This window comes from Solanum pennellii, chromosome 8 (genome assembly GCF_001406875.1).
Source record: "Solanum pennellii chromosome 8, SPENNV200".
NCBI lineage: Eukaryota > Viridiplantae > Streptophyta > Magnoliopsida > Solanales > Solanaceae > Solanum > Solanum pennellii.
This window is the reverse complement of record NC_028644.1, coordinates 62,120,076-62,192,164: the sequence shown is the minus strand read 5'-3', so window position 1 is coordinate 62,192,164 and position 72,089 is coordinate 62,120,076. Positions and strand designations below refer to the sequence as shown.

General features: G+C 31.6%; 6 protein-coding genes across 9 annotated transcripts in view; 4 read left to right on the top strand and 2 right to left on the bottom strand.

Annotated features, from left to right (window-relative positions):
• LOC107028444 (suppressor protein SRP40-like) overlaps nucleotides 1-1,430 on the top strand; it is a 2,601-nt gene extending 1,171 nt beyond the window's left edge. Inside the window, exon 2 of the mRNA XM_015229518.2 lies at nucleotides 1-1,430. This exon is cut by the window's left edge and continues 25 nt beyond it. Within this exon, the coding sequence (XP_015085004.1) occupies nucleotides 9-1,271 (1,263 nt within the window). The 5' untranslated portion in view covers nucleotides 1-8 and the 3' untranslated portion in view covers nucleotides 1,272-1,430.
• An 891-nt stretch (nucleotides 1,431-2,321) lies between these two features.
• LOC107028443 (pentatricopeptide repeat-containing protein At5g10690) lies at nucleotides 2,322-16,900 on the bottom strand. 2 transcript variants are annotated; one of them, XM_015229517.2, is made up of 12 exons: nucleotides 16,462-16,899; nucleotides 15,341-15,523; nucleotides 15,098-15,230; nucleotides 13,062-13,159; nucleotides 12,784-12,945; nucleotides 12,614-12,682; nucleotides 12,129-12,264; nucleotides 8,922-9,154; nucleotides 7,173-7,250; nucleotides 5,992-6,060; nucleotides 4,824-5,000; nucleotides 2,322-2,692 (listed from the first exon to the last, which is right to left on the bottom strand). In XM_015229517.2, the coding sequence occupies exons 1-12, from the start codon at nucleotides 16,747-16,749 to the stop codon at nucleotides 2,417-2,419; spliced, it is 1,902 nt and encodes a 633-aa protein (XP_015085003.1). In that variant the 5' UTR covers nucleotides 16,750-16,899; the 3' UTR covers nucleotides 2,322-2,416. The 2 variants fall into 2 exon arrangements, with proteins under 2 accessions (XP_015085003.1, XP_027774589.1); XM_027918788.1 differs by lacking the exons at nucleotides 2,322-2,692; nucleotides 4,824-5,000 and adding an exon at nucleotides 5,237-5,929 and having other exon boundaries at nucleotides 16,462-16,900.
• Nucleotides 16,901-21,027: 4,127 nt separating this feature from the next.
• On the top strand, nucleotides 21,028-28,376 carry LOC107029048 (zinc transport protein ZntB-like). 2 transcript variants are annotated; one of them, XM_015230342.2, is made up of 5 exons: nucleotides 21,028-21,157; nucleotides 21,597-22,684; nucleotides 25,719-25,798; nucleotides 27,426-27,690; nucleotides 27,783-28,376. In XM_015230342.2, the coding sequence occupies exons 2-5, from the start codon at nucleotides 21,928-21,930 to the stop codon at nucleotides 28,052-28,054; spliced, it is 1,374 nt and encodes a 457-aa protein (XP_015085828.1). In that variant the 5' UTR covers nucleotides 21,028-21,157; nucleotides 21,597-21,927; the 3' UTR covers nucleotides 28,055-28,376. The 2 variants fall into 2 exon arrangements, with proteins under 2 accessions (XP_015085828.1, XP_027774973.1); XM_027919172.1 differs by lacking the exon at nucleotides 21,028-21,157 and having other exon boundaries at nucleotides 21,164-22,684.
• Nucleotides 28,377-31,109: 2,733 nt separating this feature from the next.
• LOC107029049 (pathogenesis-related protein PRB1-3) lies at nucleotides 31,110-32,947 on the top strand. The gene is made up of 2 exons (XM_015230343.2): nucleotides 31,110-31,415; nucleotides 32,146-32,947. Exons 1-2 carry the CDS (start codon nucleotides 31,164-31,166, stop codon nucleotides 32,437-32,439), a joined length of 546 nt encoding a protein of 181 aa, XP_015085829.1. The 5' UTR covers nucleotides 31,110-31,163; the 3' UTR covers nucleotides 32,440-32,947.
• Nucleotides 32,948-39,120: 6,173 nt separating this feature from the next.
• Nucleotides 39,121-40,604, top strand: LOC107028214. The gene is made up of 2 exons (XM_015229258.2): nucleotides 39,121-39,484; nucleotides 40,075-40,604. Exons 1-2 carry the CDS (start codon nucleotides 39,255-39,257, stop codon nucleotides 40,376-40,378), a joined length of 534 nt encoding a protein of 177 aa, XP_015084744.1. The 5' UTR covers nucleotides 39,121-39,254; the 3' UTR covers nucleotides 40,379-40,604.
• Nucleotides 40,605-59,133: 18,529 nt separating this feature from the next.
• LOC107027305 (histidine kinase 5) lies at nucleotides 59,134-68,131 on the bottom strand. 2 transcript variants are annotated; one of them, XM_015228481.2, is made up of 13 exons: nucleotides 67,747-68,131; nucleotides 66,088-67,010; nucleotides 65,196-65,252; nucleotides 64,848-65,075; nucleotides 64,589-64,682; nucleotides 64,286-64,492; nucleotides 63,747-63,877; nucleotides 63,327-63,376; nucleotides 62,614-62,975; nucleotides 62,192-62,295; nucleotides 60,532-61,332; nucleotides 59,792-59,965; nucleotides 59,406-59,528 (listed from the first exon to the last, which is right to left on the bottom strand). In XM_015228481.2, the coding sequence occupies exons 2-13, from the start codon at nucleotides 66,811-66,813 to the stop codon at nucleotides 59,406-59,408; spliced, it is 3,057 nt and encodes a 1,018-aa protein (XP_015083967.1). In that variant the 5' UTR covers nucleotides 66,814-67,010; nucleotides 67,747-68,131. The 2 variants fall into 2 exon arrangements, with proteins under 2 accessions (XP_027774704.1, XP_015083967.1); XM_027918903.1 differs by lacking the exon at nucleotides 67,747-68,131 and having other exon boundaries at nucleotides 59,134-59,528; nucleotides 66,088-66,813.
• Between the last annotated feature and the right edge of the window lie 3,958 nt (nucleotides 68,132-72,089).

The window sequence follows — 72,089 nt, the reverse complement described above, 5'->3', positions numbered from 1 at the left end:
CAAAAAGAATGGCAACAAGAGCAAGAGAGCCAGCTCCTGCAGGGAAGGAGAAGAGAGGAACATCACCAATACATCACCAAAGAAGCACAACAAACACATCAAAAACAACATCAACTGTTAGAAAACAAACTGATTCAACATTAACAACTAGTTCCTTGAACAAGAATGTTCCTAGCTACCTCAAACCAACAATTACTCAAGCTAAGAAGTCTGCATCTTCAGGTGACCTGCACAACAGTCACAGTACCAAAACTTCTAATCTAGCTCGAAGAAGATCATTCGATAATAAGCCTCCCCTGCATTCTTCCTCACCAAAAACCCGAATTTCCCCCAGTCCTAAGGAGAGAATTCCTCGTTCATCGTCTTCTTTATCAACCAAGACTTCCACTTCCCAGAAACCCCTTTTGGATAGATTATCAAAAACTACTACTAGTAAGGATGCCATTGGCAAACAACGCGGTGCTGGCCTAAATTCTAGGCCAGTGACCAAAAGAAAGACGACCACAACCACAACCAGGAAGCATGATAGTGCTAGTGGTTCAACTACAAAAGCATCAGTAACAGCAAATTCTCCAGATATAGCTCAGAATGTCCTTTCTCATGAGGGTGAACAGTCAGAACCAGAGGATCATCAAGAACTAACAACTCATGAAACGGAAAAGGAAACCACCATAAGTGACAACGAAATGATTGCTGATTCTGATGCAGGGGAGCATGAGAATGACAATGAAAATGAAAACGATTCAGCCACAGAGGATCATATTGAAGAACTTAGTAATGAAAATGTAAACAGTGCTGAATTGAAGGACATCAACGCTCCGGATGAATCAGCCACACTAGTGGAAAATCCAGAAACCAAAATTGAAGAACCAGAAGAAATCAACAATGAGCCTAATGAACCTGATTTATCAGAGAAGGAAAAAGAAGAAACCGTTATAAATGCAACAGAGGAGAATCAAGAATCGAAAGAGGAGGACGAAGAAACAAACCAAGAGAAAGAAACTCCCATAGTAGAAGAAACTGAAAGTCTCAGTCCCAAGCAAGCTGAAGTCGGTGTAGAAGAAACTACAGAAGCAGAACCAGTGAAAAATACGAATGTAGCATCATCAAAATCTCTACATCACGTGGTGCAAGGTAAGAATAACGAATCTGTGGTTTCAAATAATGTAATTGAAGAGACTGCAACCAAACTTAGGGAGCAAAGGAAGAACAAAGTGAGAGCACTGGCTGGTGCTTTTGAAACTGTCATCTCCCGGCAAGACCACAAATGAGTTTTCATCTAATGTTTAAGTTTGTGAATCGTTTCTTGTTGTATGCTTACTGTAGTTATCCAAAAGCAATACTGTACTGCATTGAATTCTTCAAGTGGGAATAGTAATTATTTTTCATATATGATGTGAAATAGTGGGCAATAATTATTTTCTATGCTACTTTTATAAGCTTTAACACTATTTATATAACATGATTATGACAAAAAAGGGCAGCAAGATACAAATTTGTTATGCAATGTCTTGAAAAGATGAGAAAAATAATTACCTTGTCAGGGATCACGTAATTGACTGATATATTTATTGCATCGCATGTATTGTCACGCTTAATTGTCAACAACGGGGTCTGATCTTCATTAGCAATTTATGACATGAGCTCTTTTACTTACAACAGACACGCTATAACATGAATAAACGCAGCAGTTTTTATTATTCAATAGACACTTAGAAACCACAGGGAAGTCCATTTACGATACAAGTTGTAGGCTCTTTTAAGAAATTTTCTGGTCTTGGTAGTACATTGAATCTCAGGATGTGAACTAGAAACTGATGAAATTTGAACAAGATATAGAAGTGGAAGTTCTAAAAATTAGGTTTATAATTCGACCAAGATTGAAGACAAAAGCAAAACCGTCATCACAAGTGGTTTTTCGCTAATATTTATACCATTTAGAAATACAAAATTGTGCTTGAAAAGAACGAAAATAATACAAGGGAGATAGAGTGAATACATAAGTTGAATTTTCCACTTCTTTGTAGTGTTTTTCATTTTCAAATTATATAGTCTGATGGATGTTCTGATAACATATTAAATTTTGGGATCATCTCATTTAAAAAGAGCGATGAGGAACCTGTTTTTCATTAATGCTGGTACAGTCAAAGCTCTTCCATACCCACAGATGGTACACATTTAGTTTTTTAGTTGTCTCAACAACTCCAAAATTTGCATATACTGTGAATATTTCTGTCAGGCCCAGCACCAACATTATATAAAGTTGAACAGATACTCAAACCATTCAAAGTCAATAGTATTGCAATCTAGCACGCAATAAGTGACGCACGAAAAACTCAGCAGCCCAAAAGAAATGATAGCCTACTCTACAGTGGGAAAAGAGTAAGTTCATGCAAATTTCTTTTCTCGAGGTATACTATCTACAAATTTCAATATGTTCTCTACAGGCAGAAGAATATTGAAGACTTAGCTCTGATGAAGCTGGAGCAAGCTTATATAGCTGTTCAGATGTAAAAACTCCGACAGCCCTTACACTGGAGCTGTAAAACATTCCGCGCACATTTTCGTATTTTGCAACAATAACCATTTTGTACTTCTTCTCTAGCATTAGATCAATAACACGACCAATGGATGTTGAGGTTGTCACAGAAGGAGGTGGACTTCTCATCATGGCTGAAAGCGGCGCATCCAGCTGCAACAACAGGTATAATAACATTAGAAGAACTCCGCAACCCAAGTGTGTCATCTCTGAGCAGACAACCAAATTAACTACTCAATAAAGCAATGGACACAGGAATTCAGAATATTAGTTTCTGTTTTTATTTTTCTTTTACGTTTCACAATGAACTCGAGTAATTTTTCTGAGATAACAAGTTCAGATCAAATTCACATGAACAGCAAACAGAATGAAGAATGAGAAATAGTCCATGCAGCCTGAAACAAAGGCGTGGAACTGAGAAAATGCCAACCACATAGCAGTGTCTTTGATCTAGGATAGCTGTCCTTATATTTAACTCTTAGTAATCTGATGGTCATTGGTCATTCATCTTCCACCTAGTGTCAGAGAGATTAGAAATAAAGCCCAAATTTGTAAAGTGGCTTTGCAACGCTCTTGTTAGTTTTCTCAGCTTCATTGCACTGTAAACACCTAGATGCTATATGAATCCTCTCCTTTATAACCTTCACAGAGTGATGCAAGCTCTCCTCACTACCAACCACGTAAAACATGTTACCTTGTTTGGGCCAGGCTTTTTCCAGACCTGTTTCCAGGGGCCTGATTTGTAAGCTGGCTGCACCTTCAGGTCCTTCCTATACAGCCTGTTACTAGTGAATTTACTATCATTGTCATGCTTCCACTTTATAGTATCAGGTTCTGGGGAAACACCTTCAAACCCGCTTCAGTTTTGCAAAAGTTCTGCCACTCTCTCCACTTCCCAGTCATTCACCGTCTTTTAAAAGAGATGTTCCAACCTTAGGGGGGGCCCATCTCAGCAACCGTTGCATCTGAATTGGTAGAGAGGGAGAAAAGTTCTGGATACGTACTCATTAAAATCTCTTGTCTATCTATATCTATTTCCAGAAGACAATCCTGTTGCCATTACGGCACTACCTTAGTTGCTATTTTTCTTCAGATTCAAAACTCATCAAGCAGACTTGCTTGTTTCCTTCTAAAACCCCCTTCAATACTAGAACAACTATGGACCCACACATTAATGATGCTTCTGCATATATTTCTTCACATTGAACTAGCTCACTCTTTGAATCTGTGCATTGAGCAGTAGATATCTCTTCTTACATGTCATAATCTTAAGCAGCTTTCATCATCTGATCCACTATTGAACTTTCTCATATACTAGTCTTCTGGAGTTTGATGTCATGTAGAAGCAGATAACTCTATCTCTATGTGAGGTAGACTGATAATTGCTTGAAATGAAGACCAATACTTCCCACCTTAGTCATTTGACTCACTTCTATTTTTTCAAACTGTCTGGATAGGATCAACCAGTCATTTTCAAGGGACAAGGAGGTTGACCTCATCTGTCAGGACTGACCATAATTTCCTCTCCGTTGAAGTTGGAGAAAGTGTAAGGGATGAACAATGCAGAATTAATAAGAGGTGTTTCTGTTTTCCTGCTTAGTTCCTTGGGTTAGAAAAATGATAATTCCTTGTCTTGGGTTCTATAAGCATCCAGAGAAAGGCTCTCGTCCGTCTGCAAGGATGCCATTGACTGGATGAAATCGTTCAGAAAGGAGCCACTTAAGCAGTAACTGGGTCCCATGCACCATCTTGAAAAAAATGTCCTATAACTTGCTAATTGAGACATAGTAAGGACATTGAATTAAAAGAACCTTTGTGGCTTTTATTTCAGAGTCTAAAACTCAAGTTTTAAAAATTGGGTAGGAGGGACTCTTTTTTAATTAGAGTACTAATGAAACATTTTTAAAATCCCAAAATTTTCTTATTTACATAAACCCCTCTTCAGCTAATTCAATCCCTGCCCACAGCTAATTCAATAGCTCATCACTAAAAACTCTATGTTCTTAAGGATATATAATCTTATTATCCGGCATGAATATGGTAGTGATCAGATTTCCACATCCGGGATAAAATTCCCAAGCAAGCTGCTAATAGATAAATAATCTCTACAACACCTCAAACATACAATGTCAATGTAACCAAATGATAAAGATATTACGAAGGTAGAGTTGTAGCGGTAGAAGAGTGTATAATATTTCAGAAGCACACCAAGAAAAACTAGAGAATAGAGTTGTGCAGTGAATAAAGATAGCTGAATAGATCATAGAAGTCGAAGATAAAGTACCTCATTGCAGTCTTCACAATGCAGTATTCCAACACAACTTCCCCAATCATCTATGACTGGAACTGTCGAATCCCTGAAGAAACGCATGACCACTTGCTTTAGTTTCAGGGTAGCTTGCAGAGGCTGTGCTTCAGTAAATGGAACCATGATATGCTCAATAGTATCACGTATTGACACCTGTACCAGGAAAAAGACGAAATTGTCCTATCAATAGTTTGTATCACAACAGCATACTCAAACGTGATCTCACAAGTGAGGTCTAGGGAAGGTAGATGTCCGCAGACATTATCCATACCTTTTGAGGCAGAGAGGTTGTTTCTGATAGACCCTCCCCTCAAGAAAAATATTTCAAAACAGGTTTAAACAATACAAGGTGAAAGAAGCTCTATTGAATTACTAAGAAAAGAGAAATATTGACAGCAAAAATAGTAAAATATAAGTAACCAGTAGTTTATATACATTTTTTGAGAAAGTTAACTGGTATTATAAACAGAGAAGTACACCAATAGTGAACTCATGTAGTAATTACATCAAAAGTATAGGGGTTGTCAAAAAGAATCTAAACACTTATCTCCCACATAAACTATCTAAGAATAGGGTGATGTCCCCAGGATCCTTGGGAATAGTATGAATACGCCAAAAGTAGAAGGTCACTAAACAATTCATTTTAATGCTTTGGAAAGCGATACTCTTGTTCTCCAAACATCTCTGATTTCCCTCCCTCCATATTGTCCACCAGATGCAGGAAGGGACAATCTTCCATCTCTCCTTGTGTCCAGACTGATTTCCATCTCTATTCCGACATGCTAGGACTTCTGCAGTATTTCTACGCAAGGTCCATGTGATACCTCTCAAGTTAATGAAATATTTCCATAGTTTCTCAGTCACTTTTCCAAACACTACGATCAGACTGAACATGGTCAACTCTATTATCTTTAGAGCAATCTATGGCACAAACTCAGCTTCTACAGCACTTACCTAATTCTCCACACAAACTCAGTCTCGGAGCAGAAAAGCAAATATTACAAATACCATCGTGATGAGTATTTGAAACAGAAGAAGTACTGAAAGCTCATCTCTACCATAAGTAGAAATACAGTGCTTGCCTGGCAAACAAAGGAATTAGTTGACATCAATGGTTCTGAGAGTGCAAAATGGGATTGTGTACCTGTGGTAGTATGCAAGGACTAAATATAGAAACACTGCAACCAAGTAATGCTTCAATTCGCAGAGCAACCTGCAATAGTATTAAACCATAATATAGGTCGGTGGCGTGAAAGATATGAAACAATTATGAATAGGAAGTCCAAGGATCAAAACAAGTACCATGTGAAACATCAAACAGAAGGAACATCTGAAACTAGAGAGAGAAAGGGAACTAAAAAAAAAAAGCTATTTGATGTCTCTAAGCTTCTGGTTGCCTGGTTTGCTTGAAATCTACACACTCTTACCTAGTTATGTGAATATATCTTATGGATATTAAGATACTGCATAAGATCTAAATATTAGAAAGAAAAAAAAACCATCTCTGATTCAATTGATAAATCTCTATACCTAGGAATCACAGGAGAATTAATCGCTCAAAAAATATAAAGAAGATCCTTCAATATTGGCAAACTAATGTGTTTAAGATATAAAAGCTTTTAATCTTAAACTACCTGAAAGCATAAGAAACTACAGCTTGAATGAGGAGAAAGTATTGTGTATTAGCACTTCCACATATCTCAGCTTCTCTTATGAGGCTGAGGAGAACTTGGAAGTCTTAGACTCCAAGTCCTCTCAATCAATGTATCAGGATAGTTGTTTCTGATCTTGCCTCAATTCTACGTGAACTTTGTGAACCTCCATATGTTATATTTTGCTCCCCTGTTTCAAGATGTGGGTCTAGGGAAGAGTAATGGCGTACTTGTTGCACAATGGTCACTTCTTACAGGTTGCTGGAAACACCAGTTTCATACTGGCCCCAACATAGATTTGTTAGAGGTGATGGCCAAAAAGATTCCAAGGGAACAAAGTTCCAGCTCTAGACAGATTTACTGTGATTTTATTAATTCTTAAGTTACTTTTTTATGTGGAGAGCTGTCAAGGATGACATGTAGAATACCATCAACCACTATATAGATATGATTGCTAGGATAAATCCAAGTGCAATTTCTAGAGCCCTTATTTTGGAAAGCTTGGCAGTTGGCACTACATGTGCCTCATGAAGTTGAAAAACGCTAAGCTTAAGCACAAATTGAATCTAGCATATCATAAAGGAGCCAATTGAATTGGGTTATCAAGAAAGAAGGAGCTAAATAATTATAATCGGAACTCAAATAAATGAAATTATTAGAGACTAAGGCTTACCATTCCACCCCGACTAGCCCATGGTATTTGCTTCCATTTCTCAACATTGCCTTTCATGTATTGTAGGGCCAAATCCAACTGAAAAAGGACAGTTGAGTAACAATTAGCATAGATACTCATTGGAAAAAAATTAGCAAAGGTATTTATAATAAAAAAATTATACACAATATGGTGGATCCAAGACATGAGAAGTGCTCTTTTTGAAACATATTTAAACTTTAAAGATGAGATATAACAAGTAGAATAGATGACTGATCTCATAAAAATATGTAAACTATATTGATGCAAGGTTGTTGCAAGCCAACTTGATACCGTTACGAACAGACGTCCTAAGTTCAAGTCTCACTGCTATGCTAACCCATCAATAAAAATATTTTCAAGTGCTTAATTCAAAGGAAAGAAATAGGTCACAAGAGGCATGTTGCAGACCTAAGAAAAATATATGAACTAATCATTCTTCAACGATCAAACCATTTAGATGAGACAGTTCACAGAATTGAACAAAAAACAAAAGGCTTAAAAAGTTACTACTTTTTAAAAGTTACCATTATCAAAAAAGAAGAATAGTACTTTAATGTCAGTTTGAGCAACCAACCAGAAAGTCATTCAATGAAAACCAGAATGTATAATAGAGGAAGAACAATGATAAATTCATGCCGAAACAAATAAATGAGCCTCTGCGAACACTTAATATAGCAACTGCTTGAGGTTATCACTCATGATTTTTGAAAGAAAAAATGGATTATTTAAAGACAAAAAAGGTTTAGACATAAAGAGAAATAACCAGATAATAGTATCCACTATCTGCTCAAGTTAAGTAGAAAAGTCCAGGTTTAGACATTAAGAGAAAACCAGTTAATAGGATCCACTATTTGCTCAGGTTAAGTTAGAAAATGCCTTCACGATGGTCAGAAAATTGCTAAAATTGATTTAGCCCAGAAAGAAAATGGGAAATAAATTACTGTTATTTAGTTGCGATCTCAGACTATCTTGAAAGTTGCAATACTGAAGGAATTACCACTATCATAACGAAGAGCTCAAGTAACTCTAGACAACAATATATGTTCCACTTCCCCTGGAATTCATCTTACTGGACTGTTATATATGTTCCACATTCGTGGAAATCATTGACATTGTTCTTGATTTATGAAAAGTGGTTACACTAAGTGCTGTCGACAAAATAACTTAATCAATTGAAAACTAGGCAAAATAAATTGGAGAAATCGAATTTTGTGGAGGTGAAAGGAGGATAATCCCTCCCAGATTTTCTGCCGGAATCATTGATGTTTGGCCAGAATCAAAGATCCTGCTTTCAATTCCCAGTGTTTCGTTAGATTTTTCCTCCCTTGATTTCTCCGTCACAGAGATTGCTTGCAGATACCCCCTTGCACTGCTTCTACTGCTGAGTTTCAAGACTTATGGCACCTTAAACGAGCTTTTGACAACACTGGGACAAACTGCTATTGACTGCTTCACCTATCTAATGTATTATGGTTAGCTTGGAAACATTAAAGGAAGACCATCATCCAGTGGAGTGAAAAGCAGTTAGAAAGTGGTCACTTCACTGCTTAAAGCAAGGTTAGGCGAGCAAGTGGCACTTCTAAGGTGTTAGGCAAAGCTACTTCAATGAAGCAGTCATCCGTGTACAAGCAGATAAGGATATTATGTCACTCATGACTGGCCGGATTATGTAGTATCTAGTATTAGTACTAGGACTACCGCCATGGTCCAAGTGTATGCAGAAAGTACCTGTCCATTGCTCAATGCTGCCTCCATTAGGAGATGATCAGCCTCTTCATTAACTTTAGAGGTGATTGTTCCGGATGAATCTAGCCACATGCGTCCATGCAGTTTTTTAACCATTTCATACTCTCCTCTAACAGCAAAAGCACGCATCAGAGCAAGGAAAAGATGAGGCTTTGGCCTCAAGCTAGAATCTTCTCCAGCTTTCTTTAGTAGTTCCCCATACACAGTCAGAGCGCCTATCATATTGTGCACAAATATTCAATATACAAAGTGACAATGGAGGTAGCAGAAAAATCATCAACACAATTATAGTGTTTTCTTGAGAATAATCAACACAGTTATAAGTTATAACTTACATACTCTTTTCTTTAATTAGTTAAAATTGCACATTATAATGACGAAAGCAAAATTTTGATGGTACAAGAGAAATTATTGATCAAGTTGCGCTGTAGATATACTTTCTTTCTTTCTTTTAAACTATCAAAATCTATTTTTTTTTTCCTTTTATTGAAGTCGTCCATGCATCGGAAAATATAAAATGGATAACTATGATGCAGGAAACAAAGGAGAACACGGATATTCATGAGTGAGATTCAGGATAGTGAGTACGGATAAATTAAGCAAGGGATTTACAACTTGACGGTCCAGTCATTCAAGGAGGAATTTAAGCCTTATCAGCAAAAACAATACCGTATAAGCTACTTGGAAGAGAATTAAACAACACGACAGTGCACATTGATTTCTGCATTGAAGTATAAATTCCCACAAAAATGTCAACTTCATAGGAGATGGATATGCTGCATACTCATACTACAGAAAACATACTTCATTAAGAGATTAATTCACTCCGCCAGAGTAATTTTGTGCATCAATCTGTTTGGTAATCTGAACACCTAAACCAATTAATGCTGACAAAAAGTCATTAGTCTAGAGCTATAGGAATTTAGGAATACTTTCCATTAGTCTAGAGGTATAGTCATTAGTCTATGGGTTTTTTCTTTCCTGCGCGAGAAAAAAAAGAAGGCATTTGGCACATATTGCAGAATTGATTTACATGAACCCATAATACCAATAACAATAAATACCTAAGCAATTATTAGTTCTTTCAAAATGGACAACACTCAATTCTATAAATGATGATAGATTTAAATGGACTGCATCTATATGCAATATGAGAGGTATTACCAGAGTTGCCTGCTATTGTTAGTTTTTCCATTATATAAGGCACTTCAGTGGACTGACATTCTCCTCACTCTTATGAAGGTGTTACTAACACTTCAGTTAACTTATTTATGTGGGACAGTCCCCAGATATCAGCCTGCCAATGGAAAGAACTGTGGTCAAGACTTATTTATACCTTCTTCTGTATATAGTAATGGTTGACCTGTGACAGCCAGGAGGCCTAGCAACAAGCACCATGTACATGTCTGATATATTGTTGTTATTACTAGATCAAGAAAAATGTCTGATGTATTGTTGTGTGAGAGGTGACACTCTCCATTTCAGCCCAGATCCCAATTGGACTCACAGTTTTGTTCTTTTAAGTACAATCTTGATGCGGACAGAAGCCGCACTGTCATAAATGCTTTAGACTAGTCACAGAGTTAACCACCGTAGAAAGAATCTTGCCAATAAAACTTAACAATGTTTTCTGCACTCTAGCAAGTTTTTCATATTTATCAAAACCTTAGCACAATTCTTTTTCTCGATACTGAATGAATTAAAAATGTGAAATCGCTTACTGATATCACCAAATTAACAGTAGATCTATTGTCTATCTGCATTTTCCAGTGACATGTTATATGAAGTTAACATTCTTAATGGAACATTTGGAGTTTGTCTAACCTTTCTTGTGAAGATTCTTAAGATCCCATTTCATGTTCCCTGATCTGCCAGCTAACAGCCTTTTCGCTACTTTCTTTAAAACCCATGCTTCTTAAACTGAAAGCTCATTATTTGACTATATAACTTTTTAATACAGATACACAGATCTGAATTCTAAACCACTACGCCTCTCAGGGTTTGACTTTTAGAAACTCTGAAACGTAAATGTGGTCTGATTGTCAGAAAATCAAATAGGAAAAAACAATGATAAAAAGGTTCCATTTTTCAAGCACTGATGTTTTAGCGAAACAACTTTCGAAGATTTAAAACATAGACCAGGGAAGCACTGAACTCAAATAATGGACTCCTCCTCAACAGATCACTGAATATGATGATTGGCCAGTAAGGCAGTGACAGGAGGAGTAAACTCATAAAAGTCAAATAGGAAAGCTACTCTTCTTTCTTTTGTTAGTTGTATTTCTACATTTTCTGTCTTGGTTATTTTCACCTGTCCTCTCTACCTACAAGTTAGAGGTAAGGTCGCGTACACCCCACCCTCCCCAAACCCCACTTGTGGGAATATACTGGGTATGTTGTTATTTTTCACTTGTCATAGAGAAATGTATATTTGAGGCGACTTAAGGGATAGGCACTGTTCCTATTTTACTGGACCTACCGAGAGGTCAAACAAATTTCTCTTCTACCACCAACTTATCAAATAGTTCTTGAAAGTTTCTCGATGCTAAAATTTGTGGTAATAGAACTCTGTGCATGATTTCTGTAAAACTACGATGACTCGGTCCCAACAAAATTGTGGTCGGTTGTATGGAATTTCTGTAACCATTCCGCCTTATTCATGTCCATATTATTGCATACTACTCTGGTAAAAATAATTTCAGGCGAATTAGGGAATTTCTAAGAAGGATGTTCACCAAATGTCACACTTATCCCAACATTGGCATATAGTCCCCAGTGGTATGTTTATATGTCACTTCTAAATCAAAAAATTTTGTTTCGAAAAGACTTAGCAATTAACTTTCAAAGTTGATCTCCAAACTGAACATTTTGGTCTTTGTGACCTGATTCGGTTTATCAAATTGTAAGTGGAGGAAACTCAAAGAAAGCTGATATACTTGCACATAGATAGTAGAGTTCACATGACATACATAGTAAATTTTTTGTGGAAGCAATTAGTATGCATGCCTTTTAGACCCTTATCTGTAGATGCTAAGATTCAATATGGACAATGTTGTGTTAAATGTTACTTCAGTTTCACCAGTGATAACCACCATATGTTAATTATTATTTGGACTTGACATGAGTTTTTTGAATATACCTCATAACCCTGAGTTGTAGAAGTTTTAGTAATATCTGCATAAAGAATACCTTTTATTGTCCCACAATTTAAGAAGGCATCAATGATTGCAGTGTAAGCAACTCGATCAATATGCAAGTTGTTGGATAATTTCATTTCTATGACAATCTTTTGAACTGAAATGAGATCCTGGGCATGACCAAAACCCTGCAAAAAGGAGCAGAAATTCTAAACACTAACAAGAAATGACAGTAGAGAACCTAATTCATCAATATTAAATGTAAGACCGAACAGGTTTCTGGCAAAGTTTCAATTGAGTCTCTTCCGTTAAAACCATATACTTATCTGGTGAAAGAATTACTACACTGAGAATTTTGATGGAAAAGATGGTATACATTAAGATATATAACTTCGTAAGAATAAAAAGGAATTAAGATCAATAGCACAACATCTCATACTCTCAACTACTGCTCAATCTATCTGAGACCTATTTATCTCAGTACAAGTTCCAAAAGATGATTTTTAACTGTATACGAAATGCATCATGCACACGAACCTTCAGCAACGTAGTGTAGGTAACTACATCCGGTAAAATGTCATCATCAGCAGCAGTTTGTGCTCTGTCCTGCACCATTCAAATATACAGTTCAGATTACAACAATGTTTGCAACATCATCTGAGCAAATAATGAGCTCTAAACTGGCCTTTCGAGTTCAGAGATGAAACCTTCATGCCCTCAAAGAACTGCATTGCAACATCCAACTTTCCAGACTCCACACATGCTAGGATTAGTGTATTATATGTGAGCTTGTCAAGGTTCAGTCCATGTCTTAGTATTTCATCATGCAAACGTAGTGCTACCTCAGGACAACCTGTGTTTATGTAGCCCTGAAATTTAGGAAATGGCTCTGAGAAATAATTTGATGTATGATTTTTTTTATAAAGAATGATAAATGCAGAGATCCAACAAATCTAGAAGTTAAACTTGTGGGTAAGCAGAAGACCTTCATCAATAAGTTGTAGACCAAGACGGATGGATATCCGCCCTCGTGAAATACAAAACCATAACGTGCAAGAAGACCATTAGCACGGCGTAGATCCCCTGCACTAGAAAGGCAGAAGTAAAGGAGGTATATTAAGTAAGCCAAGACATAAATCTTGACACAAACAACTATATCCAATAATTAAGCACCACCTGGCATTTGTGTGGAAAGCATTCAAGAAGAAAGAAGGGAAATAAAATGACAAGTTACTAGAGAAAGTAAAGAATGATAAAGAGTCAAACTCTTGTTTTATTTTCTTCCACAAATTCATAGTCATCTCATTCTGGAAAAGCCCTCGCATGATACTTGATGCTATAATGAGGCTAGTGCTAGAAAAACTATCTCAGATTTTATTTTTTTAACAATTGGTAAGTAGTATTCAAATGCTGGCCGCCATCAAAAAGGGTTACAACCATGACCCAAACAAAACTTACAAAGCTTCCAATCAGCTCTATGATTTGATCTACATCTACATAATTGTTTACACCAAAAACAATTATATATAGCTGATGTAAAGATACAAAACAATTCCAAAAATAAAAGACAGACCTGATTTCAGTTCGGCCAAAAGGTCAGCAAAGTAAATCAACGGAATGGAATAACAAGACCTTAGGGAATCATCAAAAAAGAAAAATGACATCCTTCAAGGGTTACTGGATTTAAATGGGCTGGCAGAAAGTAGAGAGTTGAAGGAAGAAGAATTCTACCAAAGAACAAGGATGCAGGGCTAGAGATGGAGTTACACAAGGTGGAAGAACATGAAGAGATCTCCAAAACAAAAAAATCTAAGTGTCTGTGACTAAAGTAATGTAATAAAAATTAGTTTCTTCCAAAAGATGGGCAATATCCTCGGAAGACATAACCACATTGATAAACTATAAACGGAAAAAGGTGCCCTAGAAGTCAAAGAGCATATCCTAGAATTTATTTACGAATTTGCACAAGGATCCAGAGATAAGAAGACCAACTTTCAAGACCCCAAATCTTCCACATATTTTAGAAGATGAAAATTTTGGTGCAAAATGCAGAATGTATATTATATATGTAGCTTTCTAAGATTTTCTTAGTTTACCGTCAGTTTAGACTAGATAGGAACTGAAGTTTTTTTGTAAGGTTCCTAGATACAAAACCTATTTCTTTTTGTAAGGATCCTGATGTAAGCTACAGCACAATTTGTGTGCTTCTATATTTCAACAAAATGTTAGACTTACTTACAACAACCACAACTACACCTCATGACCTTGATATCATCAGTGAAATCACTTAACTGATTTTCAACCAAGTTGAGGCCGGCTATATGAATTCCTATTTTTCATTTAAGCTCATGATATATCATCATCAAACTAAATAAAATAGAAGTGAAAAATAAGTTATACGTACATACTTAATAGTAATAATTTTTATCAAGAATAATTTTTTAAAAAATATGAATTCTCTAACAATAATATTATTAGAAGTTCTCTAACAAGTCTAAAACCTATCCTCGACTAGTAGTTATCACCTATATGGATCTTTTACTTCCATCATCTTCAATCTTTAGCTAAGTTTGTATTGATACCAAGCATTTGTAGATCTTTCGAGATCACTTCCTTCTGTGTAATTTTTGGTTTACCCATCTCTTAACACCTTCACTTGCCATAGTTCCACACCTATGGACCGATGCATCTTTAGGACAGCAGTATTCATATGTTCACTTACTTACCAAAAGAACTCCAATCACAATGTCACTTGAACTTGATAGCTTTAATCAGGAAAATCTAACAATCAACCAGAAAAAGAAAAACATCGATTCAGAAACATATGATGTGGTAATACAAATCCTCTACAATTTTATGGCTCAGATGTCGTGGAGTTACCATCCTTCTTTAAGTAGTAATATCAAATATCGATAAGGGGTTAGTCCTACTCCTACACCTCCAAATATTTCACCAGCAATATAATCTCGGAGAACAATAAAAGCATGTCATGAATTCCATTTACTCCAAGAACAAACTAACCTGCTTCAATAAGAGAATTCAGCAGACCTCTAACAAGGGGCGGTGAAAGTTTTGGACTTCCAGCAGCAGTACCTTGTTCAACAGCCTCAAGTAATTGAAATGCTTGATCAATTCTTCGGGCATCACCCAAACCCTACCAGGAAACATATTTAACATGCATAGATATGTTGAGTACTTCAATTTCCACTATTACAGGCTACAACTTTTAAAATAATTAAATGGAAACCACAGTGTTACAAATACCTTTAAAAGTGTAGCGTAAGTGATATTATCAACACCACAACCCTCTGGGCCAGACATTTCATCAAAGACCCTCAAGGCAGATTCTATATCAGCACAATGAACACAAGCCTGCATCACTGCATTCATAACAATGGTGTTCAACTGTCCATGTCGCTTCTTTGCAATCTCAATTTCCACAAAAATCTAGAGATCAATGAGCAATTTTGAGAGTTAAAACCAGTTGTAAAAAAATTAAGCATTTCAAAAGTAACAGTTCAATTTAGTTTTGTACTACTGCATTGTTTTACATTTTCTTGGTGACTTGTCAGTACATGAAGGTGCTTACAAAGCAAGGAGACACTAATTATGCTTCATAAAAGAAATTCAAACATTCAAGCTACAAAAATATAATAATTTATACCCAAGATTATGCTTCAGGTAGATTTTAGTCTGAGTAAAAAGTTGAGGTAAAGATGCTAAGACCGCCAACATTTTAAAAGACAGGTTAGAACTCCTTAGTGTAACGCAGGTTCTAAACCTTCTAAGTAGATTATGGGAAAAAGTTTTAACTTTTGATAGATCTTCATGCACGTTTTATGTAATGGACATCTATCCAGTAAATCTTTCAAATGCCTTGGGACATCTCAAACATAACTGTCCAAATTATCAGCTGAGTGTCACACAACAATCTGCCACCTTGAGGAATGTTTGGAGTAGTAGAAGATAGTATGTACTAAAAAAATAGGCATAACCACAAGAGAAGAAAACAACAGTAGCTGATGTTATCGTGTTGTAGGCTGCTTGTCAAAGTTTCTACAACAGGGTAGAACTGCAACATAACAATGATAAGTCTTATCAATTCTAGCATTAAGAAGTGCTTCTACTGTGAAAGCATTTCTTCTTAATACTTGGACTAGCCGTATATCCACTCTTCGGAAGAAGCAAATGTTTTGACCATAACTCATATGTTATGTTTCAGTTCAATAATTTACATCAATGATGTAGTATGCCTAGACATTTTCAGTTAATTTTTGTTCCTTGTTTTGAAACTAATAATACATATACTAAGCAGTCTCGATTAAAAAAAAAATCAAATTTAGCAGTAAGAACAGAAATTGAGGGAAAATAACCCTGAGAGAGACCTGGTGGAGTTGCCTTCTGCGCGTAAGATCAACAATGCGGGAAGTTAGTGGTTTTAGATTAGGTTCAGAACGGAAGCGTCTTTTGAATCTGCCCAAATAATACCTTCTGGGCTGACAGCCAGAGACCGGCGAGGAAGAAGAAGAAGACAATGCCGGTCTCTGAAAAGGGTTTTGTTTCTGTTGCTGCCAGCATTTTCTAAAAGGAAACAGAAGCACTAACATATCTCCATGAATATGAGCAGGTAAGGCTTGAAAGTGATGCATTTGGTCCATTGGAAGATTAACCATTGCTCCACATTTGATCGGCGGCAGCAATTGGAGGTTGAAGAGTGAAGGAATTGGGGATTAATGGATAATGTGGAAGAGAGAAGGACAATTGGCGGGTAAAGTGAGGATTCCCAATATTTTATATCATCTACATATCCATTACTTTTTCTTTGTTATTCCTTCTCCTTTTCTAGTGTTTTACGTTGTAACATATATTATCTATTCCACTAACTAATTTTAGATCTAGTGTTTTACGTTGTAACAAATATTATCTATTCCACTAACTAATTTTAGATATACATTTGATATGTTACATGATGCAGTATGCTTAGCTTAGTCGGCATTTTGTCATAAATTTTTAAATATTATTTGGATAAAATTTGATTAAACACGTGTTTGATCTATTTGAGAAATATATTTCACTTTTTAAAAAAAATATGATTTATATCCATAGTTTTTTAAAACTATAAAAATTTATCATAAATTCGTATTACAAATCAATTGAATATTCATTACAATAAATAACAAGTAGTACTCATGACACTAGGGCAATGTGATAGCATGGAGTAGTGCAACAAGCATCATTCCATACATTATGAAGTAGACAAAGCACATGACTTTGTTACCTTGAGCAACAATCATATCATCACTTTCGTATTCAGAGAATATTTCATCACTACTTTGATGTTCACGTAAAAAAATTATGTAATACAACGCAAACAACTACTATAGATGGTGTTTTCGTAAAAGATAAAAGTTTGGTGTAAAAAATCAAATTTCAAAAGATCTCAAATAATGAGAATTAGCCAAAATACTAAGAAAAATATTATTTGGAAATTTAGGATATTTGCCTAATGATAACAAATTGCATGGACATACATTATTTGCCAAATTTCACCCCAAATATTATTTGAAAAACTATGGCCAAACGAGCTCTTAATAAAAAATCAACAGAAGTATTGAAAACACTTTTAAATTTGTCGAGAATTTTAAAGTATATCTTATTAATGTTAGAAGATCGAGAGTAATTTAAGTTTAATTAATTAAATAAACAAAGATTTTTAAGATTTAAAAATAAAATTAATAATCATGTAAAGTTTAAGTGTGTTTATGATGTCTATAATCGAGTAAATATCTCAAAAAGTCACTCAACTTTAAACTTTATTTAGCAAAACTATTGAACTTTTATTTGTATCAATAAAAGCACTCAACTTAGAATTTTCTATCAATAAAATCACTCAACATAAAATTTTATATCAATAAAATCACTCAATTAAATTTATCACTTTAAAAAATATTGACATAACAAAACAAATTAAGTTTTATACATGTTCATGATTTAAATAATAAAATAAATAGCTCAAAATTACCATATCATTATAAAATAAAATAATAAAAAATAAATGTCAATTTCGAGATATTCAAATACAATTTTAACTTTCGTATGATTGTTTCCAGTACAACTTCAAATACATTTTTTTTTAACAAAAAAATCTCTCCAAACGCCAACTTAATGAAAATATTTTCCTATAGATTTAAAAAAAAAAAACTCAAATAAATAACATTGATATAAAAGATTGAGTGTATCAAAATTATTTTGTTTTCTCCAAATTAGTCTATCGAATGTGTCAAACTTTTGTCTGTATACTTTTGGGAATGTTAATTAATACCAGAAATAAAATAAATAATCTACAAGTTTCCGAATTCATAATGATGATGATGAAGAAGCAGTAAGAAATTACGAAAGACAGAAAAGAAGCTGCTGAAAAAATTGCTGTTTTTATCTTTAATTATTTTATGAAATAATAATTTTAATCTATTTATTTATTATTTTAATTATTATGATTATGATATTAAAAAGAATTTATTTTTTCATGTTAATTTTAAGTTTTATAGTGATAAATTTAGTTGAATGATTTTATTGATATAAAAATTTAAATTGAATGATTTTATTGATATAAAATATAATTAAATAATTTTGCTAGATAATTGTCAAAATTAAATGACCTTTTGAGATATTTACTTGTTTCTCCCTTTTGTATTCATTGTATGTTGCAATTACTATATGGATGTTTTTGTTTGATTAATTTTTTTCATTATTTAGTAATTTGACATTATATGTTACTCATATATATATATTAAAAAAATAATATTATTCTGAATTACTTTCTTTTTAATCGGTTCTAAAAAATGACACATTTCTATATTAAGTAATAATTTAGTTTTAGAATACTCTCTCCGTCCGGTATTATTTGTCATGGTTTTTCTCAAACTATAAAAATTTTGACTAACATTTTAAGATGAATTATTTTCATCATAATAATATGCAAAAAAATAAATGTAATTTATAGTATTTTTCATATAGTTTTAGAATATCTAATTTTTTTGTTTAAAATATCGGATAAATATGATCTAATTTATCTTTGAAAATTAGTTAAATTGAGTTTCGATAAGCGCAACATAACAAATAATTCCATTGTAAAAGAAATTGCCTAGCGCAAATAGCAGCTGCCCCATATTCCGTGCCCAATGTCATGGGTTCTCCATTCCCAGGGAAGGAATGTTTTTTCAAAATTCATGTTTTAATTATTATTTTTTTTCAAATTATTTAGTCTTTATTTTGAATTCAAAGCAATAGATCCCTTCATTAAAAATCTACATACTCACTTTAATTCATTTAAGATTTAACAATTTCTTTTTATAATTAATATAAAATTTAAAATCTCTTCTACCAATTAGAACTATAGTTTCAGTTTAATTTATTCAAAATCCAATAGTTTTTTTTTATTAATATTTTTAGAATTAGTATAAAACTCAAAGTCTACTTTATTAATTAGAATTATAGTTGCATAAAAATAGCGTTGACTTCTTAAATCTTTATATTTGTATATTTCTTATTTTGTTCAATTTTTTTCGTTCTTGTTCATGAAATTGCTATTCGGCATCTCCAATTATCACATCATATTAGTATTTTTTTGTTATTCGTGCTTGAATTTTTATTCGTATTTTATAATAACAATTTTATTTTTTACTACTTACTTGTTACAATGAAATAATTTAAAGGCGTAAAACAAAATTTTGATTGATTTTCTTCTTAAGCCATTCTTTCCCTTTGATACAAAGTTTTAAATAACTTAAAAATAAATTTTAAAACCAAAAATAAATTTCTTCTACTTTTTATTTATAACTTAAAAATAATTTTTAAATCAATACAAACAGACACTAAATATATACATAAAACTTTTTTATTAAATATTACACCAAAAACACTTGAGAATCAGAATCTAATTAAATTATTTTTTTCATAAAATAACAGTACTTATTCATGTACACGCAAAAGTAAAAAATCTAAAACCTAGATGCTTTTTAGGGCCCATCAAATTGCACAAAAAACATGCCAAGAAATAGAGGCCAGTGATTAGACATTTTTTTGTCATTAATTATTGTCAAACTGTTTTGTTTTAGATTTGTTTCAAATCCTAGATTTTTTTTTTCAAAAAAATAATGTCTAATTAAATATAAATAATTATAAAAAGATTTCCAAAATGATTAATTGACTGAGACTTTTACAAAGGAATTACAAGCACTTAGCTTAATATCTTTTATTCGTTGAATATTTTTTTTTATTAATAAATTTTTTTCGTAAAAACTCTGATTATCTTTATGTGAATAATAAAAATAGATGGATATTTCTTTACATTAATAGGATTTGTTATAAGCATTCACACTTTGTTCTGTCAATTATAAAAATAATGAAGTTATTAATAACCGGACAAAATAAATTGGTTAAATACTCAATCTTGTAAAGTCTAGTTTATGCAGTTTTATGAACTTGCCAATTTTAATATGTGTAGATAACGAAAGAAAACAATAAGCTTAAATTCTTAATTAAATTTATTAATTATTTTTAAATTGATATATAAATATAAAAACATATAGTATCCTTAATCATCATGAGAGAAAAGTAGATATTAGTTACCTACCAATTTCAGATGCTATTTCCCTATCAATTATAAATTTTAAATATTATTCTATTTATCCATAATAATCTTGAAAATAATAAGGATAGATAATTTATGAGTAGCATTAATTTTTTAATTCTCTACTATTTTTTTTATTTTTATTAGGTATTTAATAGTCACATTAAAATTTAATTAATACTTAAGATTTTATTCGAGAAAAGTCTTTTCTATCAAGAATTCTTTTACAGCCCAAACTCAAATCAAATACAAAAAAAAAATATCATTTTTATCGCTCTTTTATCAAAAAATTTTTATATCTAAAACTCGAAACGAAAACCTCAAACAACCTATGTGTGCCACCACATCCATCCTATTCAGTAAATCCGCTGTAACTTCCTTTTCAGCATTACAAGAAGGAAGCAGAAAATTCAGCAACCGCATTCTATGGAACACAGGCTGCAAATGCGGTATTTTCTTCTCTGTTTTACAAATTTTATATTTTGGGTTGGTGAACATACCATTACTGGACAACTCTTATCTTAAAAATAATCAAGAAAATGTTAAAAAATTCAACTAAATGACAGAAACAACAAGAATCTTCAAAGAAACTTCCCAATATTTTGAAAAGTCATTGTCTTTATCTGACCAATTGATTTTCTTATTTTCTCCGCTAATCTTTTTTGTCAATTCTTGATTGTTTGTTCCAAGAATCGTGCAGAAATTAATTTGTTTGGGCCTATATTCTTCATTTTTCACCCCTTACCCAAACAGATGTGTTTTTGGGTGACCCCAATTAGCTTGGATTTGAAGCATAGTTGTGTTTGATTGATTCGTATGTCTTTATTGAGGATATCTTTAACAAGGTGAAGCTTTTGACTTTTGAGGGTGTATGTAATTTCTGCCCAGGTTATTGATTCAATGGATAATGAGGTATTGGGGTGAGCCTGCGATGAGATTGAATTCTAAATTTGCATGAATTCTTAATGTGGTTAGCCTGATGTTTCCTTCTTTGGGGAAAAACTGATAGTGCTGTTTTCATGAGTTATCTACATTTCTGCCTATCTTGATTTGGGTCATTATTGTTGGTTTAGTTCTTTGTTTTGGAATTGTTTCTGGGAAAAATGTATATGAAGTCGGAAATTTCAGGGAGTGTAAGTCGGTATCCACGTTGAATATTGTTTAGGTTATAGAGAGTTGTTTCATTATTAGCTAGATTAAACAAGTTGGGTAAGGAGTAATGGATCTTAGTCACAAAGATCTAATTATAGAAGGAGAAGGCGATGAAATGGATAGAGAAACGATCTCGCGGGTGCATAGTAGAGACAATGGTTACAGTAACTCCAGATATTCTGGTGCTGTGAGGCAAAAAGCTTATATCTTTGATGGAGAAGGGAATTATTTTAATAAGGAATGGGATTTAACAGAGGGTAGAGGCAAAGAATTTTGTTGGTACCATGTTGAGCTTCCAAAGTGGAACCAGAGACTCTCAGAGTCTGCACAATATCTTATTGATGTACTCTGTCCTCCTATGAAGCTTCAAGACATTTTGTCACTTGTTAGCAATGGACCCTTTTGTGGACATGTAGATGGGGCTCTTGTGTTTCGAGCTAATTCACCTGGCCCTTCATCCAGCAAATTTACATTTAGAATTGCAGCAAGAGTTACCGAGAATTCAGTGATCACTGTGTCATTAGGCCGTGTTCCGAGATTGGGTTTCTCCCCGGTAAATCAGTCCCTTCTCTCAGAGGTTCCCATTGTGGAAAGTCCAAGTTCTGTTGGCCGAGAAATGAAGGAAAGGGGTGGGACTGTAATCAGGGAGCATGTTCTTGATTTTCTATTGATGATGAATCATTCTGAGGAAGGTGATAATCCTGTACCTAAATCTGTGTCTAATTTGGTTGTTCACATCATAGATACACATGTGGATCACCTTCAAGATGTTGTGACGAAGCTGGAGATTGAGTTGGACTCAATGGAGCTGGAAATTGACAAAGGTATATCTCTCCCTCCCTATCTTTCTATATATTTGTGGTCATAGACAAGGTGACTTGGCAGTTGGAACCTCTCATTGGCCAAGTGAACACTTTTTTTTACTTCTGTTTTTGCTTTTTCCTCATTAATTTTAGGTTTCTTAATTTAAAAAATCAAAAAGTGCCTAGGTATTTATTCAATTAAAGGGGGAAAGCGGTTACTCAAGGAAAAAAAATAATGAAAATACAGTAGTTTTTAGATAATGCATTTTTAGACACTTCATATTCTATAACTCCTTCCTTTTTAGTGGAAGTTATTCTCTGCAATTATCTTTTATGGGTCATGAATTTTGCATGTGTTTGTAAAGGTTGCTTCTTAAAATATGTTAAAGTCTTGTGCTTATGTATGTTACCGTATATGCGGAGCAATTCATGCTTGCTGTTTGCTCGACAGTGTTTTGGTGCTGGCTTGTTTTAAGAGTTATCTGTGAAATGAAATTTATGTTGAAGAGATGAATTGATTGGATGTTTTATTTCTCTGTTAGCGAAGCTATGTAAGGAGTAGTCAATGTATGTCAAGAAGTTTTTTCCCTCTCCTCTTGAGGAATCTTATTGAGACTTGAAAGTAACTCTTATGCCTGGTTTACTACAACTGTATGCAATAAAAGTAGTGAAAAATAATTGCTTAGACAATATATTTTATTTATATTTTGTAGTCGAGTATTTTTGGTATACCCAACCAATTTGTGTTTATAATTTCAGACTTGTATGATCCAGTTTTGTCGACATCTTAATTTGCAGCCATTAATTTGCAGCTATTAATCTGCAGCCATCTAGGCTCTTAATAAAGTGACTGAAAAACATGTAGTCAATGTTTACTTAAGTAGCTATTGGCTATGAGACTATTGGTTTGAAAATATTGCTCTTTCCTGTGATGAATTCTATGATTATGCATCTATTATCACCTTAATTCTCCAAGCAGATACATCTGCTTTGGAATTTCAAGATCTGATAGTTTTCTTCCAGGAATGGTTTCTATGTTATCTTCTTTCTACCTTTTTCTTATCATATTTTTGTCCTCCCAATTTCTTGACGTCTGAAGTTGGACGAAGGTAGTGGGATCTCTAGTCATGACATAAAGGTTCTTTTTTTTCATTCTCAAGCACTATACGCTGGTTAGTTATCTGGTTAATAAAAAATGCTTACTTATTTCATTGATATCACCAAGGTCAAACACAACGGTAATGGTTCGAAATTAACCTTAGAAAGTAGATAGATCAACATATTTCAAATAATTACGTTGGATATGATGATCCTAATTAAAGGCTAATGACATGATAGTTTCATCTTATCGTTGTTTACTATTGATATTTTGTTGCAAATTAACACTTATATAAAAAATATATGTTGTTGTTTAAACTTGTGCCTTTTTGTTGTGTTTGTATATGTTGTTTCTTCATTCATTTTATATATTTTAAAAAGTTGATGCACCATTATAACTTACAATTTTTCATCTCCATAACTTCCACTTCTATTAACACCCATAACTATTCTATGCCTTTTATGTCTATAAGTCCCAAATATTGTGATTTAAGTTTATGACACCTATGGTGTTCCTCGATGTATGCTTATATAATTTCATTTGGATAATTCTATGTTTCCCACTTTACGTCTCCTTCGCTCCTTTTTTTTTTCTTTTTTCCTGGTTTATTCCTGTTGTTTGGACTTCTGTGACAAATACTTCTCTCCACCTTCATCTATATTTTGTTTTAGGTCTTTTGGCCTTGATAACTTAGGACTAACTTTCTCAACTTTGTATGTTGTCTCCAAAACTTGAAGCCCTTTGTTCTTTAATCATTTAATGAGGATAAAAATGAAATGGTAGAGATGTTTGGGTATTGTTAGAAGAGAGAACAATTGGAATAGTTTGGAAGGAGGACCAAAGTAGATGAAAGAGGTCAGTAGGCAAACAAGGAGAAGACGACACTCTTAATTTATCTCGAAATAATAAGAGATTTTTCTAGAATTTGTTTTGTTTCCGACAAGTTATAAATGTTGTCGGTTGCTAATGTGAAACTATGTCTGCAGATAGTGTTGGAGCTGATCAGAAAAGTAATTTGTGATTTAATCTATTCACAAATTAAGTTTGTAAGCACACATGAAATTAATTGTCTTGACCAATTTACAAAAAAAATTAAGTATTTTGACATTTGTAGTATTTTTTTCTGCAGACAACTCGACTAGAGCTAAAGATTGTTTCATTTTTGTGATTTTCTTTTCCTTTTGTGTAATATGAAATTTATCATTTGATTCTGCGTTTGGAGATAAAAAACACATTCCACGGCATAAGGTCCAGGGAATATTTGTAACCTGACAGAATATTGTCAACTAGTGATGCCGGTCATCATGATGAATGATTCAGTTTGATGGACACTCTATGTTAAACTTGTTGAAGTAATCCTTGTTTCAAATTTCAGCCCTCATTTTAATTCTATTTGGAAGCTACTTGCACATTCATATGTGCAGTAGGAGTAAAAAAAATCAAATACCAGTGCATATATATATTGGGATCAGGAGACTAGAATTTTAATTGAGTTAAACAAACATAAAAAGTTTTCCTGAATTACATTATGAGGGATAGCCTAATGGTAAAGACTCTTCACCTCTAACCAAGGGTGGGGGTTAGAATTACCAAGGGAGCAAAAATGAGATCGAGACACTGTTTGGCTCCTGAGTGCAATAGTTTTGGGGGGTGGGTGGGTGGGTTTACCATATCAACTAAAGGTGACTAGGAAATATCACCATTACTTCCTAAAATGTAGATTCTAAATCACTCATGAAATTGCTTCTTCATTTTACTCTCTCACCCCCAATGCACAAATGCACCATTATTCCAGAATTACATTTTCTATTTGCTTTGATTTTTGTGGGTTTGTGATGCTTTGTGCTGAAAAAAATTGCTGATCTATTTAATTCCTAAAGCCGTCTTTCATATTTTATTAGTTTTGTTTAAATTTATTGTAGATTATGAATGACTTCTTTTCTTCTTTGGCTGCAGGAGGTTTTGCTTTAAAGAAACAATTGCTGGATGATAGAAGATTTCCGAAAATGCATCTTGACCTGCAGCGCCTCCTCCAGGTACTTCTACTTTTCCTATCAATCTGACATGAAGGGGAAAGAAAGGAGTAGCTTTTTCTTCCTGTTTACATTTACTTTCGTTAATAATTTATTTTCAATTACAAAAAGGTGGACTTAGTTATGATTAAAAAGAGTAGTACATTTTCTTAACTAGCACAAAATGGTCTCCGTTTTGTTAGCTGTTAACAATTATTGAAGAAGATTTAAGTTTGGATTGGTTTAATATGACCCTCTCTGTTTTCCTACTGCTTTTTGCTTAGTACTCTAGATTCTCGCATTCCTTCATGCATTTTTGTTCTTTTTCTTTGTTTACTGCATTTTCCATTGTTAAAGAAATTTTTACTCCTATTAAACAACTAATTTCATGTTGATACTTCTAAGTGTGGTGGGTGGGTGAAGGGGATGAGGATCGTTGTCAGATTCCTTGAACCTGGGATAATAAAGTGGATTTATGTTTAAGGAGGCAGAAGAAAGACATTACAAACCTTCCAAAGCTAGTACTTGATAAAGTCAAGGGTGAGAAATAGATGAGTAGAAGTAAAAGAGGTAGGTTTGATTGTTTCCAGTTTCTTCTCCCAAATGTGATCACTTCTTTATAACTCGAAGCTTTTGTTGCAGATTCTATTCAAATATAGGTGTTCTGTTGTACATTGTTTTCTTGATGCTCCATTTCCCTTTTCTTTAGTTTCCTTCTTCACCATTCCTTACATATTGATCAAACACAATCAAATGAAAGAAAATCCAAGTACAGAATATAAGTGTTGCATGAAGAATCACAAAAAGAATAAGTGGCACAAATGCATTCTGAAGATGAGGAGATAAGAGGCAAAGTATATTCATGATATTAGGTTTTATATCTTTTGCTATGTGCATGCCACTCCTTGCTTGTTGAGCAGCATACCAGTGATTTGTTCCTGTAAGATGGGTTAGAGTTCAACATGGTTAGGAACACTGGTGGTCTCCTTTCTCCCTTCAAGAGATAACTTTTGGTTTTGACTTAGGCTCAAGTACCATATCTTACATGGTGTCAAAGCCAGGTCCCTTCCTGTTTGGGACTCTCGTCCATGCTCCCTTTGGTGGTCTCGGCATGCAGAGGGTGTTAGAGTGAGTTAGAGGCTCACATCGGTTGGGGAACGGGCTGATTTCTTATCAGGACTTGGACAATCCTATCCGTAAGAGCTGGTTTTTGGAGTTCAGTTAGGCCCAAATGTCATATCTTGTAGGGCAATAGAAGAATGACATTCTTGACTGCAGTTTGCCATGACGAAAAACGTCAGTTCTTTTGAACTTATGTAAGAGGACGGAAAGACTAAGCATCTTGCTATGAGCCAAAGACTTCTGTAGGTTTCCGAGCATGAACTATTTTATCTTCTCACGTTTCTTGTATTTATTGTCGTTTTTCTTGATTTAGTTCCATTACGGAAGGCAATAGTTTAATCAAAGAGTACTTCGTTCATCCATCTCAAAAAAAAAAAGTACCTTGCTTGCTCATTTTGGTCATGCAATTGGCAGTAAAATTCCTTATACGATATTGTATTAATTTCTCCTATTCATGAAGTTTTCATGAGATTTGAGATGTATTATCTTAGATTTGAAAGACATTTAATCTTAATCACTCTTGTTGCAGGTGATTGCACATGGGGAGCAAGTATTTCCAAGAGTCAAGGAGAAATGTTCTTCAAAAGGTTGGTTTGCCAGCGATGACATCAACTCACTTGAAGAGTTAATTGGTCGGCTGCGAAGACTGAAGGAGAACGTTGGATTTATCGCCAATCGTGTCACAGCAATTCAGGCAGGTCTCGACAGTTGGCAGTCTGAGCAGATAAATAAAAAACTTTACTATCTTTCCTTCCTCTCCATTATCTTTCTTCCCTTGTCGGTAGTAACTGGAGGTAATGAACTTGTTTCATAAAGTCCAAATTATTTTTGCCATTTCATAGTTTAAAAGCATCTCACATCTCTACATTGTCTGCTAATATTGTAGTGTTCGGGATGAATGTTGGAGGCGTTCCTTGGACCAACCAAAGAGAACCTGAGTTGAAGGAAGGGTTCCGCAATGTTATGATGCTGTGTGTGGTTCTGCTGCTGTTTGTTCTCCTCTGCTTCCTTTTTCCAGCACTTTATAGTCATTTAATGGCTTGGAAGAGAAGGCGAGACATGAAAAGAAACTGGTCTCTCAACCGGAGATCCTTCCTTAGAAGAAGTACAGGCGTTAGGGAAAGAAATGAAAGGGGAGGTTACTTGAGACTATACTGAGATGAAAGTGGTAGGCAAATCGAAACTGCAGCTGTTTTCTGCTCCTTCCTTCATATCTTTCCCCAACATGAATCAGTTTTGGCATTAGTTCTGGCTTGGTAAGTTTTCTCCTTTCGCGAGATGCATGCACTCTTCAAGCTAGTCCTTATTGTTTCCGCACTTTGAAATGCGATGGATGTAATAGCAAAGTTGAAGGAAATGCCAATCTTTTGCCACTTCTTTTGTTTTACCAACTCTTGTGCTTGTATAGAGAAATCTTTTTGATCTTTTTCTCATAACCTTTTTGTTCTAGTTCATCCATGAATGTATAAGTTTATTCATGTACAATGGAGTCAAAGATCTGGTTGAAGACAATAGGAGAGCATTTCTCTGTCATAAACCAGGAATAGGGATGACAATTGGGCGGGTGATAATCAGGTCAAGATCCAATCCAACACTTGGGTCAAAACGGGTTAGATAATAGGTCATGATCAAATTCAACTCAATTTTTATCAAACTTAATTATTTTATTTGTTCTTTTACACTATTTTAATACCTAGTAAGTTTTTTTTCTCTTTATTATGACTACATATAACATATCAAATTAAGAAAAAAAAGTTCTTTAAAAATATTTTGATAGGATTTCTCATGAGCCAATCAAATTACATATCAACACAATTTTTAACATCTCAAGGTAATGAATGAGCAGGTCAATAATCCACTCAAACACAATTAACAGGTTAAGGTAATAAATAAGTAGGTTAATAATTCGTCCAAACTAAGTATCTGATAAAGATGTCATTGGAGTTGAAGAAACTTTCTTGTTGTTTCTAGATTTCTTTCCTTTTCTGATTTAGGACAATGCGCATTTTTTTTAAAATCTAGTTAGGGATGGTAATGGGGCGGTGCGGGTTGAGCAGCTTGAGCTTAACCCGTAAAATATTTAATCCAGCCCGCATAGCATTATTTTTTCATTTTCAATCCGCCCCACTCCGCCCTGCATATACCTGTCCCACATAATTTTTTTGATATTTTCTTTTTCTAGTTATGCTTGATAGTAAAATAAAATTCATAAAAATAAATTTATTGTTTCATTAAGTTGTATTAATTTAATAGGATAGTGAATTAAAATTTTAATTTTTAGAGGTCAATTAGAAAACACGCAAGAAATTGTATTATTTTTTATTGAACCGTTTTCATTTATTATCTTAAATATTTTAGTAGCTTTAATGAAATTATCTTAATAAATAATGCTCTATCACTCTATATAACATGTAAAATGTTAAAATTAAGCTTGAACTCACATAAAATTACATGTACCAACAACCTGTCCCGTATTTAACCCGCCCCACATAACCTTAAATCCGCCCCACTCCACATAGCTTAAACCCGCCTCTCATTCGCCCGCCCCATTGCCATCCCTAAATCTGGGCCACTTTTGGGCCTGTAACTTTGTAATTTGCTATCTATTTTTTTTGTTAATAAAAGGTCCAGGGCACCTTTCATTTTTCTTAGAAAAAAGAACTGACCTGACATATCCAAGGGCAGGTTCCATGATATATGCTATTTGTAGATTATATAGTATTGATTGATGAGACACGCAACAAAATTAATAACATGATGAAGGTTTGAAGACATACTTTAGGGAGTCTAAATCAGGTTGAGCAGATTAGAATAGAGTATTCAGAGATGCATGGTCAACGAGGTAATACAAATGTGAAAGTGAGGATTGATACACAAGTTACCTTCAAGAGAGAAAGTTGCAAGTATCTTGAATCAATAATTTTAAAAAATAAAGAAATTGATGATAATATTACACATCGTACTGAAATAGGGTTCATGAAATTGAAACTTGCATCCAATTTCTTTTAGAAAAATATGTTATCAAGACTTATAAATTTTATAAAATGATTACCAAACCAACTATATTATTAGTACTTCACTTAAATATTCATTAGATATTCTCCTACAACAATAATTAGATAAATTATGGAACACAATGATTTTATATGTAAATTAGAAGTGGAATTTTTTTTAAAGTTTAAATATTTTTGTTAGTTAAAGTGGGTAGCAGAGTTTGTTGGTCACATGCCAATGATTGGAACAATTTTCTGAAGTTGTGCATTTTTTCACATTCATTAACGTGATTTTCCACCTCACCCTCATGTGATATGATTCCTTCACCACCTGTATTACTTTTTCTCTTATACTATAAAGTAATATGCACTTATAAATGTTATTATATTAATAACAAATATTGTCAGAATTCTGAACTCTATTTATTATTAAAGTAAGATGTGCATAATCTATGTTATACCATGTGCATTTTATTCCTACATCAATATTCTATCATGATAAATAAGTCAAGTGCTTTAACATTATTGATGACTTTCTCTTTTCCATGTTTCATTGTTCCTGATTTATTAATCCGATTAATTTAGATGTTATTTATAAATTTTAATAAAATAAGTTTTTAGGGCATAATCAATATATAGATATTTGAATTTGAGTATGCATGTTTATATATCTTATTTCGTCTATACTTTGTCAATTGATTACTTTAATTTATAAAATGATCATATAGGCATCTTGAAAATTTATGTGTCACGTTAGCATTAGGTGTTTTCAAGACACAATAGGAACAAGTTGAAATATTTAGTTGTTAGTTGACACTATTAAGGTGTATCTAGTACACTCTCCAAGTTAAAGTATCACTACAACAAAAACAATTTTTAGCGGCATTAAATATTGACATTAATAAAGAGTGTTAAAGTCTTTACCGACATTAGTTAAGTGCCATTAGAACCAATGTCGCTAAAGGCTTTAGGAACATACAAAGAATATCAACTGTCGCAAAAAATACATATTTAGCGGTAATTAACTCATGATCATTTTTGTTATAGTGTGTTTACTTACCTGAGATCAAATTTAAATATTAATTTATGTATTATGTCTTTTTCCAATCGAAAACTCAAACTATATTATTATTATTATCATTATAACATATAGTCTATAAAACAAATTTGCAACAACTAAAAAAAGTTGCAACTTGTCACCTATATAAACCATAAGATTCACTCATCCCCCCATACAAAACCTCCTCCTCCCACTTACCACAAAACTCCCCAAAATGGCATATTTGCAACCAAAACTCTTAGGAAAATTTAGTATTTTCCTTCTCCTTTGCATAGTCCAAACTTCATTCTCTTCTTCTTCCCATCAACATTTGTCCTCTAGACACCTTTTGACAACTACCCCAAGCAACATAATCAAACAATACCTTAACCCCCACAACAAAGCTAGAGCAAAACTTGGACTTCCACCACTCAAATGGAGCAATAAATTAGCAAATTACGCAAGCTGGTGGGGACACCAACGACAGGTGAGTAAAGAACGTGGATTTAAAATTTAAATTTGATTAGTTCATACTCTAATATAGTAATATTAGTAACAAGAGGTACGAAACGGTATTTCTAAAAACTTACGTAAATAAAAAACTAAAATAGAATACTCAAGGCATAATACATAAATATGATCCTTTACTTGGTTTCAGCAGACAAATATGTCTTCCAACTTTGAGTGTGCACAAGTAGACATTTAAACTAGTATAAAATTAAACAAGTATACATTATGTGTTCTACATTGTATAGTACCCGTAGGACGCCACCTTGGACACAAAATTGCCTTGTAGGGGGTCATATAGGACGAATGTGTTTATTTGTTCAATTTTATACAAATTAAGTGTCTACTTGTACACACCAAAGTTAAAGGTCATAATTATCATCCGGGTCATGTTTATGTATTATGCCAGTAGTCAATCATGAACAAATAAATGTAGGCAAATACCATCTCATTTTGCTATAATGTAAATAAAATAAAGTCTATGAGTCTATCACATAGAAAAAACTAGCAAATACATTAGACGTCTATCGTTTTTTAAAATTATTGGTACTGACTTAGAGTGAAAATCTAGTTCATAGCGTTACTTACTATTTACTATGTTTATTACCTTCTTTCCTATTACCTTAAAGTTATCGACTAACTTAATTTCGTATATATATTTATTTTTTGGTTTGAAAATATTGAATTCAGTTGAACTCATCGCTTTGCAGGTGAGTTGTGAGTTGGTTCATTCCCGTGGCGACTACGGGGAGAACCTCTTTTGGGGGAGCGGAAAGGATTGGAAGCCAAGCGATGCTGTGACGATGTGGGCGAAAGAAAGACCTTATTATGATTATAAGAGCAATTCTTGCAAGAAAAATGAGCAATGCTTGCATTATACACAAATTATTTGGAAACAAAGCACAAGAGTTGGGTGTGCAAAAGTTTTATGCAAAACAGGAGATACTTTGATTAGTTGCAACTATGATCCTCATGGTAATGTAGAAGGAGAAAAGCCCTTTTAACACAACATTTAGAATCTCATTCAACGATTGTTGGGTTTGTGTTGAGAAATGTACATAATAATGTGAATTGGGAAATGTGGGGAATTAGGTGAAACGCCCTCATTGGTAGAATTGAGGAGAAGTTTACGCTGCAACAAAAATAACTTTTGGCAATATTAAATATTGACATTAATAAAGAGTGTTAAAGTCTTTATGGACATTAGTTTAGTGTCATTAGAACCAATGTCGCTAAAGGCTTTAGGGATATATACAAAGGTGTTGCGGCTAGGGGCGGAGCCACCTTGGTACAAGGGGGTTCATCCCTTCGATGGAAAATTATACTATATATATATATGGTTAAAATAATATTTTATGTATATATAGTAGATGTCAAACCCCCTTCAGCTACTACATGTGTCTATTACTATGAATTTTAAACTTCCTTATTTTAAATTCTGGCTCCGCCACTGGTAGCAACAATTAAATTTTTACAAATGTGCTATATGTACGAATGAGTTTGTTGAGGTAAGGCTCTTAGCCTCTTACGGGTTCTTCCTTGTGTGTTGTTCAATGTCCATATTATTGGTATGACAGAGTTAGATAGTTTAGGGTTAGATCTTCTGAAAGATTTTTGAGATTTCTTAGAAAATGGAGGATTTTCGATTTAAATAAGGAAAGGTTTGATATTTTATGTGTACAAAAAAACACTTAAATTTATATAAAACTCAATAAATAGATAAATTTATTCCACATAATACCTTACATGATAATTTTGTTTCCTACATATGTATTATGTAAAAAAAACAGAGACACTTATATTAAGTTTTCAAGTGCATTATCTTCTGAAGTAGTACATAATTAAATGATCAGTGTGTTACATTTTATATTTCCACATCACATTGTATATATATACAAGTTTGTACATAATGATATATCAAGAATGTCATTTTTGTATTTCAATTGAAGTGAGTGTGTCCACTTTGTATTTCAATCTCAATCTCAATTTCAATGGCTACAAGTCCGTATTTCTTTTTCATTATATTTTTAAAATACTATCACAATAAAACGAATTGTAAATCACTTTTTACAACACAAATTTATTGTTTGCTTCCATGCTTGGCAAACTTTTAAGACTTAATTGCAGTAAAAAGTATTGAAAATTCGTTTAGAGGAGGAGTGTACTATTCTATACAATCATTTTATAGTTTATTAATGAGAATGTCTAAATGTGCATGGCTTCTATAGTTTTGTTGGTGTCTTATACATAAGGCATAATACATATATTGAACTCTAAATTTAATTTTAAATTTTAATTTTGAATTCCAATTTTCATAATGCACAAACAGACACTTTAACTATCCAACTTTTAAATAAATAAACACATGAGTCCTACATGACAAAATACAGGTAGGACAAAAAATGACATGTAGGACATGTGTGTCTATTTGTTCAACTTTATACAAGTTTAAGTGTCTACTTGTTCACACCCAAAATTGAAGGGTATAAATTTAATTTAAAGCCAAGTTAAAAAATATATTTATGTATTATGTTTATATATAAAACATTAATCATTCATAAGTGTAAACAATTACATTGTTATTCATATCCATTTCGAGATATATAAGTAAATGTGTGCATTTGTTATTCCTGACTAGTTTTCTTTTGTAATGGTGGTGCTAATTGTAATTTTTTTCTTTACCTTTTTTTTTTAAAATTATTTCAATAAAAAAATAATAGAGAAATATTATTGCAATAAAATAGTTCTCCATCTATATAATTATATGCTATGTTATTAGTAATAACTTTATGTTAACACAAAAAACATTAAGTAATTACTGTCACAAAATTATGAATACGCCACTGATAAAAACATGGGAGAAAGAATATTTTTTTAAAAGTTAAATGTATTGACTCAATATTTGGCGAGATTTTATTTATTGAAGACCCCTCCCTATACATGTACCATTCTCCTTTTTCCCTCAAAAATTAAATAAAGTTAAATTCTTTACAAAATTTATTTAAACTATTAACTTTTTGAATTGTTTCATATTTATTTAATATATCTTCTGGTAATAGAATAAATTATTCTTAATTTAAATTGCAAGATTAACATGTATATGGAATATACTGACTTTCTCGCTCATCTCCCTCTTATCTTGCTTACTTCTCTTCTCTCGGCTCTCCTCTCCTCTCTCGGCTCGCCCGATGTCCTCTCTTGTATCTGTATTTGAGAATGAATTCGTAGCAAAATACATATATCAATGTATGTAACTATTTCAAGCTATAGAGAAAAAATTATTAAATATAATAAAAATATTTAAATAATAAGTAATTTTTTCCATTTTAAATACATTTAAAAATGACCCACATTTCAAATAACGAGAAAATAAGCACACGAGTAAACAACAAGTAACATTAAACTGAGGACAAATAAGCGTAGCATAACTTTGGGCTTCACCTTCACATGATAGGCCGGACCATAGATATCCACCAAAAATGGGCCAACCCTAAGAGGCCCACATGAAAAACAATTTCTTTATTCGGCAAATTATAGAAATCACATACTTTTAAAGCAAAATTACAATTTATCCCATAAAATTTTATAATTATAAAAATTTCTCAAAATGGATACAATAATATAAGCATTGATACATTAATCTAATGCACGGAATACATTAATTTGATGCGCGAGATACACTAATCTAATGTACGAGATACACTAATCTGATGCGCGAGATACACTAATTTGATGCGCGAGATACATTAATTTGATGCGCGAGATACACTAATCTGATGCGCGAGATACACTAATTTGATGCGCGAGATACATTTTATACATGATACACTACTGTGATGCGCGAGATACACTAATATGATGTGCGAAATACACTAATTTGATGCGCGATTTTGGAAATTTGTAAAACTTATAGAGTATAATGGTATAAGTAAACTAAAAGATGAGATTTCCGTAATTAATCTTTTTTTTTATTCAGATTTTATTTTTGAAACTTTTACACAAATCATTTATCTCTATTCTATTTCAAATTACAAACATCTCTTAAATTAGGTGGAATTTGGATACATCCCATAACATTTCAATACATCGTATCTCGATTTCGGATATATCACTCAACTTCACAATACATCACGTCTCGATTTTGAATACATCATTCAACGTTGTTTGATACATCACGTAAAGTGTTTTATCCTAAAATACGAGAGAGAAGAAATTTTTATAATTTTTTCAAATGATTGAATTTTTTTTAAAAAAATATGGAATGAAAATCTTATAAAATTAAGAATTTCAAAATTTTGGAAATTTTCTTTGGTCTAGTTCTATAGTTTTACTGAATTATTTATTCCGATAATGCCTTTTTCAAGTGTGATACTACTGCTTCTGGTAGGTTTTAACTTTTATGACATGAAATTTTTGGGTTGTTAAATGCAATTTCAAATTAATATATAATAATTAGGTTTATAATTATAAATATAGAATTTTCTTCAATTTTATATATGTGATAAGAACATCATTTTTATCAGACTCAAAGAATTACGATTCGATTTAATTGATTAAAAAATATTTTTCTAAAAGCATATTGACATCGTCAAATGTGGTGTAATAATCTCCTCACCACTTTATTAGAACCCCTAAAATTTCTATTTATTAGGTGACAACTTAAAATGCTCCTATTTATGATAGTAAAAATAAATGTGTACTTCAATTACATCAAAATCCAAAAATTTAGGGCATTGATGAAAGTCTATCAAAATCTATATACTAGACTATAAAAAAGTCAAGTATATTAATTCAAATTCATGAGGTAATTCAGGAATGTAGGATCAAGATAATACTATTGCTAATTAATTTACTATAATGACATGAGAAATTTATGTCATATAACAGAGTTTTTGGCTAAAAACATAATGAAATCATACGATAAACTTAGTGTATTCACATTTTTATACTATATATATACAAGTTTAATTTGCTAAGGTTGTCTTTTATCAACACATGAAATAAATTTATAGCACTTTCTTTGGTGACGATACATTAGAATATATAAAGTTGTTATTATCACTGGATCTTCTTTTGAAATTATTAAAGAGATAATCAAAATTTTAACACCACCTTTTCAGGATTATGATTTTATATGTCTTCTAATTGGGAACTTGTTAGTTGAATTCATCACATTTTAAAGCCAATTTTTAAAACTTGTTAGCCATATTAACCACCATCATATCACTAGTCATATATATATATATGACTAGTATTAATTGATATCATCGTTAAATGTTTATCGCTAGTCATTACCATCAATATCAATAGCGATATAACATAAAGGTATTTAATTTAATTTAGTACTAGATTAATTTAACAATTTATTCAATCTTTTTACTAATCTTTATTTTATATTTTTAGAAATTGATAAAAAAAAATAATTTTAATCAATAAATTTGATAATTCAATCTATAAACCACATCAAAATATTCTACAATTCAGTATGAGGCCAAATCACTAGTAATCACCCGTCAACCATACCATAATAAATTTATTGCTAGGCTAGTAATCACTCACACGGAAGTTGAACGTATGTTTTTCGATATTTTTTCTAAACAAATAATCGAACCCCATAATATATTATATGAAAATAAAAAATTCTCATTGGTTTTCCTAGAGTTGTAATTGAGTTTCTTGACTCTCATAATTGCACAACTAATTTCTTGTTGTTTATTAAAACATACGTGTCAATCAATAGGGATAACACGTAGGTGAACTTAGGACAAATTATTTTCCGACTTTTAATAGGATGAGACAAATATGATGAACTAAAATTTATTTTTATAAAAATTATTTATACAAACAATACATAAAACTTAAATTCATTTTAATTTATATATTGTGTGTATGACATATTGAAGAGGAAATATTTTTTTCTATAGTTTCTGAAAATTCAAACGTGATATACGTTGGTGGTAGATACATGTTCTTTAATATATGAGTATACCATTAATTCTCAATATGGAGAAGCAACACACACATACACACATATATATATATATATATATATAATTTATCGGATAATTTATCAATTTCTTAAATAATTAATACATACTTGTTGGATTAATAATTTACTTATCAGTATATTCTAAGTGTTTTTTTTTTATAAAAAAAATGTGGAATGTTCAATGTCATAATAAGAGTAATGTATTTGGAACATTGCGATCTCACTATGGAATATACTTGTTTCATCTTTCAATATTTTTCATCTAATTATATAATTAATATTGATTTTGTTGAGTTTTAAAAGGTGCGAATGAAATATGAAGAGTTGTAACTTTCATAAAAAATTTATGAACAATTGTAACTTTAATGAAAAGTTGCTACCTTTATGAAAGATTGTAACTTTTTCCATAGAGTTGTGACATTTTCGATAAGGTACAATAAACATATGTTCACACTATCCTTTGTTATCTATAAATAGAGAGATTTTATCTCATTTTACAAACAACAGAGTTTCTGAACTACTACTTCTTCTTCTTCTTCTTTTTCTGCACAATTAAATATTTGTTTACTTTGCTTTCGTTGAATGACTCACTGATGCTATTTTTTTTTTGTATCAATACATTGGTGAATAAAATAATTTTACCGTAGGAGTAGGGAGGTTTATTCATTTAAACATCGAATATCAGAGGAGAATAATTTTTTTAAAGAGACAATGTGTATTTAGTAGGTTTAATTATTTTTTTTCTATTTTATATACTAGTGTTACAAATCCTGATATGTTTTTTTCCGCTCATTAATTTCTACCTATGTTATTAATTTTTATTATTGTGATGGTTCTGCTATATCTAGTGGTCAACCTTAATCAATTGAGTGTTGGAACAATTAATATTGATAGAAATTATTTGAGAGTGATGGTTTGTTATTTCAGCACCCCTAAAGCTAAATGTGAAATTTTAATTAATTATTGAAAACTCTAATTTTATTGACTTCGTATAAAGACAATCCTTACACTATTAAAGTTGGTTTGATTTATTTCTCGTTTTTGGTGTTAATTTTTCTTAGGACAATAAGCATGTCCGATCATACATGAACATTAAAACTCATGTAACATATAAAAATAGATTAGGTAAAATACAACAGTCAAATATTTTTTATAGTCAAATTTATTTCTTTCAAAAGTGAAGGAAGTAAAATAGAATAATCAAATCTTTTCATAATCGTATTATTTCTCTAAATATTTTCATTTACTAGATATAATACTATCATAAAGAACTTAGCTTGAGATGTGTGAACACTATCCTTAAGAATATTTCTAATTATCCAACGTATTACTGAAATTCATCAAATTCTTAAGTAAAAACAAATTTTAAAAAAGAAATCTAGGTTCGCTTAAAAGGTGTTTCTCCAACCATTAGTAATTAACGGTATAGAAACAATTAAAGTTGGATATTCTCTTTGTAAAATTACTCAAATTTTCTAGTAATATAATTATATTATAGTAAATAAAATTTAATGAGTTTTTCATTTTTGTTTAGTGTATTTTGGAGTGTAGGTAATTAGGTTGAGTGTGGAATGGCCACTCTTATGCAATGTGGCAAAGGTTTTGTATAGAAGAAGACGATATTTTTATGACCTTATGTTAAGAAAATAAAATGACTTCAAATTCATCTTTCTTACTAAGTTTTAATCACCGCTATAATAATCTATGTAATCCAATCCCCCACACACCGCTTCATTTCAATTATAAAAATCGTCTTCATCTCTATTTCATTTACACACAAACACAAAAACAAAGAAACAAAAAGAAAAACGTTACTCTTTTTGATCAACCATGTCTTCTATTCAAGTTGATCAAAATGAAGTTGTTGTTGATGATAATGACACGATGACAAATTTAGTTAAAAAAGACGATGAAATTTATTCCAAGTCGTCTTCAATTGGTGTGCTGAGTCATGGAGATAGTGGTGATGATGAAGATGGCGAAGAAGCACAAAGCAAGGGTCTTGTTGAGGAAGGATCCCTCAATTCTTTGGCTGCATTGGAAGCTGCGCTTCCTTTTAAGTTAGTGTTTTCCTTCTTTCCTTTTTAGTCAGTTTAATTAACTTTTTTTCAAAAAAAAAGATTCGCTAAAATCTTTTTTTCTTTATTGTTTTGAAAAAAAATGTCATGTGCTTTTTTTTTTGGATCTGATACATTTTATTACTGAGACAAGAATTTTATAGCAAAACTTTATTTTTTGTCAAATTTTATCTAAAAGGATTTGACTGTACTAATTCATATTTAGTAAATGCTTGTGAAGATTGATTAAACGTCTTCAGTCATTTCAATAGGTTTAATAAATTTTTTTATAAAATAAGAAGAATTCTTTTTACTTATAAGCTAAGATTTCGTTTAATTTTTTTCATATAATTTTTTTTTTGGATCTGATTTAGACATTTCATGACGGAAACAAGAATTTTACAAAAGGATTTATAGCATAACTTTAACCTCATTTTTCATGTTTCCTTTTTGTCAAATCTTTAGTTTTCAGTTATTTCATCTGTAGTAAATGCTTGTAAAGATAGATTACACGTAGATTTAATAATTTTTGTATACTCCTAAGCTAAGATTTCGTCTAATTTTTGGTGATATAATTTTATTTTATTTTATAGACGTGGATTATCAGGATTTTATGAAGGAAAATCAAAGACATTCATGAATTTGGGTGATGTGAAAGATATAGAAGATGTTGAAAAGGAAGAAAGCCCTTTGAACAAAAGGAGACGTTTAACTATGGCAACTACCTTGTATAAATGGGGTAGTAGTAGCTCAAGTTCAATGCCTCTTTTGACACCTACTGATGGTGAAAACACACACAATGTTGAGGTTGAACAAGAGTTCAAATCATCCACTAGCAGCACTAGCTTTAATTCTGTTGATTCCACCACCACCACTACCAAGCCATCCATCAACTAATCGGTCAAATCAGATGATCATCTTCTGTGCACCTCAATATGTCTAGTTTCAATAGTCATGCGTTTTTTGTGTGACACTAAAGTTTTTTTAATATTTGTCTTTTCCTTTGGGTTGTGATGACGTTTTTTAGTTCCTATGGTTTTTCTTTTATGTCTTTATTCTCTCTTTTTATGTAAGTGGATATGCCCAATTACTAGGGGTATTGATCTGAGCTTTTCTTTGTTAAGCTTTGATCATTTTGTGTTATCAATGAAGTGTTTATTTAAGTATTGTTTTCTAAACTTCATGGTAATAGTTTGGAAAAAAGTACAATTATAAAATAAAGTTCCTGAGATCATGAGATTTTAGTTGTTTCATTTGGTTAACTAACTGAATTTTCATTTTATTGATGAAGATTCGAATCTTCACCTTATAATCGACTTCTGAATAGATATATGTTAGCCCCTTTTTTTCTTTCAGTAGTATTTTCACTTTGTGATCCGTATGTGTGATTTTTGCTAAAAAATTCACTTAATACTCATTCAAGTTTCTTTAATTTTATACGTGAAGGAAAATGCCTAAAAAGTGTTACAAGAACCCTATAAAGCAACAAAATAGGGAAGTTATATATTGAAAAGACAAAGGTGATTTGATGGTCTAATTATTTATTTTTATAATGACGATGTTTATCACTTAAACTCGTTGAGATAGAACCAACAACTACAAGTAGTAAGTTATAATAGGCATCTTATCTGCCATTATTTATTTTAGCAATTACGAAAAAACAATTTAGACGAGCGATTCTCATAATTAATATTTTGATATGTAATCGAGAACACAGCTAACCAAAGCAGTTCAATATCTATATATAAATATATAAAAAAATTAAATCATATATAAATAGTATAATTTTGTGTGCCGATAGTGGCTATGCGCTCTTGTATACCAACATAAACGGTCGCACTAAATTATCAAATCAAAACACATTTTTAACATATATAAATTCGTATGAGATATTATGTATGCATTTCTAGTCCTAGATCTACAAGTAGGAAATTTTTTCGTTTTAAATGCTATCATTTTTATAATAGAAAACAAGTCCAAATGAAGAGAAAAAAAACTACATGTTGGGATAAACGTGTGTAATCTTATTTGATCAATTTGCATAATTCGGATGAAAAGAACCTGTATGCGTAATTATGCATATAATCGTTTCGACTAATGGTTAATAAAGTGTGTGTTCAGAATCGTAAAGTCTCAGGTTCAAATTCCAAATTCCAGTTAAAACAAAATCAATAGGTGATTTTCCTCCTATTTGTCTACGTATAAACGAAGTTACCTGATTTTTGTTGATAATGAAAGCTAGATGACATGTATCTCATGAAATTAATTGAGGCGCATGCAAATTTGAGCAGATGTACACAAAAATGAACGTTATCATTTTTTTCTTTGATAGTGTGTACAAGTATCTTTTTATTTTATTTTATTACATTGGGGAAGTAGAGAAGGGAAAAGAAGATGCCACATTACTTATGAATTTGAACTCTTCACCTTAACCATAGAATAAAGTAAGTTCACCAAGTGAGTTAAGTCCTCAATCTTGTGTAAATAACTTTTTATTCCCCAAAAACTGTTATTTATTTGAGTAAATAGTATTCGAATCTTGTGATATTTAATTTCTTTTCTTAATTGTATGTTGGAGATTCTGAATCCACTTATCAAGTATTAGAAACCTTAGTAAAAGAAGTAATAACGATATGTGAAAAACTAAGAAACAAAGATCTAAGATGCATATCTAATATTTACACCACACAAAAGAAGACAGTTGTCTCGTTTTAACTGATGCTGGCGTAAACCCGACAAATTTGTTGGATATATATCGTTATAAAGACATAATAAAGATATAAACGTACTTTAATGTCGTTTAGCGGAAGAATAATTTAAAGAATCTATGATTTCACGTTATATATAACTTGACGTTTTCCCTTTAGTTAAAGCCGTCAAAAAGTTCGTAAAGGTAGTGACGTAGGTCGTATTTTTCACGAAAGAGGCCAAACCTTACCGACTTTGTATAATACCAACTAGTACTTGGATCTCCCCCGTATGAAATTTTTTCGGTTGCTCCAGTGCACCTCTAATTTTATTACACATGTTAACTTTCAATTCGACAGATTAGGGTTTATTCATTTATAATTAATCACCCCTTAAGCCCTTGTTTCTTGCCCTAATTCAGGCGGGTGTTGAATTGCAGTTATCGTAGGAAACAAAATAAAGGGGTGGAGGGTGTAAGTATGACCTCCTGAAATAACTGTATGAGTTGTGGAAGACAATCCATAATATGTACTAGCAATCCATGAAGTGGATTCGAAAGAATTGCAAATTCACTCAGGTAGTCACAAGCCAAACCACGACATGGTATCGTTCCACGAGTAGAGTCACTCATGAATTACTTTTTTCAAATTTTCACGTTCTTTTTACTATTTCAAAAGATCAAAATAGGAAATAGCTCTAGAGGTTAAAGAGGTTATCAGAATGGTTTACATATATCAATCACCAGCTTAGAAGAAAGGGCAAGTTGGTGGTGGGCAAGGATGATCAAGTTAGACAGGAGATTTCATAGTACTAGCATAACAACCCTAATGGAAGACACTCAGAGATAGAGAATACTTATAGAAGGATTTCAACCTTATATTATTGAAAAAAGTCAAAAGATGATATCAACTCCTCAAGAAATGCCCGATCTGCCAAAAAAGCAAGTATTATGCAGCAATCTATCCTGGAAAGTAACCCATATTAATTCCTAGTTCTGCTTAGTCCAACATCAACATGGACTTTATCGATGGGCTGCCAAAATCCAAAGGAAAAACCATTATGGTAGTAGTAGACAGTTTGACCAAGAGGTGGTCATGTCATTTCTCTCTGTCATTCTTACACAAAAGCATCAGTGGCCCAAATCTTTCTTAATCTTCAAAATCTACGGTGTGTTAGAAAATATTATGATTTACAGAGATCCTGTATTTCTTATTAGATTTTAGTAGGATTCATTTTATGTTCATAGAGTTACATTAAGCACATTCACAGCCTATGATCTATACTCAGATAATCAAATTGGAGTCTTAAATAGTAACTTAAAAATCTATCTTAGGTTTTATTAATCTGATAGTCAGGCTGATTGGTCCTTGTACCTAGACTTAGCTGAGTGGAGCTACAACACTTCCTTTCATTTTGCAATACAAACTACTCCTTATGAAGCACTGCATGACTAGCCTCCACCTCTTCATTTCTCTTATGTTTCTGATGAGACTGTTGATGAAGAAATGAATAGGAGTATATTGACTAGGAAATGCAAGGTTCAACTACTCGAATTTCATATACATAATATTGAATCGATCTCATTTTTTGGTCAACTTTTGCTATTCAATTGCCACAAGCAATTGTTAAAAAGGAAAAATAATTGGAGTTGAAAATAAAAGATTTGGTGGTTGGCAAATTAGTAAGATTTGCAACCATTTTTGACTTTGCTATATTTACATATGTCATTAGTGACATAGGCATGGTTTTATCGTTCTATAAATAGAGCATTCATGATCATTTGTAGAACACACCAAGATAGAGAGAAAACCATTTTGAGAGCAAAGTGAGGTATTCCATAGACTATATAAGAAAAATAGTCTGTGAAGAAAAATAGAGTGTGAGCGATATTTTAGTAAGGTGAAAATCAAAAAAGTGTTGTTCCTTTTGAGTGTGTAGTAGTCACTTTAAGTATTGTATTCGTGACTACACAGTGTAAAATTCCTTACTATAGTAATATCAGTTGCTCCTTTTGGCCTGTGATTTTTTCCCTTATTGAGAAGGGTGTCCACGTAAATTTCTTAGTGTCATTATTTTTCCATTTTATTTTCATTACTTTTACCATATATATTTTTGTGTTTATTCGCGTTTTTCCAACAAACTTTGGTATCAGAGCCAAGGTTTTATCTAAGTATGCTCTGTGGTTGCAGCACAGTCTGAACTTCCACATCAAAAAAGATTTACTTTGATTTGCGATAACAATATTTTTGAGGGAAAAACAATGGAAGTCAACACAAGTAGAATGATTACTTTGAATGGTGTTAATTATGTCATTTGGAAGGGAAAAATGAAAGATCTGCTTTATGTCAAGAACTTTTACAAACTAGTATTTACCACTGTAAAGCCTGATAATAAAACCGATGAAGAATGGAATCTGTTGCACAGACAGGTTTGTGGATTCATTAGGCAATGGGTCGACGATAATGTGTTGAACCATATTTCTGGGGAGACACATACTCAAACCCTATGGGAGCATCTTGAAATTTTGTATGCTCGGAAGATTGGCAATAAAAAAAATGTTCTTAATAAAGCAGATGTTGAGTTTAAAGTATCATGAAGGTTTTCCGATGACAGACCATCTGAATAATTTTCAAGGGATCATGAACCAATTATCTGCTATAAACATCAAATTTGATGAAGAAATTCAAGGCTTGATTCTACTTGGTTTCCTACCAGACTCTTGGGAAACATTTAGAACTTCATTATCAAATTCTGCTCCGAATGGTGTGATCTCTATGGATTCCGTCAAGAGTAGTGTCTTGAACGAAGAGATGAGAAGAAAAACTCAAGGTTCTTCTTCATCGGATGTCCTGATAACTGGCCTAAAGGGGAGAAACAAAAATCGTGGTTCTCAGTATAGAGAACAAAATAGGAGCAAATCTAGAGGAAGACTTAAGGATATTGAATGCTATCATTGTGGCATGAAAGGGCACACAAAGAAGTTCTGCAGGAAGTTGAAGAGGGAAAACAAAAACAAACAGGAAACTAAAGAAGATGGCAATGAAAATTGCCTAGCCACCATTACCACCGAAGATCTTGTTACTGTCCTTGATGCGGATATGATAAATATTGCTTGTGATGAGTCAAGCTGGGTTGTGGACACTGGTGCCGCATATCATGTGACATCAAGGGAGGATTTTTTCTCTTCCTATACTCTTGGTGATTTTGGTACCTTGAGTATAGGTAATGAGACTGTTTCTAGGGTGGTTGGTATTGGTACAATTTGTTTGGAAACTAGTGTTGGAACTAAACTAGTTTTGAACAATGTGAAACATGCTCCTGAAGTTCGTCTGCACCTAATTTCTGTTGGTGTTTTAGATGATGAAGGATATGTTAGTACCAACGGTGATGGAAAATGGAAGTTCATTAAGGGTTCCTTAGTTGTGGTAACAAACGTCGTGGTCTATACTGGACTACGACATCTGCTTGTGATGATATGGTGAGTGCGGTTGAGAGTGATAACTCCTCAACGTTATGGCACAAGAGACTTAGCCACATCAGCGAGAAAGGACTTAATGTTCTAGCCAAGAAGAATTTTTTGTCAAATTTCAGAAGTGCTAAATTAGAAAAGTGTGAGCACTGCTTGGCTGGTAAACAAAATAGAGTTTCCTTTAAGTGCTACCCTCCTTCGAGAAAGACAGAGTTGCTTTAGTAGGTGCACTCTTATTTATGTGGACCAATGAAGACAATTAAATTGGGTGATGCACTCTACTTTGTCACTTTCACTGATGATTGCTCGAGAAAACTTTGGGTTTATGTCTTGAAGACTAAAGACCAAGTGTTAGGTGTCTTCAAGAAGTTCCAGGCTTCAGTTGAAAAAGAAACTGGAAAGAAAATAAAATGTATTCGTACTGACAATGGTGGTAAATATTGTGGACCATTTGATGAATACTGCAAGCATCAAGATATTAGACACCAGAAGACTCCTCCCAAGACTCCTCAGTTTAATGGTTTGGCTGAGAGAGTGAACAGGACCTTGATGGAAAGAGTTAAATATTTGCTTTCTGAAGCAAAGTTGCCGAACTCATTTTGGAATTGATCGCTGCACATGTTATTAATCTATCTCCAGCTGTTGCTTTGCAAAGTGATGTACCAAATAGTGTTTGGTACGAAAATGATGTTTCCTATGACCATTTGAGAGTATTTGGTTGCAAACCTTTTGTACATGTGCCAAAAGATGAGAGTCAAGTTAGATGCCAAGACAAGAAAGTACATCTTCATTGGATATGACCTTGATGAATTTGGTTACAGGCTATATGATCCAATTAAAAAAGAAACTTGTGAGAAGCTGTGATATTATTTTCATGGAGAATCAAACAATTGAAGATATTGACAAAGCGGAGAAGGTAGACTCTTCAAGTTTTGATGGTATAGTTCATCATGATGACGTTCCTCACACAAGTCTGCATGATGTTGTTGGGCTTGATAATCATGGTGACGCCCAGAATCATGTATCGAGTCAACATATTGATGTTGATAATAACAATGATATTGTTATTGATGATCCTATTGCTCATGAAGTTGTGGACAAATCAAATATTTCGCTTCGGAGGTCCATAAGACAGCAGTTTCCTCCCTCCCATTATTTACCCAATGAGTATCTGTTACTCACTGACGGGGGGAAACCTGAATGTTATGAGGAGGACATGAAAGATGTGCACAAGGATCAATGGATTGAAGCCATGCAAGATGAGATGAAGTCTCTGCATGAGAACCACACTTATGAGTTGGTAAAACTGCCTAAGGGCAAGAGAGCTTTGAAAAACAAGTGCGTGTTCAAAGTTAAAGTTGAAGAAAACAACTTGAAGCCCAGGTACAAAGCTAGATTGGTTGTTAAGGGATTTAGTCAAAGGAAGGGTATTGACTTTGACGAAATATTTTCTCCTGTTGTGAAAATGTCCTCGATTCGCACAGTTCTAGGTTTGGCTGCTAGTCTTAATTTAGAGATTGAGCAAATGGATGTGAAGACAGCTTTCCTTCACGGTGACCTAGAAGAAGAGATTTATATAGAACAACCTGAGGGCCTCAAAGTAGATGGTAAAGAAAATTTTGTGTGCAAACTCAGAAAGAATCTATATGGCCTAAAACAAGCTCCTAGACAGTGGTACAAGAACTTTGAATCTGTTATGGGGGAGCAAGAATATAAGAAGACTTCTTCAAATTATTGTGTATTTGTACAAAAATTTTCTGACAATGATTTTATCATCCTTTTGTTGTATGTGGATGATATGCTGATTGTGGGCAAGAATACTTCCAAGATTGATGAGTTGAAGAAAGAGTTGTGTAAGTCTTTTTCTATGTAAGACTTGGGTCATGCCAAACAAATTTTGAGCATGAGAATTACTCATCTCAGAGATGAAAGGAAGATTTATTTGTTCCAAAATAAGTATATTGAACGTGTACTGGAGCGCTTCAATATGAAGAATGTTAAGCATGTTAGTACACCTCTTGCTGGTCATATGAAGTTGAGCAAGAAGATGTGTCCTACAGCTAGGGAGGAAAAAGAGTTAATGGCCAAAGTTTCACATTCCTCCGTCATCGGAAGTCTAATGTATGCAATGGTGTGCACTAGACCTGATATTGCTCACGCAGTTGGTGTTGTCAGCAGATTTCTCGACAATTCCGGAAAAAGGCATTGGAAAGCTGTGAAGTGGATACTTAGGTATCTTAGAGGAAGCTCAGATGAATACTTGTGTTTTGGATCATCAAATTCAATCTTGAATGGCTATACAGATACTGATATGGCAGGTGACCTTGATAACAGAAAATTCACTACTGGATATTTGTTTACTTTTTCAGGGGGAGATATATCATGACAGTCAAAGTTGCAAAAGTGTGTTGAACTATCTACAACTGAAGTTGAGTATATTGCGGCTATTGAAGCCGGCAAGAAGATGATATGGCTAAAGCAATTTCTTCAAGAGCTTGGTTTGAATCAGATGGATTATATTGTCTATTGTGACAGCCAGAGTGCAATAGACTTGAGTAAGAACTCCATGTACCATGCAAGAACAAAACACATCGACGTCAGATATCATTAGATTCGTGAGGAACTGGAGAGTGAATCATTTCACGTCAAAAAGATCCACACAAGTGAAAATCCTGCAGATATGCTGATCAAGACGATACCGAAAGACAAAGTTCGAGTTATGCAAAGAACTTGTGGGTATGAGCTCTGACCTTCTTCCAGTAAGTGGGACTGGAGGGAGAGATTTGTTGAATCGATCCCATTTTTTGGTCAACTTTTGCTGTTCAATTGCTACAAGCAATTGTTAAAAAGGAATAGTAATTGGAGTTGAAAATAAAAGATTTGGTGGGTTGCAAATTGGTAAGATTTGCAATCATTTTTGACTTTGCTATATTTACATATGTCATTAGTGACATAGACATGGTTTTATCCTTCTATAAATAGAGCATTCTTGCTCATTTGTAGAACACACCAAGATAGAGAGAAAAACCATTTGAGAGCAAAGTGAGGTATTCCATAGACTATACAAGAAAAATAGTCTGTGAAGAAAAATAGAGTGAGATTGAATTCGAGCTAAAAAGATATTGAGTTTTAGTATCTAGCATGGAAGGAAGCTACTATTGAAATTTGAGGTCATTTTCTAAAGAATTGAAGAATATTGGTTTTAAGAAACGATTTTGCAAAATTGAAGTTAAAAAATAATGACATAGATGAACTTTTTTTTAAACGGTGATAACGTAAATGAGCATTTTTCTGAAAGTTTGATGACATATTTGAGTCTTTTCCCTAGTAAATAATTTAATTTGCCCAACATTTTACAAATTCATGTTTTATGTATTTTTGTTTTTTTCCTTATCATTTATTTAATTATCGAACAAAAGTAATATAACCTCTTGCTTAATCATATATAATTATACTTGACCCATCAAATTATAAAATTGAAATATTGACATAATTTGGTATGATTAATTTGGACTAGGTTTAAATTAAAACTGACCAAACTTTTCGATGATTGACTTGAGTTATGTTCAAGTTAAGTGTTAACCCACATGAAGATAACATGTTTAGATTTTAAAGGGTTAAGCTAATCATCTTTTTTTCTTCTTAGTTATTTTATATAATATATATTTTTTGAACTTATAACTGTTGACGTATAATATTTTGAGAAAATGGATCTTAAATTTCGAATATGAAAAGTAAGTTTAAATTAATTAGTGGCTGCTAAGTTTGGCATAATAGCAAATCACCATACTGTAAAATGGATTTGATAGATTTATTGTAGCTTTTTAGCAAAACTGAAATACGAAAAATATGAAAACCTCCTCTCTTTTTTTAATTTGTTACACAAGGATCAAAATAAGTGGAGGTTTCCATAGTATTATTATTATAAATAAATCACAAGGGAGTTTAGTGTAATAAAGTGAAATTTAAGGGGAGATTTTTGAAATTATATATTCATAAATTTATATTTGTAATTTTATGACTTTTTTTGCGATAAATATTAAACATATGAAAAATAAATAAATAAATAAATAACATAAATAAAATCTGAACAAACATGAATATTTTATTGATAATAGTGCGGGTACAATTCCTCCAGTTAGTGGTGTATTTCTCGAACTAGGATGATTTAGATTTGACATCTATATAAATATTCTATTATTCGAGATCTTGATCTTTAAAAATACCCAAGAGTTTATGGGATATTTGAGATCGGGAATTATATACCATTTACATAGGCGTGAACTAGGGTTTAAGATTGAGTAACCTCCACGAAATTCTAATTGGAATTGAACACATCTTGCAGAATCCCAACTAAAATGAAACACGTCTTGTAGAGTTTAACAAAATTTCAATTTCTACAACGATTTCACAAGAGATCAATCTTTACTTTTATACCGCAACATATATTTATTTTTATACCTAAAAGATCTTTGATCTGAATACTACATTAAAAAAAAAACACAAATGAAAAGACGAAACCAATTCATGATGTAAAAAATCATAACATGAGTGTTCAACAAATTGAATTCTATGTTTGAGTATTCGATTCTTACATGGTTTGACATCATCAAACAAATATGATAAAAGTAGAAAGGAGACGTATATAATCGAGTTCTGTATTTACATGCATTATCCAATGTTTCTTACAACCAAATGAGCTGTTTGATTTTGTTGATGTCTAATGTGGACAAACAATTTTCTTTGCTAGTTGTTACAATAGGAAGTAACAATAAAGTTTAAAATTGTTGGTAGTTAAATGCTCTGAAATTGATTTGATGCATTAAATGAAGTGTTCATTAAGTAATATTGGTGTACTGATTGCTCCCTCCCTCCCTCTCATGTCACTACTTTTAAGAAAAAACAAATAAATATGTTTCTTTGTACAAATAGTCGAACAAAATTTACTATATACTTTTTTAAGATGATATGTGTAAATTATATATGATTATACACATCTGTTACATGGATTATGTATATAATATATATTTTATCGATTATTTTTAATTTAATCAGTTTGATGAATAATTGTTTAGAAATTCTAGATAAAAGTTTTTAACTATATCGTTATACTTTTTCCATTTTAAAATGAATAATAGTTTAGAAATTCAAGCCAAAAGTTTTTAACTATATCGTTATACTTTTTCCATTTTAAAATAAGTATATTATTGAAGCAATGCACATTGATATAAATTAAATACCACTTTTCACTTTTGCATTTTTTAGTTATTCTCAAATTATTCTTAAAAATATAATTAACTCAAAGTAAAATCATAAATATGAAGCGTTAACTCTTTTGAAATTATTACCTACAAAATGTAAAATCATTAGGTATTGGTTCTAATATATTTTGCAAAAGCGGTATAATAAAATAAATATTCATTGGTAATAGATTTTTTTTTTTTTGTAATAATTAAGTTAATGTAATTATCTTGCAAATCGCTAAAAGATAACAAGTTTACCCGTGATTTTAGTGGGTTTCGTGTGTTTATACATGATTACACAAAGCATATACATTCTATATATAGTGCATTCTATATATAGTGCATATGTAATGTATTAATTATTATAGTGTATAAGAACGTATATCTGATGTATTATTGTGTATAATAATGTATATGTGATGTATAGTAGTGTATATGTAATGTATTATACAGAAAAGAGAAAAAATGGAGAGGGTACTATGCTAGCCGGAAAAGAAGATAAAAACAGTAACTTTAAAATAGATCCAATATGATAAACAATAATTTTTAACGTCATCATTATCAATATCATTATAGATTTTATTTTAACCTTTACAAAGAATACCAACAACATCAGAAAGAACATATTTATTGATAACATTTTGGTTAGTGATATGAATTTGGCACTCCATGTCAACATGGCCCAGCAAATAGAATAAAATAGCCCAATCATCGATTAATGGTCCCTCATAACCCATAAAAAAGGAATAATGACTGTAAGGAAAAATTGTGTATAATGACAAATTAATAATTCAAATTAAATGCTATGACTATACTTTGTTTTAATTGTGCCCTGTAACAAACTGTTTGTCAGTTGCCTCTCTCTTCAAACTCGCTTTTATACAAAACACAAATGTATAAAATGTGTTTGTGTTTGTGTAAAACAAGAGAAAATTGTATATATACGTATATTTTCTGTCCCCTCTCCCAAATCTCACTCGCCACCCTCACTTATACAAACAGAAACGAAATGTATAAATTGTGTTTCTATTTGTATAAAGCGAGAGAAAATTGTATATACACATGCAAATACATATATCTTCGTCCTATTCGCTTATAATTATACAATACAAATATTCTTCTGCCCAAATTTTTTGTATTTCTCTCTTTCTCGTTTTAGACACACACAAATTACACAATTGATCTTTTGTGTACAACTGCTTTCTTTTTGTATATGTATATCGAGTTATACAATTGGTTTCTTTGTATATGTATAGCGAATTATAAACCTATTTTTTTGTATATGTATAGCGAAATATATATATTTATGTTTGCTATGGAACAAAATTATGCAAAGTATAGTTATATCATACAAATATGACTTTTATGTTTGCTATATGTGATAGTCGCTTGTTGTAGCCATCGATATATTTTTCTCCAAATTTCTTTCCATCTCTCTCTAAAATTTATATCTCATTATTATATATAAACACTTATTTGGGAAGCTTCAAAATAAAAAAGTTAGATTATTATTTTATCCTTACTCTAAATAAAAATTTAACTAAATATATTAATAAGTATAATATATTAATTATATAAAGGTTAAGATGTCATCTTTGTCATTTGATTCCTATAAGGTATAGGTATTTACTCCTTGTATTTGTGTGTCTGAGTGTGAGCTTTCCTAATGAATTGCCTTTTTTAGGCTTGATCGGAGTAAGGATTTTTTTCTTCAATGGTACGATATCAACATAATTTCGTATACGAATTTAGGGTATTTAGCTTGCATGTACGATCTTTATTAGGTTCTAAAATTTCTTTTAATTCGTATGATAAATATATTTGATATAAATAATACTATTAATCAATATTTTTATATCAATAGATATTTCAACATTGGAGCAATAATAAAATAAGTTATTGATTTAATCGTGTTGCGCGGTTATACTTTTTACTTAACATTCTCAAGACCCGAGAAATCCCTATGTAATACATTAGAAGTTATCAACTATAATTTTCCCATGTCCACACCTCTTGTTTTCATATTTTTGAACACTATAATGGAAATATTTTTATCATTGTAATGGATTAAATATAGACTTGTTCAAGAGAGATTTTTGAAAAATAAAACTAAAAAAGAAAAATCAAGTTAGCACACATTTTTAAAATTGAAAATCAAAAAATTAAACCTTTGATATATTTAGAATTTCTGTGTTTTCTTTTTATTCAACAAGATCCCCTTGTCAATAATAATTAGTTATTTTTAACATAATTTTGTCATATAAATAAGTTTTTTTTTCAAGTTATCAAAGAAATTATCTTTTTTTATATATATATATAATTTAAATTTATACGTCAAACTTTATACTTTTTTAAAAAATTGAAATCGTGAATTGAAACTCTAAACTTCTACAAATAAGCTTAGAGTGAATCTTAGATCAATACTTTCATCTACCGCGAAGAAAAATGTTGGCGGATGAAATACATTCCCCAATTCAAGAGGCGGTAAATTATGATATCATTTGATTATCCAATAGTGATGGTTTGCTTATATAAATATGTTTTCAGTACTAAACAATGAACATGATTTTGTTATAGATTAGAGAAGGGTTTGTCGAAAGACAATAAAACGACATTGATAGATATTTTTTAAGAATATGTTGAAACACTTCTTTTGAAATTCCATAGGATAATTCTCATACAGAAAAGAAAATGTATAAGATGAATGATTTTACTCAATCCATATGTTTTAAATATATACGATCAATTTATACAATTAGTATTTAGAGTCAACTTTAACAAGCTATTTGAATTTATAAATAAACTTTATATGAGTTTTAATCTAAAGGCTAAACCATTTGTTGTAATACACTACACGATTATTGTTCACAAAAATTTTATTGACATATATAAAAAATTGAAAATTTTAATTTGATGTTCCAAACTATTATGTGAAATTCTAATATTGTCAACTTGGAAAACAAAAATAAAAACTTATTCAGATTTATTTACTGCATTTCTAATGTTAATGACCATAACAAGGAGTTTTTAAAGTATTAAAAATATTCTTAAACTCGATGTGAATTATTACTTTTATCTCTAAATTATTGACGATCTTATAAACACCTCTATATTTGATTAACTAAACTTAAATACACCTTTAAATCTTACGACATGGAAATATATTCCTAAATCTCGTAATTAAAATACATTTTAATAATACGAGGAAATAGCGAACCTTAAAAAAGATAGTGTAAGTTTTGTAATAACTACTTGTGGTAAATAATTGTGTTAAACAAAAAGGTCAAACAATGAATACAAAGAAAAAAGTGAAATAATTTATAATTTTATTATTATTGATGTGAAAGAAAAATAGAGACAATGCATGACTACCCTCTCAACATATGTTCGAAATCTCAAAGACACATTTATATTATACTAAGATCCTATTACTCACTGAACTTATTTTATTAATAATTTTCTATCCCTTTTCGGCCTACGTGACACTATCTTGTGGGCCCAACGCTGGTTGACTTTTTCTTTGAAGCTAGTGTCACGTAGACCAAAAAGGGGTAGAAAATTACTTGTAAAGTAAGTTAGGGGGTAATAGGACCTTAGTATAGTATAAGTGTGTCTTTGGAATTTCGGACATAGATTGAGGGGGTACTTGTACATTTTCTCTTTTTTAAATGAAATAATAAACCCCCTTATTTTACATATCATGACCCTATCTTTTATTTTTTAAAAATTAAAATGTCACAAAAAGTTTCAATTTCTGATAAACTTTTATATTATCAACAATAAAAATCACCAAAAGAATATTCTATAATATTGAATATATGCAAGTAAATTTTATGTAAAGATTTTGAGATTAAGAAATAATATCGCATTGTATTATTTAATCTACAAAAAAATTGCTGGCCATTTTTAAGAGTATTTTGATCTATTCTTTACATGAGACATTTTCATTTTTATCAAAATAGGGTAACATAAAGTGTCAACGAGGAACTATCGTTAATCATGAATCTTATATTACGGTAAAAAATAAAATGATATATTAAAACAAAACAAGGATTTCTTCTTTATTTTCTCAATCTTCTTTTTTTATATAAAAATATATTATTATTATTATTAAAAAGTGTATCTAATTTCGTAAATATTTCATGGAGACATTATTAAGCAGACCAATATTTAATATTACCGGAGCAAATCTGCACTCATTTAACTCGAGGTTCATTTATGATATTTTAAAAATATTATGTAATAATTTAAATTTTTCGTAATCATTGATTTTAGATAAAAAGGATAAATTGTCATTCAAAAAGTGAAGGGGTATTGTTTGCCAAATTGGAAATGTTAAGGGGATAAAGTAAGTTTTTTTTTCCCTTCTAGAAAAATATCAAGTTAAATGGTTTTATTGATACAAAATAAAATTTGATGATTTTGTAAAATAATTTTTCATTGTTGAATGACTTTTTGAGATATTTATTCTGATATACTCTCTAGTAATTCATTTTAAAATAGATAGTTGGAATATTGTACACCCTTTAATAAAAGAACACTAAGATATTAGTTAGACATTACTTTCTGTTTTTATCCTTTTTAATTATTGTTACATTACTCTTTATAATGATTAAATATTGATTATAACAACACTCAATACTTCAAAGCAATTAGAATTTCTTAAACTCGTCACTTAAAAAACCCAAATAAAGAGTAAAAATAAAAGAAAAATCTAAAATTATTCTTGAAGATTAAACAATTAAATTAATTTGAATAATAAAAAATGTGGCAATACTTAACTTATTTTGAAACTGAGAGTAATAAATTTGAATAAAAAAAAAGTGAGGTGACAACTCTAATAGGAGAGCAATACTATTTACTAAAAGAAAAAATCTTTTTGGTCAAAATTTGTCCAGAATGAAATTTTTTTATGTTAGTTTACATTTTAAAATATTTTTACCATTTTAACTTTAATACATTTTAACTAAAAAATAAAAAAAAATCAATTTATTTTTCTTTAAAAAATGCAGTTTTTTTTTAAAAATTTTTGGCTGAATGCTGATCTTTTCTGGCTATTTAATTAGCACTTCCCTTACTTAGAGTATTCCCTCTGTTTCTATTAATATATCGTCATTATTATAAATAAATGTTTGAGTATGTCGTTTCATAATATTATGCATACATGACAATGTTTTTCTATAGTTGTTTTAGCTTTTGAAAGTTATTGCTGACATATTTCTCCAACATAAATAAACTACGTAAGAAATTCATTTTCATTGATCAAATTAGCTAATCAAAGTAAATTAATTCATGTTCATTTTAAGGGTGTACGCATTCGAAACAAATCGCAAATCAAGTCAAACTGAAAAAAGACCTGACTATTGATTTGGTAATGGAAAAAAAATCTGACTATAATTGAGTTGGTCTGGTTTTAACTTAAAAAAAACCTGAGAACAACCAACCCAACATTATCCACATATAAATTTAAAATTTTATTTTTTATATAAAAATATTTACTTTGATATAATTTTAAAATATTTCTTATACTATATCATAGTTTTTGTCTTTTAATATATTATTTCAAGTTTAAAACTTAAAATTCGGAGTGGTCCAATAAAGATTATAGTTCATACATGTTGATAATTATGATAAAACTTAAATCAAAATCAAATTAATACTAAAGCAAAAAAAAAATCAATTCAACATCAAGAATGACAATAATATTGAATATTTATTCTTTAATATTACATTGTTTAGACAATTAAAATACATAATCTAATTTTAATTTTCCTTAAATATTTAATAACATAACTAATACTTATCAAACTTATTTTAGCATGATTTAGTACTTTTTAAATTATGGTCATTTTCATTATGACTTTACAATATTTATTTTATATGATGATTTCATTATTATTTTTATTGAATATTTTTGTGTCACTAGTACTCATCTCATATTTTGTGTTATTTTTTGAGAAACACCTAAGATAATTGTGTATTGGTTGAACTAAAGAAATATTTGGAGCACAAGTTAATTATATGTTTGTATGCAAATTTTACCGAAAAAAATTCAAGGTTTATTAGTTTGGTTTGAATTATAAATTTAAAAATTCGATACAATGGTTTGATTTGGTATTCAAAAAACCCGAACCAACCCAAGGTTGAAAAACCCGATAAAACCCAAATTTTATTAATTTGATTTGATTTATAAATTTTAAATTTTTTACACGAATGATTCGATTTGATATTTAAAAAATTCAAACCAACCCAATTACACTCCTAGTTCATTTATTAAAATTTTGAGTTATTCAAGAAAACACTAAATAAACTTAACTAATTTTATAAGAGGCTTAAAACCTAAAATAATGACAGCTGAATAGAAACAAAGAAAATATACATAAATTTCCGATGCTTGCTAAAACTTATTTAAAAAATATATGACATAAATAGCTCGAAAAGTAATACTATAATTAAAAAAAATTGAGTTTATTGAAGTAGTAGTTGTGTTCATTTGTACGGGTACCATCAATTAGCAAGTTTGCAAAAATGTTTTCCCGAATTATTCATCCACTTCATAATTAATAGGGTGAAATGATAAATTTATTATATCAATTATTAATTTTTTAATAAGTATATTTATTTAAAAATGAACAAGTAATTAAGGGCATAGAGAGTATTGTTTTTCTTGTCTCATTTATGCCACACGATTTTGTGTACAAGGATAAGCTATAAAATTTTCAGGCTGAATTCGAATAAAGTATCTTTGCATTTTCTTAAACAAAATTTATATATTGAAAAGTTATATTATGATTTGATTGTTATGTTATACTTATCATGTTAATTAAAGAATTTTGATGGTTAGGCTATTAATCAAAGGTGAATGAGGGTGTTAATTATGCAAAGATAGGGTACCTGAGTCTAACTCAACTTCAGTTGATATATGAATAGGGTTGTGCATCGGTCGGTTCGATTCGATTTTATGTATTATCGATTTGGTTTATCGATTTTTTATTTTTAAATATGCTAACTCAATAACAAATCAATAAAATATTCTTTATCGATTTTCGATTTTTCGATTTTTATCATTATCGGTTCGGCTTTTGGTTTACCCAATAAGAAAATATCCTTAAAATATTATATGTGTTCTCACTTATGTAAATGCTTTGATATAGTGAAACAAGAAAAATTGCATCAATAAGAGAAAATATAGTAAGAAAGCTATAATAACATTTACCATCAAAACATAGTATGACATTTTTTGTGTTAATTAAATTACGGACCTTTACGAACTTGCAAATGCTACAACCTACAATTACAAACTAAAACTAAAATCAAATAGTCCAACAAGACTAAAACTAAAACTAAAACTAAAATCAAATTGCTACAATTGTGAACCCCTTACTTTAATTTTTAGGTTTTGAGTAAACAGTAAAACCTAGTAAAGTGGCGTAGTGTGAAGTTGGTAGAGTACTAATGATTTGATATAATTATAGTGTCTAATTATATATTAAAAGGGCAAAATAATAAATTATTACCGTCTTATTAGGTTATCGGTTTACCCAATAACCAAATAGTGAAAATTGATACCGAACAAATAACTCAATAAATTTTTTTTATAAACCCATTAGAAATCCAATAACGCAATAACCCAAAAATATTTTTTTCGATTCGGCTTATCAGTCGGTTCAGTTTTTGCACACCCCTAGATATGAACTTGTTGTATAGAATTTTTATATTGAACTTGTAATTTCTATATTATGTTATATGATCAACCCTGATTGACCGATAATGCTTACTAGTACGTGTGTCTTGTATTGGTAATACTCTTAATATATACTTTTGGAGTGTAGTGTGTTGCAGATTGACTTATGTTACCTAACCTTGATCGACTGATAATGTTAACTAGTACTTATGCTGTATTGATAATACTCTCCTTCTAGCGTGTAGTTTGATGCATATTGACTTGAAGTCTCTTACAAGGATCATCAACTTTTGCTCCTCTCGAAAGTTGTGTCTTTTCTTATTTTACTCTATTTAGAAGCTCTTTTACCTGTCTAGACTAGGTTGTGGGAGTTGGCTTCTTTTATGAGATGTTACTTGTAAGGTTAGAGATTGTAATTACGATTAGTATTAATACAAAGGTGCTCATTATTTTAGTTTTTTGGGAATGGACTGGAGTGAGAACAACAACAACGCTTCAGTCTCAAACAAGTCGGGATAGTAAACAGAGTGAGTTGATTGAAAATATGTCACACAGTGATAAATAATGATTCTCATGACTTATTCCCTCTTCAATGGAATTCATATAAAAAAAACTTTCCCATTTTGGCAAGTCCAGATACATGAGTTCCAAATATGTGATTTGCTGCTGCTATGAGGACTAGTAGAGGAACAGAAGGTAGACTATTAATGTACATCATTCTGAACAAGACAACTAGAAGCACAGCAACTTGAGTACAAAATTTCCTAAACACATTTTTTTTTGGTTTTTTGTTTTGTTTTTCTATTCCTGTACAGATGCATTCATTTACAAGAAAAGATGTCATGGTAGATACTGTTGTAGACTCTCTTTTAATTTTTGAAGTGTTACTGGCTTTGATACAAAAGAATCCATACCATTTGCATAACACTCTTCTGCACTTTCCGATATTGCATTGGCTGTCATCTGCGATAAAGTAAACGAGTTTCATCTGTTAGCTGCAGCAGAAAATTGATGGAAAGAAAGGTTGCATGAGGCTAGACTTTAATAGCCTGATTTTGCAAATGAAGCTAACTTTATCACAATTTATAGACATTTTTCTGAATTGTAAAGATGATATTGTAAAGGCACAGACAACAGAGAGAGAAATGGAGCAAAAAAGAGATAATATGGAACTATAGAGGTCGTAAAGTACAGGCAATTAAGGCATTTAGAGTGTATGTTCTTACTGCAATTATAGGAATCCTCTTCGTAGAGGATTCATCACTTCTTTGTGAGGTATTTGAAGGAGAAACCTCTACATCAATGCCAGCATCTTTTGCTGCATCCCAGTTACCAGATTCTTCATATGATCGTATCAATCTTGTAGTTTGAAGTCCATCCATGACTGGCATGCATACATCCTGCATAAATAAAATAATGACCAGCACAAGTTAGCATGAATTCCTCCCTGACAAATATTTGATACCAAATCTAAGCCTATGTAGAGATTGAGATCAGGTAAATATTCCGCTAAGTTATTGGTATATGTCATCTGCTGCGAACACAGGACCAGAAAGTGCATTGTCCCCTCGTGCTACGTTTATTATCTGGAGACTGGATTGATTAATATCTAACCTCTACTTATGGAACAAAAGATGAGGAAAGTTCCTAGTCTTAACCTTCTGTTATTTTAATGTTCAAGGATTCTCATTAATTAACTGTACAACAGATCAGTGGTGGATCCAGCTAGCGTTTGTGAGTTCAGTAGAACCTAACATTTTGGGGTCAAACTCTATGTATATGTATGGGAAACAAGAGTTAGCTATACATATGAACCCACAATGTATAAATTCTGGATCTGCCTCTGCAGCAATTGATATTGAAATGAACAATAAACATGCATGCATAGGACATTAAGTGAGTTATGAGCCACCATGCAACATACAAAATATCTAGAGAAAGAAAACCAAATGTTCAGTTAACATACCATTAGAATGAGGTCATATCTGTGGCGTTGAACAGCACGCAAAGCTTCTACTCCATTATTCACTATATCTATGTCATGACCCAACTGCTTCATCATCGAACGCGTTACCATCACAAGTATTTTGTTGTCTTCTACAAGGAGGATTTTGGGTTTCAAAGAGGTTTTTGAAATTTGTGCATCCTTGCTAGAAGAACACTCAGAACTTCTATCAGGTTGTTCCTGTATCTGACTTTTTTCTATTTTTTCTGTAATTTCACCCTGATCACTGTTTGTAGTTTCTGAATTAGGGGAAGATAAACATGGGGTATGATCTAAAACACCGTTAATCTTTTGTTCTCTACCAGACGTGCTTGGATTGCCAGAATTTCGGGTGTGTTTGAAGGTAGATTCAGGATCAGAACATGTCTCAACAGCATCAGCTACTGAACATGCATCTTCTACTGAACCTGTCTCTTTTGATGTATTGCTATCTAAAGGGAAAGAATGGGAGTTCACTTGAAATCCATTAGTCTTATTCAAAGTGTTATACCCAAAACCGTTTGGTGAAAGTTTTGGGGCTCTTCCAGAACTATGAGAAGAAAACAGAGAACCTAAAGTGCGCGGTTGGAATTGGAAAAAACCAGAATTTATATCATCATCATTTCCTTCAGAAGAAGTATCATGATTATCCATTTCGGTGAGTTCTTCATTATCATCCGAGCTATCGCATACAGGTGAAACTTTGTAAGGTAGAATAAATGTAAAGGTAGATCCATGGTGCTCTTTGCTGGATACAGTCATATGACCTCCCATAAGCTCAGCCTGTTCAATAAGAATACGAGGGGTCAAGGTAAGTACTAATATCATATATAGTTCTGCAAAGTCATTAGCATAAGTGAAATTTGTTATGCCAAAATTTTGAGTTGCACCAATATGTGGTAAGAAAAAATAACGTTCTAGCTATGCTGCTCTGACTCTCCAAAAATGAAGCCGCACCCGTGTTGAATCCTTCAAAATGCACTACTTTTGAAGGATCCAATACGCACCCGTTAACATTCTTGAAGAGTTCGAGAAACATAGCTTACTAGTTCAGATGAACCAAGATAAGATAGAAGACTATGCCATGTAATATAAAAGGCCCCATGACTTGATATGAGGAATGTAACTTCACAATTTACCACTACATTGCGAAGTAAAGGCATATTTTCACAAGTAATTTTATGGCCAACAGAAGTCAAATTATCAAAGAATATCAAATTGAGCACTAGCTGATTTATACAATCATTAGGCTCTTTCTCCAGTACTTTATCTCATTATCGAGAACACGCTTCAATTACTCTGCATTCATCCTTTTTGAGAACTCTAAAAGTTTAATGAACTGTCAAAAGAATATGAGCCGGCCCCTGGGTTCGTCATCCTACATTTAAAAGGATTGGGTCGTCCTACTAGGTTCATCGTCCTACATTTGAAGACTGCATATGTTTGGATTGTCTTGACAAGATCCAATCATAAATAGGATGCAGTAACCTCAAATGATGGAAGGCTTGCCAAGACGATCCTAGTAGAACAGCATCCTTCGCATTTCTCCAAAATTTTCTCAATGGAACATAATCAAATCTTTGAACTTCTGTTCAAAGACAAAGTTGAAACTAAATGGAATTTAGAAGGTTCTAAAAATTACCAGCTGTTTGCAAATTGCCAATCCTAGTCCTGTCCCACCATACTTCCGAGCAGTATCTGCTCCGACTTGCATATATTTCTTGAATAGAGTCGGTATAGCATTTTCTGTTAATCAAGGTAAAACTGGCTTAGCAACAGTAAGAAAAAAGAGCTAAATATATTAACAGAGTTTTATGTTATATTAACTGTCGGCGTAAATTTTTACACCATCGGTACAACTTAACCAGTTATAGCAAACTATTTCACTGTTTTCCAGGTTATCATATCAGGCCTCATGTGGAAAGTTACTCTAACATAATATTTTGAAAAAACTTTACACTGTCAGTGCATTAAACATAAACTTTATACAAAATAAGGTCAAAGGTATCCATGAAGTTTATGGATCAGCAACCAGGTCATGGGAAGGCTGTAAGAAGTACGTACCTGGTATTCCAATCCCCGTGTCATAAACATCACAACGTATCCACACAGTTGTTTCCTGTTGATTAGGATCATCCACTTCATCTTCTATAGAAGCTCCATTTTGTTCTGAATAGTTACCCTCCCCCTTCTGCAACAATCTCTCATTTGCACCATCGGCATCTTTGCATCCACCAGAGCCTTTACGATCAAGGGCGTTGTTAGATGGTGATGTACACTTATCTTCCTTACATATCTTTGCTAAAACCTTTGAATGATCAGAAGCCATCCTCTTATGGGATCCTTGTTTCACATCAGGACATGGCCCGGAAACCACATACAGCTTTATCCCAACCTTCCCTTCATGAGTAAATTTTATAGCATTGCTGCATAACGTAAGAAACTACTCAGGTTTCCTATGTCTTCGATACAGTTATTATGGGGAATTTTCAGAAAAAAGTTCGAAAAAGTTAAGTGCTTTTATGACACAAGGGGGAAAAAATAACTCTGGTACAGTACTATGAAATAACAGGAAGCCAAAATTTGGCATGCTCAAGCAACAGAAGTTATGTACACATTTCATTTCATTTCCATTGTGGAGACATCTCTTGTTTGCGGAAAATAAGAGCAAGACTTACGAATAAATCAGAATATGCCGTAGATGTTTTGACTAACAAGCGTTATTAACATGAAAGATAGCACCATAGAGGCCTTCATCCACCAAATGATTTTCATACCTGATCAAGTTTGTGAGAATCTGGCGAATTCTTAATACATCCCCGACAACCTGATTTAAGGAAAACTCTTCAGTAGGAAGCTCATAAAAGATAAACTACAGAGATAATGAGTAGGGTAGGGGGGGGGGGGGGGGGAGGAAAAGAAGCAGTTAGACATTTTAGTGTGTCAAATTTCTGAATCATTACTGCAAAAAGTCGAGGTCGAGAATCAAGTACAAAATTTCGCAATTTTGCAACCTCTTCCATAGCACTCATCTCACTTGCGCACTTGAAGGAATAATAGAGAGTACTAAAATGTTTCCTCTTCAATTGGATGCTCATTAGTGAATGACAGTAAGGTTGGTCTTGGTATGGGCAAAAAGAATACAGATGCCCGCGGGTTTTTGTTATCATGATCCTATAATTCATGAGAAATCTTACCTCAATGGGAACATCTTCAGCAATGTGGCCTTCCAATGTTAATATTTTCTGTAGTGATGCTGCTGCAGTTTGCAAGACATGCTTAACAACCTCCCTTGGTCGGAATTTTGTGGCTTCCAACTTCATTACTCCTGAACAAGAATTAGACAATAACCTTTTTTCAGGACAATCAATTTAATGTAGTTAATTACTGCTAAGACAAGAAACAAAATCACTAAACATTGTTTACAGAAAATTCCAGAGAGTAAGAACTTGGTTAATCCAAAAGGAAATCTACATATAGAAACGAAAACATAACATAGAAAGGTCACTTTGGGGTTGAACAATATTCTTAAGCTATTCTATTATTGAACTCTGTCCTTTAACTATCCCAGCCCGAGCGTGCAAATGAAAAACTCATGGAATTTATTCCTACGATGGACAGAGTTAAAACTAGATCTACACGATTCATAGGAACATCCAAATACAAACATCTAGGAGATCACATCAAATATTTTTAATGATACTGCAATGCAAAAGAGAAGAGAATGAAATTAAACCTGATTCAACTTTGGACAGGTCAAGGATGTCATTTATCAGTTGAAGAACCAAATCTCCTGAAGACAACATTACATTCACAAGCTGACGCTGTTCCTTGTCCAGTTTTGTAGTAGAAAGAATCTCGGTCATGCTGACAACTCCTGATAAAGGAGATCTAATCTCATGAGACATGGTTGCAAGCATCTGTTTTGCTCGCATTGTTTCCTCTGCAACAAATGAAGTATATAACCTTAGTGATGTTTATTCTTCTAGAAGCTGACTTCACATATGTGCATAAAGCCTATAATATGTTAAAAAGGAACCTGTTATGTGAATAGTTTTGTTAAGTTCAGTCTCCTTGGCCTTCTGTACAGCTATCTCTTCGCGCAGTTTTGCCATTTTTTCTCTTTTCCTTACCTGCAATTTAACCATGACATTGCTATTAAGCTTCCATGAAGAGAGAGTATAACATGGTATATATTTTGAACATCAGAACTCAAACTTCCTTAGAAAAGTTACTGCTAAGTACCAAAAAGAGTAACCGGTGAAGAATCTAGAGTTAATGGTAAAGAATCTACTCACCTGATCAGTTATCTCCATTCCCATATAATTTACACCAAGGGTCTCTCCTGCCTTACTGAACACAGGTTCAACATATATTAAAAAAGTCTTTGACCCAAATAATCCTGTGTCAAACGTAATTTCCCTCTTTGCCGGTATTCCCCGTTCCAAAACCTCTCTTTTGAAGTCTTGAGATTCCTTTACACCAGCACCAGTAAAAATCTCTACATCTGTTTTGCCAATGATGTCCTGAAAGATAAGTATGATTGAGGAAAAAGCGTACCAGATTTCAAATGTCGAAGAAATTTCTTCAAAGTAAACTGATGGATTATAGAAAGGTAGGAGTAAAGCATATTAAGGTTGATATACCTCTTCACGCAAACTTGGGAAATGATTGTAGATAAAACGATAGCGTAACTCATTGTCCTGCACAAAAGAATATCAGAACACTTAGTTTCTTCAAAACATATTATGTCAATAAATTGTATGCCTTTGAAATAGTTGAGGAGAACTACATAGAGGTTAAAAATGATTTGGAAATGATCCAACATCTGTTTACAAATGAGGGCGATGTATCAAGGAAGAGGGTTGAGGGAACAAGTAGAATGAAAATGTCATCATCTTAATCGCTTCTAAATATCCGAGCAAAAAAACTTATCAGATCATTGAGGTATGTGGAGATATCCGATCAAATTTTTGTCTCTTACAATAATTGAGGAATGAAAGTTAGATTGCTCTTCGACACTAACACCGTGTAGCTTGAATTTTCTACTGACATCAATTGGACTATGCTGGAAGCCAGGACTTTCTCACGCTTGCAACTGATGCAAACAAACACTACAAGATGTTTGACAAGAATATTTCTCATTACTCCCTTATCTGGCTAAAAGGTCATCAAAAGAGGACCACCATACAAGCATCAACTGTTACCACCTTTCTTCCTATTTTGATTGATCGGAGATTCGTCGTTTTAATTAACAAGATCCACGAGCTTCATATGTCCCAAGCAACAGCTGGTAGTGTTAGTAGTGTAGAGAAAGTGTTTGTACAATGGCTTTATACCACTTAATCAAATTAAGTAGTTGACTATAGCCCAAGTACTTGATGAAACGATAAAGTTAAGAAGAGAATAAATCGGTTGGAATTTTGTAAAATATGAGGACCCAACAAGGTAACATCTAGAGAAGTAGAACAAGAAATTGGGAGCATTTCCAATTTAGGCAAGTGAATAGTCATCAAATTATTCCAAATGACAACTGACCTGATGGCCGATGACAACTGGTGCATTTTGGAGGACAAAATGTAAGAAATTATCTGCTCTTTTCAGAATCTGAGATAATTCTTCCACAGGAGAGGACTGTCTTTCAAGATTTTCTATGCTTTCCTGCAATTTCTCAGTTAGAATTTGCTCCCGTTGACCACTCGTTTCCAACAACTTCTCCAAATGTGTAGCTCTCTGCTTCCAGTATTTTATACTGTCATACTCGGCATCTATTTCTAGTTTATCTTGAATTTTCACATCATTCCTTTTTCTAGGAGCCTCCTGGAATATGTATCTCTTCAAGTCTTCATCCAATATAGATATTGGACGTTTATCACCTCCATATCGTTCTTCCTCGAATTGATACTTCTCCAATATCTCCAATTTCTTGAGCTCTGATTCTTGTTGTTGCTTGCTAAGATTGTCAAGCTCTTCTCTAAGTAGCCTTACAGCATTTTCCTGTTTATATTCCCAGTTTTTCACCAAGTAAGCCAACTGAGATGACCCTTTTTCGCTATAATTAGTAAGCTCCACAAGACGCTTGAAATCAACTATGGTGGAATCCTCATTGATATTAACCTCCTCCAACATATCTTGGTCTTCTCCTGGCCAATCTATATTGAATTGTTTTCCATTTTCATTCATATCTTCAGGCCACATCGACGAAAGTACTTCAACTTCCATCTCCATGTCCTCTGTTTGATCACTTTCCATCTCGCAAACCATATTCAACTTATTCTATCTTACATACAACCAGAAAGTCAAACTATTGCTTAACTTAGCTCTAAAGCAACAATTCTCGCATCTGAGCTTAACTGAATCGAATTTTCAATAAGATCCTCAACACCAATAACAAGAACGAAAAACTGTTTCTAGGCACACGTAACCATTCGAGATCCTTTAGCTCAACTTCTCAACAACATCTGCAAACAAAATGATCAAAAAGATGAGTATATTGATCCTTATTGAATAAATATACACAAAGCTGAATCTCTCAGAGAGATTTCAACAAACATTTAGTAAGCAAAGACCACTTTTTTTTATTAAGATCCAAATATGGGGATATGAAATTCTTTAACCATCATCCTTTTTGCTTCATCAATCATCACAGCTCATTTGTCATTCTTTTATTATTACAACAGAGACCAAAAATAAATTGTCAATCATTTGATGTAAAAAATTCTTCAGCAATTAAAAGCTTATGATTTCAACTGTTGAGAAAAAACTACCAACAACTTAAAAGCTATGCATTCAACTAGAGCAATGAAATATGGTGGAAAGAGAGAATTAAAAAAATTTCATCCTTTAGTGCAACTTCCAACAAGAACATAAAGAATACAATTCAACAACATAATTGAGGTGGGACATATATTTGAGATTAATAATTCACAAGAGTAAAACTTGAAAAATATTCATCAACCATTTATCAACTCATTCATCATACAATAAGCAACACAAAATGAAATTGCGTATTCCAATGGAAATGTGGCCAATTGAGAGTGAGATCAAATTTCACGTAGACACGTATACCAAAGTCAACCAAACTGCATTAAAGTAGAGTCTACCTTTGTTTATTTTCAACAATTCTTCCATTAAATCAAAACCAGAAGTAGAAGAAGAGAAGAAAAAGTTGGTTATGAAAATTTAGAGAACACCCACCATTGTTTTTTCTCTTTTTCACTGTAGATCTGAAAGAATCTCTTGAAAGTGCTCAGTCAAAAATAAAAATAATACCCAAAACCTTTGGACCATTATGAAGAATGTAAAAGGAGACCATGTGAAAGCAAAAGAAAAAAATAATACTAATTTGTGAAAAACAAAAAATATGTGGAGACCAAACTCAAGAAGCCATGTGCATTTTGTAAGTCTTCGTATTATGTTTAATTTTTATTTCAATTTTTTATACAGTGATAACCCCGCCCCCTTTTTAAATTTTTCTGGTTACATTCATAGTACGAAAAAAAAAAATTTCAAGAACTCTGTTTTCTCTCACTAAAAAAAAGTTTGTTTCTCTCTCTTGTTTTTGTAATTGTTTATGAAGAAATGAGTTAGCTGGTAGTGAGAGAGTATAATATAGTTATAGTAGTAGTATTTTTGTTACTATTTTTTGGTGTCAATTAGACAGAAAGGGATCACTCTGCTTTTTTTTTGTTTTTTTTTTAAAAAATTGGAGACGACGAGTTGCTCCCCGCCTTTTACGAGGTCACGCGTTTTTTACGCGCGTATATTTCACGCTCTGTGTATCTATATTTTTTGAGTCAGTTCTGTTTCTCTCTATCTGTTGTTTGACTTGTTTATACTAATATGAGTTGTCCAATGATTAGTATCAATTTACAACCAAACATCTTCAACTTTGGGTGTAACCACAATCCATCTAAATAAATCAAATTTCATTTTATAAAATGAAAAAATCAAAAAGAAAAAAGAACATTATAAATTATAATAATATTAAATTTGATTTTTTTAATTTATCTTTTTCAAGTCAATAATAAAAACGATGATAAAAATAAAATAACTTTGAATTAGTTTGTTTTAAACAAATGAAAATTGGAGTAGAATTTTATTTTCCTCTTTTATGAATTTTAAATAAGATTTATTATTTACTTCTATTTTACTTATTTTGAATTGTATCCAATTTGACATTGTGTTTCATTATTACTATATTTAAATGAATAAAAAAAAATACATGTTAAAAATAAACTTTGTTCGCTCCTACGACACTAAGCAATTGATGGTATAATTACATTGTATATATGCAATTGTTGTAAAAAAAATATAGGTTAAAGAAGCAAAAATATTTTAGATCTTCTTGATATTTCAAACTGAATTTTTACTTTGATTTTTTTTACAAGTTTTTTTTTCTTGTTCACATCATTTTCTTTTGAATATATTTCATCAGTCACTACATCATCTTCTTCATCATCATTGTTAAAAATCAAACCATCATTTGATGTTGTCCAATTCATTAAAGAATTGATTATTTCGCCATGTTCAAATTAATTAATAAAATTAATAGTTTAAAACCAAATTACAATAAAAGATATTAAATATATATACAAAATAATATAAACTTAGAGTAGTCTTTTTATTCTTATATTCTATTTGTTTTTAGCGTAATATTCTTAAAAGTCATTTAAGTGTTTAACTTCACATAATAATATTATTATTTATAAGAGAAAGAAATAATTATAGTTAATAAGCGAGTTGGCCATTTGTTTGCAATACATTAACATAGATGTTTTTGTAAAACAACTTACTAACTAACATAAAGATTTGAGTTGTTTAATTTGAAGTTTTAAAATATTTTTGATAATTCTACTTTCTTTCCTTATCTAATTTAAATTTTATAGTTTTTTTATAACATTCAATATTGTTTAAGTGAAAATTAAAACCACTATTAAAAAAATTTTAATCCTCAAAATTTTGGATGCCTTGAGCAAACACTTTCCTAGTCTCACCTTGTGAATCACTCCCGATATCGTTTTTAATATCACGCCTATATGTGTACATTGTATTTATTAATTTCGATATTATATATATAGTGACTAATTTTTTAATCTATAGATAGAGTTATTAATACTTATTCATCATTGTGATACATTTGAAAACATTTGAATAAGATGTTCTCCACGTTTTACTCTCTATATATCATTGATCTATATTACTTATATTTTACAAAAGATCCAACAATTTCTTTGAATTTTATGACCAGTTCAACTTATTTCACCTCTTAAAGTACTTGAAATATCATACATGGTATGTTAGACAAATTTTTTGTTGTCTTAATAGGATATAATAAGATGTGAATGCAATTTTGTCTTAAGTAATGCATATTTATATTGTCTTGCTATGGATAATAATATGTGCAATGCGTTCCCTCTCTACATCTTTAAGTCTCAATTAATGGAAAAGATTATAATGTCAAGTTAACTATTTTTTTGTAGTCTACAAATGAAAAATCCTTATAAACATTGAATGTGTTACAAGTTACTAGTGACTAAATTATATTTGTGTATTAATTAAAGTTATATGGTGACTTTGGAGATTTTCCTTTTCATGAAAATTTTGTTGAATATTTGTTAGAACTTTTGTCCTGAACCCAAAAAGTTTTTCAGAAAATTCCCTCTAATGAAACTTTCAAGAAAAAAGTGTGCAAGGTTTTCTATAAAAATAAAATAAAATTGCACGATGAAAAAGATATATTGGGTCAAACAAGTACTAAAATAATAAATTGAGCTAATTCTTTAACACGTTGCAATTTAAATCTCTAAAATATGTTAAAGACATTATGTGGAAGGTTTGCTATCACACAATAATAGTAATATCATTAAAAGGATATTTTTTTTAAGTGGGTTTGGTATGGTTAAAATATTTGAATTTGATGTTTGATTGGTTGAATCATGAATATATATAATATTTTAAGTATAAATTTATGCCTTTAAAATTATATGAGAATAATATTAATTGTAATACTTCTATTATCATATGATTAAAAAATTGATATCTTAAGCATAATATAAATCTCAGAAAATTAAAAATAATAAATAATTAAAACTCAAAATAAAATATGATAATTAATATAAGAAATGGATTTTGATTGATGACGTGTTTGAGGATCGGGCCCCACGAATCGATCGGATTATCTACGGATTTTTGGGTAAATTTGCATAGAAAAATACATTTGTGATGCTATTTAAATTGAAATTTTTATAGAAATATTTTTTGGCATATAAATCATAATAGGTCGATATAATTATATGTAATATATAATCAAATTATCATACTGAATTAGTCATGAATAACATTAAATCGATACAAACTCTTTGTTAACTCAGACTATAATTTGTTTGAGAAGCTTACATTTATATAGAATAATTTTATTGCAAAATAATATATATCATTTCCCTTGCTCATAAATTTAACCATATCATTAGTCATAACAATTTCTGTCGAATTCTTTGTTTAAAAAGAAATAAAATGTTCTTTCCTGCGAATTTTCATTTAAATTTTTTGTAATAAATATACCAAAAATTTTAAGCTGACTCAACAATGTTATTCTTGATTTTCAAACAATAATTTGCTAGTTGATCAAGTAAAAGAAATAGAAGTCAAAATGACGAAGTCTCAAATAGAAGTATTTTATTAAAAATAGATTAATTTTACAATGTGTTATGTGCATGTTTTTATTGAATATGTAAATTTGAAACTTCAACTAAAATCGGCGTTTGGAACGTGAGAGCCAATACACTCCTTTATAATTCTTTAACATTATTTATATTTTTATTTATCACTTTATTTCTTTTCTATACATATTTAAATTTTCTAAAATGGAGAGGCACTTAGAGAAATTAAAGTGATACTAAAGATGAAGGTCCTTGTGATTATTAAATTGGAACCTATAAAATATAAGGTTTATAATTATGAGCTTTTTTTTTTAATAATTAATATGAAAAAAATATATATCTTAAGATATTTGAAGTTGCTTTATGTAAATAACCAGATCCAACAAGAAGTAGAAGAAAAATTAAATATCGTGTCCTATGAAATGATTGTGGGGCTACTTTTTAAAGTTCCACAGCTTAATATATACATATATTTATCATTTATTAAGTATACCTTTTTTATAAAAAATAAATAAAAATATATAATATAGTTTATCCCCAAGTAATATTTGTTGCGGCACCTAGTCATTATAAGTGGCATATCTGACTTTTCCCTCTACCAGTTATTTGTTAATTATTACGCCTTTTATTTATTTATAAAAAAAAAATTCAAATGTATAATGAAATAATAAAATATAAGGCAACAAGAAATATAAATAGAGAACGAAAGATTTTATTTCACTTGAGATTTAGTATACAAAATGCATTAATTTAGCTATTACAATTTTTAAGAAGTTATTTTTATAAGTTATTTACATGTCATCTCTTTAATTTATGATATTTTATGAAATTGTACCGAAAAAATTGCGAGCATAAGCTATTTTCTTTGCCGCATGGTTC

Excerpts from the sequence above, each read along its gene's own strand:
- LOC107027305 (XM_015228481.2), bottom strand. The coding sequence starts at position 66,813 with ATGGTTTGCGAGATGGAAAGTGATCAAACAGAGGACATGGAGATGGAA. Across the intron at positions 63,878-64,285 it reads CCTGTCCAAAGTTGAATCAG|GAGTAATGAAGTTGGAAGCC; the intron begins GTTTAATTTCAT and ends ATTCTTGTTCAG. Across the intron at positions 59,966-60,531 it reads GATATGACCTCATTCTAATG|GATGTATGCATGCCAGTCAT; the intron begins GTATGTTAACTG and ends TTATTTATGCAG.
- LOC107029049 (XM_015230343.2), top strand. The coding sequence starts at position 31,164 with ATGGCATATTTGCAACCAAAACTCTTAGGAAAATTTAGTATTTTCCTT. Across the intron at positions 31,416-32,145 it reads GGTGGGGACACCAACGACAG|GTGAGTTGTGAGTTGGTTCA; the intron begins GTGAGTAAAGAA and ends ATCGCTTTGCAG.
- LOC107028443 (XM_015229517.2), bottom strand. The coding sequence starts at position 16,749 with ATGGTTAATCTTCCAATGGACCAAATGCATCACTTTCAAGCCTTACCT. Across the intron at positions 9,155-12,128 it reads AAATTGTGGGACAATAAAAG|GCGCTCTGACTGTGTATGGG; the intron begins GTATTCTTTATG and ends ACAATATGATAG. Across the intron at positions 7,251-8,921 it reads CAGCATTGAGCAATGGACAG|TTGGATTTGGCCCTACAATA; the intron begins GTACTTTCTGCA and ends GTCCTTTTTCAG.
- LOC107029048 (XM_015230342.2), top strand. The coding sequence starts at position 21,928 with ATGGATCTTAGTCACAAAGATCTAATTATAGAAGGAGAAGGCGATGAA. Across the intron at positions 25,799-27,425 it reads ACCTGCAGCGCCTCCTCCAG|GTGATTGCACATGGGGAGCA; the intron begins GTACTTCTACTT and ends CTCTTGTTGCAG. Across the intron at positions 27,691-27,782 it reads CTTGTCGGTAGTAACTGGAG|TGTTCGGGATGAATGTTGGA; the intron begins GTAATGAACTTG and ends CTAATATTGTAG.
- LOC107028214 (XM_015229258.2), top strand. The coding sequence starts at position 39,255 with ATGTCTTCTATTCAAGTTGATCAAAATGAAGTTGTTGTTGATGATAAT. Across the intron at positions 39,485-40,074 it reads GAAGCTGCGCTTCCTTTTAA|ACGTGGATTATCAGGATTTT; the intron begins GTTAGTGTTTTC and ends TTTATTTTATAG.